At 43.8% G+C, this 70687-nt stretch overlaps 6 protein-coding genes, 2 long non-coding RNA genes and 1 pseudogene across 11 annotated transcripts in view; 4 read left to right on the top strand and 5 right to left on the bottom strand.

Moving 5' to 3' along the window:
- The window catches only part of LOC124695099 (protein TWIN SISTER of FT-like), a 4290-nt gene extending 548 nt beyond the window's left edge, over nt 1-3742 (top strand). Inside the window, exons 2-4 of the mRNA XM_047227985.1 lie at nt 2441-2502; nt 2594-2634; nt 3178-3742. Of these exons, the coding sequence (XP_047083941.1) occupies nt 2441-2502; nt 2594-2634; nt 3178-3404 (330 nt within the window). The 3' untranslated portion in view covers nt 3405-3742. The remainder of the gene's footprint in view (nt 1-2440; nt 2503-2593; nt 2635-3177) is intronic.
- An 866-nt stretch (nt 3743-4608) lies between these two features.
- On the top strand, nt 4609-6981 carry LOC124695098 (protein TWIN SISTER of FT-like). The gene is made up of 4 exons (XM_047227984.1): nt 4609-4857; nt 5059-5120; nt 6535-6575; nt 6730-6981. The coding sequence occupies exons 1-4, from the start codon at nt 4669-4671 to the stop codon at nt 6954-6956; spliced, it is 519 nt and encodes a 172-aa protein (XP_047083940.1). The 5' UTR covers nt 4609-4668; the 3' UTR covers nt 6957-6981.
- A 6038-nt stretch (nt 6982-13019) lies between these two features.
- LOC124695097 (probable inorganic phosphate transporter 1-4) lies at nt 13020-14630 on the bottom strand. Its single transcript, XM_047227983.1, has one exon. The coding sequence runs from the start codon at nt 14628-14630 to the stop codon at nt 13020-13022; it is 1611 nt and encodes a 536-aa protein (XP_047083939.1).
- A 7241-nt stretch (nt 14631-21871) lies between these two features.
- LOC124701279 lies at nt 21872-24387 on the bottom strand (annotated as a pseudogene).
- Nucleotides 24388-28334: 3947 nt separating this feature from the next.
- On the top strand, nt 28335-33121 carry LOC124695089 (C-terminal binding protein AN-like). The gene is made up of 7 exons (XM_047227976.1): nt 28335-28928; nt 30032-30200; nt 30283-30413; nt 31346-32119; nt 32236-32283; nt 32686-32802; nt 32906-33121. The coding sequence occupies exons 1-7, from the start codon at nt 28338-28340 to the stop codon at nt 32978-32980; spliced, it is 1905 nt and encodes a 634-aa protein (XP_047083932.1). The 5' UTR covers nt 28335-28337; the 3' UTR covers nt 32981-33121.
- A 1637-nt stretch (nt 33122-34758) lies between these two features.
- LOC124695088 (anthranilate phosphoribosyltransferase, chloroplastic-like) lies at nt 34759-38682 on the top strand. Its single transcript, XM_047227975.1, has 10 exons — nt 34759-34950; nt 35051-35194; nt 35296-35457; nt 35549-35632; nt 36650-36838; nt 37251-37341; nt 37494-37553; nt 37691-37809; nt 38067-38201; nt 38304-38682. Exons 1-10 carry the CDS (start codon nt 34759-34761, stop codon nt 38310-38312), a joined length of 1185 nt encoding a protein of 394 aa, XP_047083931.1. The 3' UTR covers nt 38313-38682.
- Nucleotides 38683-39108: 426 nt separating this feature from the next.
- LOC124695087 lies at nt 39109-41092 on the bottom strand. Its single transcript, XM_047227974.1, has 2 exons — nt 40505-41092; nt 39109-39474 (listed from the first exon to the last, which is right to left on the bottom strand). Exons 1-2 carry the CDS (start codon nt 41074-41076, stop codon nt 39357-39359), a joined length of 690 nt encoding a protein of 229 aa, XP_047083930.1. The 5' UTR covers nt 41077-41092; the 3' UTR covers nt 39109-39356.
- Nucleotides 41093-50489: 9397 nt separating this feature from the next.
- On the bottom strand, nt 50490-54646 carry LOC124695085. Of its 4 annotated transcripts, none has more exons than XR_007000528.1 (5): nt 54273-54646; nt 53997-54140; nt 52946-53798; nt 52779-52853; nt 50490-51955 (listed from the first exon to the last, which is right to left on the bottom strand). It is a non-coding gene; the product is annotated as an uncharacterized LOC124695085 (long non-coding RNA). The 4 variants fall into 4 exon arrangements; XR_007000527.1 differs by having other exon boundaries at nt 52788-52853; XR_007000526.1 differs by having other exon boundaries at nt 52779-53798.
- A 453-nt stretch (nt 54647-55099) lies between these two features.
- LOC124695083 lies at nt 55100-58203 on the bottom strand. Its single transcript, XR_007000524.1, has 4 exons — nt 58058-58203; nt 57830-57961; nt 57595-57708; nt 55100-57422 (listed from the first exon to the last, which is right to left on the bottom strand). It is a non-coding gene; the product is annotated as an uncharacterized LOC124695083 (long non-coding RNA).
- Between the last annotated feature and the right edge of the window lie 12484 nt (nt 58204-70687).

Below are 70687 nucleotides of genomic sequence, written 5' to 3'. Positions count from 1 at the left end.
CCAAACACACATGTGCGAGTCATGCGTTGAGTTTGAACTCAAACTCAAACTCGCGGGCTTTAACAATCCATAGGACGAATTTTATGGACAACCTCACCTCTAAATTATGATGAATCCATAGGAAAAAAACAAAATTATGACGAATATAAAGTGAATCTTCCTGGAAACAAAGTATGATCAAGTTTGTACTCGTAAAAAAATATTTGGAAAAGAAATGATTCCCATGGTTTTCAGAGCAAAAAAAATAAAATTATGATGAATATAAAGTAAATAGTACCTGTTCATGGGGAATTTCGAGGTTATTTTTTTACCCGCGACACAATAAAAGTAATTCCCTAGGGAAATATTTTTATACAAGTACAATACCTGATTATTTTTTATTTCAAAAAAGTTCAAGTTTTTTTTAACCTTTCTTTGATATTTTATTTTTTTCAAGTATGGGGGTGTGTAGCACCCGAGAGCTCCTATGCATTTCCACTTCATATTCTTTTTGATGAAAAAACAAGAGATGATGGAACCTACTTCCACCCTCCCGTGGATGCGGCATTAGCGGTCAACGAACGTTCTCCCTTCTAAGGAGGAATCGGCTCACACATAAACAGAGCACTAGATGACCTACTCTACTTCTATGCAGTTTGGTTTGATTTCTTGTTCATTAAAGCATGCATGTTTGTTCCGCAGACTTTTGGTTGTCGGGTGCTACACACCCTCATACACCCCCAAAAAATACAGTAATTTAAAAATCCAAAAAAAATGAATCTTCCTGGAAACAAAGTATGATCAAGTTTGTACTCATAAAAAATATTTGGAAAAGAAATGATTCCCATGGTTTTCGGAGCAAAAAAAATAAAATTATGATGAATATAAAGTAAATAGTACCTGTTCATGGGGCATTTCGAGGTTATTTTTTTACCCAGGACACAATAAAAGTAATTCCCTAGGGAAATATTTTTATACAAGTACAATACCTGACCATCTTCGATTTAAAAAAGAGTTCGATTTTTTTTTACCTTTTTTGAATTTTTTTTTTATTTTTCAAGTATGGTGTGCATAGCACCCGAGAGTTCCTATACATTTCTCACCTCACATTCCACTATATACTGTTCCTAGGTATAGTCCAGCTGGTATACAATATATATGTTTATTGCAATAATGAATGTACGAATTTTTTTATTTCCTCCTCTCCAGTTTGCACGTACCTCTGGTCCTAAGCACCCCTAGAAGGTCATCTGCAGCCGATAGGAAGAGATTTGATCACCATGCCTATAGATGGCTAGGTGCCCCCCCCCCCCTCCCATGGGTTGAAACTTTTCATGCAATCCCAATTTAATAGAGTTGAGAAAGAGAGGATGGACATCAGGCGCGTCACCATATCCAACCTTATATGATGGAAGCCTAACTTGAGCACGATAGCTCGAAGATAATCGCACTCCAAACAGTTATAAGCCTTCCTCATATCCAACTTGAATGCGCAAAACTTCGTTGAAGTCACAGTCACCACAACCAGTGAACCGAAGAATCTATCTTTAAGTGACTCACCATCACCCGTCTTGTAAAGAAGGCTTCTGTTTGCTTCAACGTACCAACAAGTTAGCCTCCAAATGTCATTTTTGCACATGCTCGTTCAAGCCTTTTTTTCATTGGCAACACCGTTGGGTATTGACACCGGAATTTAACCGATGTCGACCCATGCCGACTCACTGATCATGATACACTTTTCTGAGGGATGGACTTGCCTAAGCGCAACCCGAGACTTGGGCTCGAGGGTTGTAAGATTTGTATGCCAATGGATAGGATCGTTCTATTCCAGTATACCATACCGGCTTCCTTAAGTACCATTCTACATCACTTGTTTTATTTTCATAAATACTTTCACACTCCGGTTTTGATTCTACAAGTAAAATCATATAATGAACATATAAAATATTAAGAGTGAATTTCACTTTTTACCATGTAGTTGTGCATTTGTGACACATATTACCATATTTAGTGGAACTTCTACAAAAATATCCTATTTAGGAGACTTTAAACACGGTTGAGACCCAATTTTGCAATTTTCTCGTGATGGTTGCATAGGATAGGCATGATACATCGATCTGAAGCAACAAAAAATGTAAATATTGGAGGTTCTAATGGTCGATTATGTCCAAATTTTTTTGATCCATATGCCCCATTCCTCACTATTGTTTTGATCTTTTTGGATCGCGATCATGAGCTAACACCTTGGCCATGGACGCACATCATAAAACAAGGGTCTAGAGTTTATTAAATTGGTAATCTACACGAATTTTCACTCAGGAAGGTAATTAGTGTCACAAATACATAAATATAGGATAAAAAGTGGAATTCACTCAATATTAAAAGCTAGAAATTTCGAAAAATCCTACATGCATATATTACCAACATAACTTGTGTGTAACACACATGATTTTGTTACTAGGTGATGGTCGACCCTGATGCACCTAGCCCAAGCGACCCTTCTGAGAGGGAATACCTCCACTGGTACGTAATACCGTGGTTCTTAACCTATCATTCAAGACAAATTTATCACTTATATTAATTGTCAATTAATTGCTTCGGAGTTCTTTCATAGGTTGGTCACAGATATACCAGAACGAGGTGACGTCACCCTTGGTAAGCAATATATATATACGTACTATAAACATGTCATAGACCCGAAAGTGTTTTTGACACATGGGCACCAGTGCTCCATGCAATTTCAGATTTTTGAAATTTTTAAAACCTCATACTTCTATGTCTCTGAAAATTATGATATTAAATATATAGATAGACATATACAGAGTGAATGTATACAAACAAATCCCAATAAAAATATGCTGTATTTTGGGAAATATAAAAAAGACAAATTTCTGACACTAAATGGTAGTACAACCGTATTAAAATAGTATACATTTTTGTCAGAAATTTGTTTTTTTGTATTTCTTGAAATACAAAGTATTTTTTACCAGGACTTCTTTGTGTAGTCTCCTCATTTACATATCTATCTATATATTTAACGCCATAATTTTTGGAGACACAGAAATGTGAGGTTTCGAAATTTTTAAAAATCTGAAAATGCATGGAGCACTGCTGCCCATGTGCACCAAATCCCCTCCCGTCATAGACATAATATAGCAATCTCTAACCTAACTATCTTCTCGCATCGCCTGCGATCAGGAAACGAGGTGGTGACCTATGAGAGCCCGCGACCATCGGCCGGGATCCACCGCTTTGCCTTCGTGGTGTTCCGCCAGACAGTGCGGCAGACAATCTATGCACCGGGTTGGCGTGCTAACTTCAACACAAGGGACTTCGCAGCATTCTACAACCTGAACGCACCGGTTGTAGCAGCCTACTTTAACTGCCAAAGGGAGGGCAGCTGCGGTGGCCGGAGGTACCGGTGAACCTAACTAAGTAGTACGTAAATGGCAAACGGTGTTTCATCTGAAGAAAAGGGAGGTCACATGCGCGATTGTTCAATCTATATATATCAGACAAAATAAATTGGGTTAATTGGATAGATGCCACTCCAATTTCCGCCTATTTGAGAAACGCCACTACAACTTGCAACTTTGAAGAAATGTCACTGCAATTCGATGTACCTTTGATTGATGCCATTACAGCCACTTTAGCTCACATACTGGCCATTATACACTTGTATTTCCATGGAATATACATATACATGGTGGGGCCCTCCAGAATCTATATATGAAAACCCATGACCTGATTTTTGTTGACCGAATCTGGTGACGGTTATGTTGCCTAGGGCAGAGGTTGATGTCATGGAGTTGTGTTTCGTTCCTTTTGGCTTTCTTCTGTAATAAATTGGTTGAGTGCATTCCATAATCTTGAGTTGTTTCAGAGGTTGAATGTAACATTAATATACATTGCTCAAGGTACACTTAACTTCTCTTTTCACACCACACATTTGGTTTTTATTGGACCCCAAAATCACTTATCTGCCACACATGGACCATCTGGTCTGATGTGTTTGATCAGAAAAGGAAACATGAAATTCCCATATACAAGCTAGTGAGCATATGTCACATCTGATCTGTCGCTGTCACTGGAAGTCAAGATAAATAAAAGAAGGTAATACCGACGACGTAAAAAAAACGATACCTGCCGCCTGCCGGCAATTGCTGTTGCTGCGGTATATCGTGGCTCAGAAAAAGGGGCAAGGATTCTCCTTATCGTTTCTGCAGCTTTCGAAAGGGACAAGAAAAGGGCCGGTGCCAGGAGATGCAATGCAACAGAGACGATAATATGCTCTGGCGGCAACACGTTAGCCATCCGATCTAAAATCTGGCAGCGGAGAGGTGTTCCAAGTTGTCACGGTGCGATTTTGACCCTTGAATTGTGTGTTATCAACCTAGGATCTTTCACTTTTTCCTTCAGAAAATAAAGGATCTTTCAATATTTCCCGTAAAAATAAGAATCTTTCCCTTTACCATTGGATCATGACCGAGATGAGGATTGTCGGAGGCCAATACTCCACACATGTGTATATGCGTAGGCGATGCGCACACAACACTCCAGATTTATACTTCACTGGAGTCCTATAAATAGCTTGGAGGCCTTTTCATGTCATTCCAAACTAAACTAAGGCAATCAATCCCTACAGCACGGAGGAATAAGTCTGTCTGGCACGGCCAGCGGTCAGTAAGTATGCAAAGGGATCCGCTTATAGTCGGGAACATTGTCGGTGACATCGTCGACTACTTCGACGCATCAGCGCGGCTGAGGGTGCTTTACGGCAACCGCGAGATCACCGTCGGGTCCGAGCTGAGGCCGTCGCATGTGGCGAGCCAGCCGATGGTCCAGATCACAGGACTATCCAGATCATTCTACACACTCGTGAGTGACCAATTTTATGCACAAACATTTGATAATCGCATGCATGCAGGTTAGCATAGTACTTTTTGATCCATATTAGTCAACTATGTACAAATAACATGGATGGAGGCAGCACTGTTTTTAATTGATTTAAGAGGCATGGATGCGGACATGTACAAATATAATTTGTGTTGCGTCTTACACGCATGTTTTTGTTACCAGGTGATGGTAGACCCTGATGCACCTAGCCCAAGCGACCCATCGGAGAAGGAGTACCTCCACTGGTATGTGACCACGGCTCACTTCTATCTCTTCGTTTCCACCTTTTTATTTGAAATAGGGAATGAAGTTCTAGCCTCTGCATCAACTTGATGCACACAGCTTTTCGTTTTCACCTTTTATTACATATTATTTCAAAATAGGTGCATAGCCCTAGCCTCTGCATCGAAAAGATGCACATAACTTTTTTATTAGATTATTCACAAAGCTTTACAAGGAAGATACAAAGATCAACTCGAAGCCACCTTTAGACACAACTCGCTATATCTACAAGAGCCATGAAGGGGATGACCATGAACAGAGTCATTACCCTGACAATACACCAACACACATCATCTAAAACCGAATGCCTTCCCAAGCCACCCATTGGAGGGTGAGAAGCACAACCAGTCAAGCATGTCCCCAGCGCACGCCATTGCACACGCCGTAGAGATCGCTACCGCCGTCTTCTTCGAAACCTTCTCCAAGAGGGATCATTGCATTGACCTTGCCAGACCTTCCATCGACGGCAACATGACGCTTGACAACACCACCATCCTGCGCGCATTCATCATATCGCATCCAACACCGATACTCTGTTGTGCCACGCTGCCGAGACACCATTGTAGACGCGGTAGATGAACACTACACCACCGCATCCCACCGCCATCCAGCAGCTGCTCCAAAAATGATGCCCCAAGAGGTAGAACGACGCATAGAGAACCGCCATCGTCCGATCCGGAAGACCCGGATCTAGGGTTTCCCCAGGAGCAGCACGAGTGAGTATACACGATGCGCAACGGTGATGCCTTCAAGAAGGTTACGACGCGTGGCGTCGCCATCGCCCGCCACGTCCAGGGTCGGAGCACGGTTTTCACCGATAGCCGTGCATCCCCAACTCGCTGCTAGGACTAGATGTGAGATCAGGAGATCGCCACAACCATCCCCAATCTGGCCAACCACCTCCGACGGAACAGATGGGCACCACCGCCATGCACAGAGCTAATGCCCTAGGATTCCTCGTGATGCAAGAGAGGCCCAGTAGCGCCTCACCGCCAACGTAGCGACAGTCGTCGCCAGCAGATCAGCGTCATGGCCGCCGCCTCCCTGCACCGCCGCATCAGGGGAGGCCAGGCCGATCACCGCCGCCGTGCCCACCGGTCCGTGGCCGAGGAGAGTCCGATGCCGCCAAGCCACCAAGGCTTTGCCTGGCAGCACCTCGGGCGGTGGCAGCAGAGGAGGAGGGCGCACAGGGGAGATGAGGAGGAGCGCCGCCACGCGGGGGCGAGAGGGTTAGGGTTAAGTTGTTGGGTTATGGGCAAGAGGGTTACTCCTCACAAATCAATTACATATACATCGTAGTAGTCCTCAACTTTTCTTTCAAGCAAAACTGTTCACTTATGTTAGCCTGATAATAATTGCTTCGGGGTTCTTCTGTAGGTTGGTCACAGACATACCAGAAGGAGGTGACGTGAGCCGTGGTAAGCAAATTTAGAGAAATACATCCAGTCCCTTATGAACTAGATATGCAAGTATATACAAGCTCAAGCACATGGCTAGCTCTCATGTAATATATAGCAATGCCCGAGCATGCTAACTATCTTCTTGCATCGATTGCCGGGTATATATGATCAGGTAATGAGGTGGTGGGGTACGAGAGCCCGCGGCCGACGGCAGGGATCCACCGCTTCGCCTTCGTGGTGTTCCGCCAGACAGTGCAGCAGATAATCTATGCACCAGGGTGGCGCGCCAACTTCAACACGAGGGACTTTGCAGCGTTCTACAGTCTCGACGCACCGGCTGCCGCAGCCTACATCAACTGCCAGAGGGAGGGCAGCTGCGGTGGCCGGAGGTACCGGTGAAGTTAAATAAATACATGCATGTATATGTAGCCTCATAACTTACATTGTGTCTATGGCGTGCAGTGTATATACTGCTAGTACTGCCGTACGTGTGCGCTTTGGTGCTCCAGAAGCACCGTGTTATCCTTCTGTCGGTTAATCAAAAATAAAATGAGAATCTTCCTCAATGTGCAAAGATGTGTGTGAGGCGAGTAGTAACTTGATCATGGATAAATGAATGGGTCGAAACACGTCGGAAGGTCCATCCAAGGCTAACTGAAAGGTAGCCAAGACGCTGCTCCTAGGGGGGAGGCTCGTTCTCCGCGATGGGAGGGGACGAGAACCCGCCAACACCAAAGTGGTCGACAGTTGCGAATACTACAACAGGATGGAAGGCGGATACGCAAGCCATGGCGGCGGCGGTGACTCTCGTCATCTCGTGGTACGGCTGTGCTCGGATCTGAGGCGGGATATTGTGGCTTCATGTTGTTCCAGTCGCAGATTGTGGTTAGCGTACAATCGTGGTTGCAGCTAGACAACGAAAGGTGTTCTTCAAGAGAACCCCCTTTTCCAAATTCTCATATGCCGATGGCAAGGACGGGATGGGTCATCCGGAGAGGATCTTAATGCGGGTTTCAGCGATGCATGTCACTCTCGTCGTCCCGTCAACAAGCTCATACAGGCACCACTTTCTTCCGCATGAGGTTGATCACAGCAGAACTGTGCGTGACAACATTGGTTGGAAGGCACAACATTCATACCGAACAAGTTCTGACATGGCATGTTCCATTGTTGTAGTGCATGAGCCTTATGCACTTTTTTCGATAGGAGATTTGGGACACGGCAAATGGATGTGGTGGTCAACACATCGTGATTGAGTTTTGGTGGTTCTACTTCAGTACCGGGATTGGACCTCCAGGGTGAAAACTCTTGTTCTGACCTTCGTCTGTCACACGTAGCAACGGTGGTTTTGACATCATTATCTTGCTAAATGCATTGCATAGAATTTGCTCAGTCATGCTCTCGAGGAAGAAAACTCATGATCTAGTGTTCGATTAGATTCATCGGCGGTGATACTTTTGTGTCTTTACCTTGTTGAAGGTGTTGCTTCTAGTGAACGTTCTAGCATCCCATATGTCATGTCGTTGTTGTAGTATGTGCCTTAGATCTTGGTTTGTTTGTTTGTTCTTTTTAATAATTTGGTTCTGGCCTCCTTAACTTCTCAAATTGACCGTGATATTGAATTATTGTAGAGGTCAGACAGTGTCATAATTTTCTCAGATAGCATATGACCACAAACAATCAACCAGAGAGTTATTACCAAATCAAAGGCAAAACCGATTAATGGCGGAATCGACTAGGTAGCCGGAGAGTTAATCAAATCAACCGTCTCCCACGCATCTGATCCACTCGAACTAGGCCAAAATAACATAAGTCAAAGTTTGAATACCACTGTTGGGCCACGTCGTTACTAGCATTAGGGATAATAACTTAATTTTCCGGTACATATGCATGAGTCCAGAAGAATGAGTTGAATGCATGAGTCAAGAAATGATAAGAAAATTATTTGATATAATACAATTTTCTGATTTGTTATTTCAAGGATATGTGTAGTTTTTTGTATTTTCAATCCATATGTGCACCATATGACGTTATGTCATACATTTGCCCGAGGTTTTAGCACCAAGGATCTATTTCGTAGCTAGTTTTTCTTATCATTTCTTGAAATTCTATTGTGAACAATATTGTTTTCTGGGACGCAAGTTTTTTCTTTATTGAGATGAATCATGTTCTTTTTTTAGCTATACTCTAAATACTTTCTTTAGAAGACAAGTGTCCTTGTTATACATCTTACCTTATTCATTGAACTACTTATCTTCTCATTGCCAACATCTTTCAAGGTAGCTAGTTAATTATCTCGCCAAAATCTTCTTCTGATTTGCTCGCATCGGTGAAACTACCAGAAGATGTGGGTCATGAGGATATCAAGAACTTGAAGACAGGATTCTTGGTTCTATTTTTCTTGCGAGTGACACATTTGTATCCATGTACTTGATGAGTTCTAAACATATGAATCTTTTTATGGATGCAATGGCTATATTATGATTTTTTACGTGTTCATTTATACGAATGCCAGCCTGCATTTTATTAAAACGGCATAAAAATGCAACTGAAAATGTAAATAGTGATTGACTGAAAAATAGAATGTCACTACTTTGTATATATAAGAGCATCACTGTAAAACTACAAATGACAACTGGAAACAAAATGCATACGTTAGTGCTATGTTTCTAATGATAGTCTGGAAGTTTATTAGCGACGTTCTCCGTTGAAGCTGTACGTACCTATACATCGCTAGTGAGCTCCTCTCGTTAGCTGAACGAACAACCGGTAACGGTCGGCCATGCATTTGTTAGCCACTACTTAACTAGTGACTTCATAGAACCCGTTAAGCGGAACCAATCAGCATCTTGTAGACTAGCCACATACGGGCACTGTTGACGGAACATTTTTTTGTCACCACTGGAATGCCATCGATGTGTCCCGTTCGATAGATGGAGCAACTACCAAAGATGCATGAAACTCGATTTTATCGCCAGCACTGCATCATACCCTCGAGGTATCAAATGATTGTCATTGGTAAACATTACCAGTGGTTGTATCACTGGTAAGCATTTTTTTGGTAGTGAGTCGGTATTGGCTTCTAAAAAAGCATACCGACTACCAGTTACCAATGAGTCGCCTATCAATGTGGTATTTTGTCCAAGTCTCTTTGCCTAATGATATTGGTGGTAATTCACGGGCGAGTGACTAGTCATACCAGTGCCAATTTGGTTCTATTTTCTCATCTCCATGATATATAATCCCATTTGACTAAATCCTTAGTTGAACAACCTTAACACTTAATCAAGTTGCGCATAACCATGCTCAAAATCATATCACATGAGATGGCCCAAAAATATGAGTTTGAGGCGTGGGAAAATTCAATCTTGGTGCATCCATGTACGCGACTTGCTTCTGAGCCAGCCCAATTACTACCTTTGTAACTATTGTTTGGCAGACTCAAAGTTAGCTAATCCACAACCCAGATCGTAAATCACCTCAGGTCTAAGGATTTAAATTCTTAGGGGGCAGGATGACTTGCTCGTGCCAGTTTGATTGTTGGGTCAGTCCGGCTTGCCTAACTCTCTGGCATAGCCAATTCAATTCGGTTCGGCACCTCTATGTCCTACAACTGGTACAACCTAGCCGTCTTGCCGACTTCGCACTTTAGTCTCGGTAGTATGTGTACAACACAAGCTCAAGCGACTAAGGACAAACATTGTATAAGCACAAGGTTCCACATCCAGATCGCACCCGGCTACAAGTGCACTAGTTCATACATGGACGACTTAAAGTTACAGATACGAGCGAGTCGGAAAGTGGAGCCTCTAGGGCACCATTTGTAACACAACAACCTCATGATACTTTTCTTATGGACGAAAACATGACCATCAATAATATATGAACTAGTATTAGAGGTGAGACTAAGTATCTCTTTTGGTGCTTATATTTCCGCGCATATAATTAGACTTTTCTCTATATCGGGTATTCAAGGACTAATACAATTATAGCGTAGGAGATAAACATTAATCATGACTCTTGAAATATAGAATATTTACTTGGAACCTTGGATGTGACCATCACGATATTGTTACAAAAATCATAAGAAATCATGATAGAGTTGTTACCGGCATCTGCAGCACGAAACTTGGTAGATCATGTCTCATCCTCTAGTCGCCATTGACTTTTGGTCCTTCCATCGCTTTTACATCATCGTGATATGTACAACCACTACAATATCGATGTAATTCGTTTGTTGAAAGCTAGATCAAAACTATTTGGGTGATATGTTGGATTCTTCAAATCAACTCCTTCAACTTATCCACCAGCATGCCTTAGGCCCAAGTGTGTCAATTGATGCCTACTTTTGGGATAATTGCCAATAGTTCGACGGACTAATAATGATGGTAAAGACACTATCAAAGTAAACATGGAAAGGTTAGCCCAAGGAGGGCATTCAAATTATCAAACACACATTGTGGATCACCACTATTTTCATGGTCCGAAAGGCCAATGAGAAGTGGCGCATGTGTGTGCATTTTATAAACTTGAACCAAGGATCCATAACCCATTCCGAGGATCGAACAGATCACTGATTCCACTTCACGGTGTGAATTGATATGCCTTCTCGAGGCCCACTTCTGATATCAGCTGATTAGTATGTCGGTAATACGAAGATAAGATAACTTTTATCAGTCTCAAGGGGTTCAATTTCCAGACCTTAGGCGCAATGTACAAATGTGGTATGTATATCGATCTCGATAGCCAAACTGGCCACACCATGGAGATCTACGTTGACAAATTAGTCAATGAAGACCATGAAAAATGATTTCCTCCTCATAGATCCCACCAATAAAATCGAATCAAGGCTCAACCCTACCAATTGCATTTTCAATATCATGCCTAGGATAATGCTAGGGTTCATGGTATCTCATTGTTGCGCAGAAATTAACCCCCCCCCGAAAATCAGGCTATTGAGGACATGCAACCTTGACACAATATATGAGAGGTTCATAGATCGAAACGATGCAAGGTGGCCTTAAGCCATATGATCTCCAAACCGGTTAGTGGGGCCTTTGTTTCTTCAAGACACTATAGCAAACAAGCAAGTTCATGTAGAGGAGGCTAAAGTCATGTTATTCTAACCTACTAGTGCTATCAATGAGCTCCTCCAATACAATCGATTAGTGGCCCCTCCTCCATAAGTAGTTTCCTTGTTGTTGAGCGAAAGGAAGAAGGGAAGCAGGAGAAGATTCAAATGCCGGTGTACCTCTAAAGAGAGACCCTTCATGGGCCCAAGGAGCATAGCCAATGGTTTAGAACTTTTCTGTACACTTATTCTTAGTGACATTCTCCTAGCGAGCGCTCTAAGCGATGGACACACCCCTAAATGGGCCACACTGAGGAGTCCCATTAAGAGGTGAGTTTTTTCATTTTGTAAATCTTAAATATGATGTTTATTTTTTATATAAATTCATTGTACATTGGAAAAAACTTAATGTAAGAGGAATGTTCACATGTTAACCATTTTATCAAAAACAGAAACCCCGACACAATTTCCAGGCTCACACCATCATCTGTGCCCTCACATGGATAGTCCGCTGGAGAGCATAATAGGAAGCTGAATTACTGCAGGTCGAATATCCGAGTGGGCAACCAAGCATAGGCGGTTCAAGGTCAACTTCATATCCCGCACGACTATCAAATCTCAGCAATGGCTAATTTTATGTCATAATTAACCTAGACCCAAATTTGGGGTTTGGAGTAAAACCAAAGGTGGAACTATAAGCCTGGAAATGTTGGTCAATGGTTATGTAACAATCAATGGCACGGGTCATAGAATCTTGATCTTATTTTCACCCGATATGCATGTACGTTGGCGAGTTCATCGGCTAATGAACAAAGAGGATGCACGATTTACCAAGATTCAGGTCTTTGGAGGGTAAAACCCTACTTCCTACTTGTTTGTTCTTCAATGATCATGATGATTACAAGGTTGCCTTGATGGCTATGGCATTCTGCCTATTGCTAGATTGAATCTCCTCTTCTCGGCGATCCCATCCTAGCCCTTATACATGGGGCTAGGTCACGATGCTGATATGGGCTAGTTCTTGCTCCACACGCTATGTGTATGGACCTTGAAGCTTTGTGATCACCAAATATTCTTGAGCTTTTTGGTCCTTAGCAGATCATTAGGTGGACCTCATGTTATGCCGCATCAGGTATGCTAACTTAGGGCACCCGAACCGTCGTGCCCAGTCGATTCGGTGTCATAATTAACCTGGACCCTAATTTTCGGTTTGGAGGAAAAACAAAGGTGAAACTATAAGCATGGAACTTTTGTTCGATGGTTATGTAACAATCAATGGCACGGGACCTATGATCTTGATCTTTTCACCCGAAATGGAGGGTGTTTGCGTATGCTCTGCGGGTCTACTTTCCGGCCGCGAACAAGGTGAGTAGGAAGCTGTCGAACATGTCCTACAAGGGAATAACCTTGGAATCACCCAAATCTGCGTCCTCTCCGTTGATGGCTTGGCTGCCCTCGCCGGACAGCTCCTCCAGCGACCTCCCGTTCGGCTCGGGAAGGAGGCAGGTGAAAAGTATCCCCAACATATTGCAGGCGGCGAGCACGAAGAGTGAGGCACGCACGCCGATACCCGACGGGTACCCGGTCTCCGCCTCATCGCTGCCGTCGGCCCTCTGCGAGGCGTACAAGAATCCAAACGACCCGACAATGGCGCCGACCTTGCCTGCCGCCGCCGATATCCCGTGGCACGTCGTGCGGACGTGCGCCGGGAAAATCTCGGCCGGTATGATGAAGGTGGTACTGTTCGGCCCGAAGTTCGCAAAGAAGAAGGTGAAGGTGTACATGACCACCAGCCATATCCGCCGGCCAGGCTGCGTCAGGCTGTGGTAGAAGGTGGCCACGACGAGCATGAGTCCCTTCATCATGACGAATCCGAGGAACTGGATGGCCTTCCGGCCGACGACGTCGACGAATGCGATGGTGAACCAGTAGCCAGGCAGCGTGCCGCAGAGCGCGATGATGGCCTGCCCGCGGGCGACGCGGTACGTCTCCTCGAGCGCGCTCATGGTGCGCGCCTCGGGGACCCACTTGACGTCGTTAAAGATCTCCTCCTGGAGAATGTTCTGGGAGTAGAAGACGACATCCAGCACGAACCAGCAGGCGACGGCGCCGACGAGATGCAGGCCGTGGCGGCGGGCGAAGCGGCCGGAGAAGACCCCGTAGTCCTTGTCTTTGGTAATGATCTCGACCTTGTCCGGCTCGCCGCTGAACTCCACCTTGAGGACCTTGGACATGTCGCGCGCTGCTTTCTCGGCGTCGCGGGCGACCAAGGCCGTGTAGCGTGCCGTCTCCGGCATCATGACCCTCCAGCGGTAGGTGAAGACGGCGGGGATGGCGCCGAGCATGAGGATGATGCGCCACACGTAGTCTGCCTGCGGCGGGGTTGAGGCCAGGGGATCTTCCTCGTAAGCTGGGGGGTTGAAGCGCGCCTGGAACGTGGCCGACACGACCAAGGTGACAATGCAGCCCGCAAGAACGCCGAACCCTTCCATGGCGAACACGGCTGCTATGAGGCTCCCCCGCGTCCTCTTGTTGGAGTACTCGGACATGATGGTGGCGGAGAGCGGGTAGTCTCCGCCAATGCCGACGCCGAGCCAGAACCGCCAGAAGCAGAGCGTGGCCATGACGCCCTCGGCGGTGTTTCCAAACGACAAGCCCGAGAGGAAGGACCCCATGATCATAAGCATGACAGTCTTGCCGTAGAACTTCTTCCGACCGACCTTGTCGCCGAGCCAGCCAAACAAGAGCTGCCCGACGATCATGCCGCAGAATGTGACTCCGGTGATGGCCGCGTCGACCCGCGGCGGGAGCCTCCCGGGGTCTGCTCGCCCCGGCACATGGTAGTAGATGCGTCCCAGGAGCCTGGTGACGAGGGTTATGCAGAAGAGGTCGTAGGCGTCGGCGAAGAAGCCCATGCCGGCGATCACCACCGCCCACGCGTGGTACCTCTGCGTCCTTGCCTCGTCCAGCGCGTGAAGCACCTGCAGCTGCTCCCGCGCCATCGCCGGCCGTCTCTTGGCCCGGTGGGTGGCCGGTGCAACGCAAGATGCGACAAGCTGCTTGTTTCAACTTTGAACAGCAAAGAATGTACGTGAGCTAATTAAGTGAACGACAAACCGATTCAGGGAGTTATATAACCTGGCATATTGCTTTGCTTTGTTTAGGTATGGCATATATCAGCAAATGGAAACAATGAGAAGATACGAGTGTTGTATAGCTGCATGTGGCTACCTTGCAGCATGTGTATGCACAAGACAAGGAACCTCCTGAACGCGTGTGGAGAAGGAACAACAGGGGATGGAGACTCCAAAGCGCCGCTGAGTAGCCATGGTCATTGCAGGGCCGGTGCAATGCGTCATGTAGTTCACACAATTGAATAAACGTTTGAACGGGGTGATGTTGGAAGCTAGCCGTGAGATCCTTGCGGACAATTATGAGTAATTGAATCCGGTATAATGCCAAAATTGATGCTAAATATTTTGCCACGAAGATTTAAATGAATGCAGAAGTTAAGATTGCTTAGAACCGTTCTAGCAATGAGTTGGGCTAAAGAGCAAATCATGAATAGTATAGTAATTTAACAGAGGAAGTTGGCACACGAACTTGCATGATTTAGATGTCATGCCTATATCAGACTTAGGATTGATTTTTTTTCCATAACTTTGCGATGCATGGCTGCACGAACATACATTTGCTCGACGAGCCCAACTTTAAATTAACAAATCTCTTAACCGGTCAGGATTACAACGAAAACAACAACATAAAAAGAATAAAAAGAAAACTAGAGAGACCAGCTAGAGATACAAGCACCGATAAATCTAAAGCCTAAACCAACAAAAGACTAGGCGGAGCAGAGCCAGGCTCTAAATTACACGGTTTACAAAGGTGCCTGAAACTTCAGCTAAACACCGGTGACTCGGAACTGCCCCAAACCAAAGAGGTACAAACAACAGCTCACAGAAGACCACCAACACCCATGGGACTAGAAAAATGCGCTAGCGAGCAGACGAACCAGCAGAGTTCAAAAGGGGGAAGCTCCACGACAACGCCTCCAAGAAGGGGAGCGTTGCCATTGTCGGCACGAGGATGTGCAATGCTTTCGCGGAAGCTTCAACACCCACACTAAGGAAAAACTAAGTCTTTGCATCGTCCATAAGGACAACCACCACATGTTGAAAAATACCGGTATCCCCCGTGCCATGACACAAACTCCGACTTCCACCCTAGCTCGAGAGCGGACGCGTAAACCGGAGGCACTCCGTTTATATGAAGCCGGTCACAGCATGACGCAGGGCATCGACGAGAGGGATTCTGCGGAGGACCTCGACGAAATCGCAAGTCAATAGGTCATTTGATATTACCCAGGGAACAACAATCAGCAGCAAGATGTGTGTCATGGCCACGCCTCCAAGGAGGCAAACAGCGTCCGTAGATGTCATCATCGCCGGTAGTGGCCGAAGCCTTGCGGTGCTTTCGCGGACCCACCATCGAGCTCGCTAGCGTCCCTGCAAGCCAAACCCCATGCAACCAAAAAGCATTCGAGCAAATCCAAGACGCACCGTCCCCACGGTCGTCGGAATGGTTGGAGGGAATCAAACCACTGGCGGCAGCGAGTCGTCACCATGCCATTGCAGCACCACCCTGCTAGCCATGGATCCCAAGCTCTCTCGAGCCGGAGCATACCCGAGAGAGAAACGAGATGTCCCAGCTCTACCGAGAGAACCAAGATGTGACCCAGACCTAGGCCCGCCAACCCATATCTAAGCCCGCCGCCGCCATCCCATAGCCACGGCCGAGAGAGCGCCGGACCGTGTCATCCACCAGCAGACCGAGCAGCGGGAACACCAACGGGAGTCTCGGCCACCTGCCGGAGGCAAAGAAGACCAAGACCACCCAACCTCGCCAGGACGTGGGCGAGAGAGGTCGTCTTCTACCATCCTGAGGCAAGCGCGTGAAGCCTAGGGCACTGCCCTTTACCGCCGGCCAGGGCGCCAGCCACCAACTTGACGCCGCATCTCACCGAGACAGCGCCGGACCGTGCCATCCACCAGCAAACCGAGGACAGCGGGAACACCAGCGGGAGTCTCGGCCACCTGCCGGAGGCAAAGAAGATCAAGACCACCCAACCTCGCTAGGACGCGGGCGAGAGAGGTCGTCTTCTACCATCCCGAGGCAAGCGCGTGAAGCCTAGGGCACTGCCCTTTACCGCCGGCCAGGGCGCCAGCCACCAACTTGACGCCGCATCCCACCGAATTGACGAAGCGCAGAGGACGCCCCGCCGCACACCACCAACCGCGCCGCCCGGAAGGCGTGTCCCCTCGCACGAAGGGAACCCATCGGGGCGTGGCCGCCAACTTTGGTTTAGGGTTTGGACTCTTTGGAGCCACTCGCCCGAGCGGCCCAAGAGAGAGTGGAGAGGTCAGTCCTGCAGGAACATACACGGAAGAGGCATTCTCAGTCTACAGTCTACTTTCTTGCAATTGTAACCGAAACGCCCTCTACAGCTGTCCATAAGACCATAACAGGAAGAAAAGATATTGGTCTTTAAATTTTCTTCAACTTAAACCACATAGTAAGCCTAACACATGGTGGTTGTTATCGAGTATCCAAAGCATACTCAACACTCAAAAAATTAGAACGGGTTATGCAATGGTATGGGGATTTCATTTGATAATTCAAAATTTCACTCAACACTCAAAAAGTTAGAACAACTATAAGGATGACCTAAATCCAACATCAATGAAAATCTGGAGCAACATCATGCTGATGCACTATTAAACGTGAACAGCACAAAATTAAGATCTGACAGACAACATTTTTCATTGCTGACGATAACAAGAGGGTAACAGCAGACACAACCAGATCATAACACAGACATCATAGCACGAACTAGAATCATCCTGCCACACCACTAGATGGCAATAGCACGCATAAATGCAGGTGTTGCTTGCAGAATCATGACCCAGTTCATACACTTGCTAACTACTACTCCAGTGCATGATCTGCAAGACCAAAGATAATCTGTACAGAAAGCAGGCCTGTTCCACTGGATTCTTGTCCTCCTTCTCTGCCAGATTCTTCCCCACCTCCGTCTCCTCCTCCTCTGCCCCATTCTTCCCCACATCCACTAGATTCTTCTCCTCCTCCACCGCCACGCAGCATCGGCAAGAGAGCTGGGATGGCGTAGGCGTAGAGGGGAGGCACTGGTCGGCGATGAGCAGGTGGAGGAAGGTCACGACCTGAGCGCAGGGTGGCGGCGAACGGCGTGGCGGCGTGCCATCTGTTTCTTTGCTATATGAGCTGCCGACATTTTTTCCTTAGCAGGATACATGGGCTTAGGAGGCTGAGCGAGTAGTGTCCGTCAGTCCAATATTATGCGGCCCATCCGCGACGCCGTTTAGCCTGTTTAGGCGGACGCGGACAAACAGACTCACGGGGATCCGTTTCCACCTGCGCGCTAAGCCACAATGCTTCCTGAACAGCTTTCTCAGCCTCAAAAATAAAGAGCACCAGTAACCTCATCCAGTAAAGAATTGATGGTGAGGAACGGAGAGCTTTATCTTGTGTTCCTCCGAAAGCCCAGCCCAGCACAGCCAACCTATTATTATATATTTAGTTCGAATTAAACAGGTATGTCAGAAATGAAAAAATACATAAACGAAATGCAGTCCCAATAACTTCTAAGATAAAATCATGTAAGTTGCCTGGGTTTCATACCCTTTTCCTAGTGAACTGATTAAAGTATGTGCATGAGCTACGTCGGCTGCGTACTCAATCTGGTAGGTTGTAGCAGATTTTCCATATGCTATATTTTCCTGAATGCTCAAGCCCAACAATGTTCCTGGGACACAACCCACAACTCCTATTAGTATTCTGAAACACTCTAGCTTCAAGTTCTTCATATCCTCTCCATCCGAAAGCACTTCATCTGCAACACATAACCACGAAAAAAAAGTTGCAACTATAATACCTAAAGAACCCAGGTAAAAAAAACTAAGGTTCGTGCAATCGCTCCATGAGAGGCATTATGCTGCTTTTACATGAACCATTTTGACCAACAAGAGGAACAGTCTGTCTAGCATGTATAGTAATGTAGAACCTAAAATAAGGATTTCTGGGCAGGAGAGGTAACTGAAGTAGACATTACAGAACTCGAATTTTCCTTGTACTGAAGATAAAGTACAACCATCCCGGTTTGCAGTAGAAATTGAATGTCTCATCATTTCATAGAGTCTGAATGCAACATAGAAGTTTGCTGCTTGATTAAGTCGACTGCAAACAATAACGAGCATTGGACAAGATGATTATCAGTGCAAAAGTGTACATGTAAGCAGATTTTTACAATTAACATCCACTCAGAATAATAGCAAACAACCCAACTGCAATTTCACCATAATTGGCCCTTCCATGAGAGATAACAAATCTGCCGACCCAAACGTTGCAAGGCACAAGAGCATATGGCAAGCACATATGTATATCCGAGACCAAGACCATCCACCAGGCTTATCAGAATCCATAGCGCAGAGCTGCATGCTTGCAGCGAAGTAGAATAAGAATATTTTTCCCAGGGTCTTGTTTGTGGAGGAATGCAAAGTCCTAATGTATAAGATTGCCTGCAAAACAAGCAGTGCTCAGGTGGACATACGACTTCAGCTAGCTGATGGATGCAACTCTAGAAACCAAGCATACTTTATTTTGCAACTAACATTATCAATAAAAATGTAGACATGTTTCACTTTCTTATTGGTTCACAAGCAAGTTAAGTATACCTGTTCAGCAAAGATTGCTGCATCACCATATTTATCCTGAATATTTTCTGCCAGCCTGCAGAGGTATATGTTTGATATTCCTCCTGCAGCAACAATGCCCAGCCGCTCAGTAACCAATGTCAAACGAGCTATATGCACAGTATACCAACCAATGATAGGATCACCAAAAAAATGTAGCCACGCTGTGGAATGGACCATATAACAGCAAGACAAACTCTGGAATGGTTCAACAGACTACATAACAGATATGTAATTAAGCACGCAATTCATTATCAACAATTAAGAAGGTTGAGCAAAAAAAAACTCACTTTCTCACCCAGAGAAGACCGAATGAGCAAGACATCAACTCAGCACTTGACTGACCATACACTACCAAGGAAACATCTGAGGTGGCCGTCAAAGTCCAAATAGCTTCACCTGCGTTGTGCAAGTTCCACCTACATGCATGCACTACATATCCTATTGGGACTACGTAGCATATATGGGGGCGGTACCTGTTTTTTGCACAACTAGACCAAGTACAGCACAAGCTTCCATCTCGACTTTAGGTAAGAGAAATGTGATGTGTTCTGGTTGTTTTGGTTTTTCTTATATTCTTTCCTTCCATGTAAGTTTGCACAATTGACTGTAAAAATACGTTCATTTTACGACAGAGATTACTGTTCCTGGTGATATGATATGCGTCTGAAAGGGCTATTCACCTGCAGCTCTTTATGCCCAACTTTATTCTTATTCAAGTATCTCCAAGTAAGATTAAGGGAGAACTTGCCAAAAAAAAAGGCCATATTACGATCTCTTTATAATTAAAAAAATATCTAGGCTGCTTCAGCAGACGCGCTAAGAATTACTACGTGTTCGAATGTGTTTTTACTGACGAAATAAATGCAAGTACACCAAGCCAATCAAGACACAAGTTTTTGGCTCCATCTAATGGTAACAGTAGTTCTAGGAGAACAGTTTTTTGTCCACAGCATATTATCTTATGCAGAAATACAACAGGTAAAGGTATATTTTAAGACAGAAATCAGAAGGCAGGAAAATAGTACTGTGCGAATGCAGGAAGATAGAAGAAAAATGGTAACTTGTACCTTTACTTTTCCTCGGCTCAGCTATGCTAGGAACCAGTTTTGCTCTACTTGGCCATGCTAGGTCAATCACTGTCAACAAGGTCAACATAGATTGAACCACGCTTAGTTCCTCAGTGTCCACAACCACAACGACACCTCAGGATTAAACTATACATATGCTTCATTGCTCACTCTCCACAAGTGTGCATCAGCCATTAGGCTCATTGAATCAAGGGGCATTGTATGCCGCAGCTGTGAGGTACAGAAAAGGCTATCGGTACATAATAAGTTGTGCAATCTAATGCATATTATCAAATAATAATTGATCACCAGCTATCCAGAAATTGATGGTGATCAACCATAACCATGTTAATTTCATTCCATAAACATTAAGTTTTACTGGCCTATTACTATTTCTGAACACGATATGACGAATCTTGTCAGAGGCCACAAGCAGAGGGATTTTTTTCCCAGGAAACATGTCGTAGTCAGGGCACTCCATTAACAAGAAAACGACTATGCAAAAAAAAAAACGTTACCCTTCTTTGGTCTCATATGCAGAGGATAGGATATTAAATTCCTTTGGGCATAGTATGACAAACATCATAGATACTTCAGTTGAATGCAGTTATTCATACCAGAATCAATTAAATGCACCTGTAAAAAACATATAGTACTTAAATACTCAAACACCACATGTTTCGCCAGGAAAAATGTTTTTTTTAATACGCCAGGAAAAAAAGTTGATAGGTAAGCTATACGTAGACAGTGAACATAGCTGAAAAATGTTAGTGGAGTACTCACCAGAACCACCCAAAATGGTAACCTGGTAAGTGGTATGCTGAGCAAGGAAACCGATAAATGGCAAAACCTTCATTCTCACATAATTAAAGATATCTAAACTATATTTTGGCATTACTAGAAAGGGTCAACTCTGGAGCAAGATTCAGAATCCACAGTTTCACGTCAAAACAGCACTTTACAATCCAGAAGGTACTCCCTCCGTTTCATACTAGTTGTCGCAGATACGGATGTATCTATACACAAAATGTGTCTAGATACATCCAAATCAGTGACAACTAATATGGACCCCTTGGCATGGTGATTTGTACACATCAATAACAGAACTAATGGAATTGGAATATGAATGGTGGAACAGTTGCTGATTTGTGTGCATGTTAGATTTCCAACATGGGAGATATGAGGTATCATATATTGGATAAAGGGGGAACAGAAGAATCTCCCTGAACAGAACGGCCAAATTTGCAGACAAGAAAAAATAATGTAGCAGTATCACCAATTCCAAGTTTTAGATAAGAATAAAACAGCGGATATCAGATTCTTTTGGGACATACAGAATTGCAATGTCTCTTACTCACACTATCGGAATCATTGGTGAGATGACAGGACACATGGCCAGATGCCATACAAGATAATTTAGGAATGACTAGCCCCAGTCCGATCATTGTATCTAAAGGTAATTATTAAAAGTAATAGAAGCTAGAACTCTACAGAAACTAGCAAATGCCAACAAATATATGATTCAAAAAGGCAGGGGTCAACAAAGGCATACTGGAGTCAGCATCCACTGTTTTAATCAGCATTTAGAAGTTGCCTCTGCCTCCCGAAGAAGTTCTTTAGAAATAGCAGCTGGGTCTACTTCATAGCTATCTTTGGGGACATTTGGAGCTTCTTCCCCAGACATCATGTAAACAGGAACCTGATGTGAAAACCGAAACATCTCTTCTTTTGGAATCCTCTTGATGGCATCACGGTCCTGATGATGCTGGAACACTGTTCGAAATCCAGTAACCTTAACTAAGGGAATGACAGAAATACCATGATCTTCATCATAATCATCCAGTACCTCAACCAGATCATAGACATGAAGCACATTATCAGGAGTATCTCCATTCCAATCTGGGGACCAATTTCGGTACAAAGCCCAGATATCACCTTTCCGTGGATATATTTTGACCACCCCACGTGGACCTTTCTCCCATTTAATCTGGTGAGAGAACATGTTGATTATATCTATGGTTTCATATTTACCAATCCGTAAATCACCACATGTCTTTATGAAGCCGGATGAAACCCAACCCAACGGTCCAAATTCACTGTTTGTCCTCGATGCGAGATAACTTATCTTGACCTTAAACGGATTCAAGGAGATAAGTTTCTGAATATATGCGTAATAACGAGGCATACCATCTTCGTCATCATATGAAGCCCAAATCTGATCAGTCTGAAAAGACTTCTCAGTACGATCCTTATCAAAATCATGGAAATCAGGATCAGGAACAGTATAAGAGAAAGGGTCATCATCTTTGTTTTCAGCGCCTGCACTGTTAGCAGAACCAATCTCCTCTGCATCAGCGCAAACATCTTTGTTTGCAGTACCTTCATCTGATGCAAGAGTTTCTTTACCCTCAACATGTTTTTTGCTCGCTTTTACATCAAGAGTAACTTGGAAAGGTTTATTTCTCATCTCCTCTAGCTTCCCCCTCAAATCGCTCTTCGTCTTGTCAATCAAAATTCTCCTAATATCTGGCTGAGAGAACATCTTAGTTAAGCTGATCCGAGTAAAAGGCTTGGATCTCCAATTGGGTACACCATTAACACCTTGAAATTCAAAGGCTCCCCTGTTGGCTGAAAATGGTATATTACCACCTGGCGTTCTAACATAATTGGCCCATGGACCTGAGAAAATGGAGGAAGGACCAACTCCAGCTTCTTTACCCACAGTTTTCATCTTCTTTTCAGATGCACCATCACCCATTCCAAGGTTAAAATTCTCCATATTTGCTTGCCTTTTTAGAGGATTGTGCTTCCTTTGAAGAGCATCTTCCCTCTTTGCTGCCCCTTGTGCCTCCTCCCTCTCTCTCTTAACTTTCTCATACGTCTGATGAACCTTATTGGCAGCTTGAGCAGCGAGCGAGACGATGCGGTAGCACTAGCTGAACCAGTTTCCCTTGAGAACGGACCCCACTGATATTTTTTGCCAGTGCTTGATTCTTGAGTTGCACCACCGATGTTTGAATCCCGTACTGCATGAACATTCTCAGTTGGTGGCACCGGCATCTCTTTTGCTAGAAATGGCTCGCGGCAGCTTGGGCAGCGAAGATTGTGATTTAAATACATTTTGAGATATTCAAGATTCATCTTGCATTTGTTGCATGAGGTCCAAAATGTAGGATGTGTTGCTGGAGGTGGATCAGGAGCCTGATGGTGAGGAGGTGGGCGCTGTGGGGGTGGGGGCGGGCGCTGGCGCACTCCGGATGTTGCTGATCCTGTCTTTTGGTTGTTTGCCCTTGCCTTGGAAGCGGGTGCTTTGGCTGCGAAATTATCGAAGCCATTGGCTGCACCCGGAGTTACACTTGTCTTATTTGGTTGACATGTCCTCTGCTGTAGCACAATTAATTTCCTTTTTTGGTCATACAGCGCTCTCTTGGTTTTATCGGACAGCACATTCCACGCGTCTTTAATAATCTGGAAAGCACCCTCAGCACCCACAGACTTGTTCTTGTCGGGATGGAGCTTAAGCAGCAAATCCCTGTACTTCTTCTTCACAGTTTCATCATCTGCAAACGTGTCCACGGAAAGGATGGAGTACCAGTCCTTCTCGCCAGCAATCTTCACCTCCGAAGTAAGGTAAACATCCAAGGTGGAGTTCAGCTGCTCAATGCCTTTGAGATCGGGAAAGAGTGTCTTGGCCTTGAGGGCGAATTTTTTGGCCCCCTGCAGGTCCCTGGACTCAAACTTCCTCTCTGCAATTTCCTTCGCCCTAAGGGCCTCATCCTTATTGCACTCCATTCCGCCGCAGCTCGAAAATGTACAAACATTAATCTGGATTCCGACAAATATCAGATCTCAGAGACCCGGGACATCTTCCGCCAATCAGCGCCGAGCGTTTCACGAAACGACAACCTTCCAAACCCTGCATAAAACGGAACCGAAAAATCAAGCAACTGCAGACAAAAGATTTTTTCACAAATACAGCCCTCTCCAGCTTGACTGGATTTATAACTATAGTGAACTCAAACATTGCCCTAGCTTGCTAGAGTCATGAACGAGTTGCAGAAATGCAAAGGATCAAATTGATTATTATACAGAATTTTGGTACTCCAATTAAGCCATCTGGGATCAGATTGATTGTTCTACAGAATTTTGATATAATAAAGCCATCCGGGTGGCCGACTTGAATTATAACTACACAAAACTCAATCAACTGCCTAGTGCCCAACCGGTGACAGGGGCGGCCCTAGATGGCGTGCCGGATGTGCGCCTGCACACACACCCAGGGGCGGCCCTAGTGGAATTTAACTAGGAGTAAGAGAATCACTGGACGAAAGCAATCTCATACCTCGAAGGGGATGAGATGATGAAACACCGGGGACGCGATGTCCCGACGAGGAAGAAGGGGATACGGCGATGGCTGCGGCGACGCGCGTGAGCGGTCGTGGTGGTTCAAAGTTTAGGCCTCGGCGGTGAGGTATTGCACGGCGGCGACGCGCGTGGGAGGCCGTGGTGGTGGGGGAGATGATGCGTCGGAGGTGACGCCGCTACGGCACGGCACGGCACGGCGGCAGCTATAGGGCTCGCTGGTAGAGCAGGCTAGGACAGAGTTCGGTGGTACACTGCCGGCCCCCTCACCCAGATTCGGCCCACAAAGATGTGAATGAGATGGTACTTCGGGAAAAGACCAGCTCACCCTCGCAAATCGTCATATTTTGCAATTCCAACTTTGATCTGGTCAGGACAATTCCAAAGGGCGACCGCTTTAGCACGCGAAGACGTTCAACCATGTCCAGCGGCACCCCCATTCGGACAGAAACCTGTTTTCCTCTTTTTTCTTTTTACCTTTATCTAAATTTAACACAAATTTAACTATGCAGTTACAAATCACATTTGCACAACAAGTGGTGTTGGGGATTCGGAACAGAAAACAAAAGAAAAATCTAACTAACGCAACCCGATTGCTCAGATCTATCTAGGAATAGTGCAGTAACAGAGAAGATTTCGGTGAAGTACCCTCGTAGATCGAAAGCGGTTAACGTTTCGCTAGAACGTGGTTGATGTAGTCGTACTCGTCGCAGATCTCATGGTCGTGATGAAGTCTTCTCGTACGATGTACAGTGCCGCAAGTGTAGCACCTCGTAGTGGAAGAAGATCTTCTAGATCTGAATCCCCGCAGCGGTCCCGCGTACCAGGTGGAGTACTCCCTCCTTGCAGTGAAGAGAGAAACTAGAGAGGGGAAAAGCAGCTCCCAAAGTGGCTCTCTTTATTCTCAAGAGAAATTGTGTGCTCTCATCCTCCCAATGCCTCCACCTTATATAGGGGGGGGGGGGGGGTTGGTGCGCCCCCAAACCCTAGAGTTTGGTCGGCTGGGCCATGGGAAGGTGGTCGGCTGGGCCAGTAAGGGCCCATGCGCCCCTCCCACCACCCAAAACCCAAGCCGCCCCACCCACAAAGCCCATGTGAAGTTACCCGCAAAAAAGCCCATGTGGGGGGGGAGTCGACCGACCCCCTTAATGGGCTCCCCTCCGGGAGGGGCCCATTTTAAAGTGGGTTGCACCTTTTTAATTAACTAAATATATTTTCATATATAATTACTATTTATTCACTTAATTAATACATAATACATATTATTTAATTCCTGATGATCCGAGACACCTCTCGCACCACTCAGAACATCCTTCGGATTCTCCCGGAACCCTTTCTAGTTCTCTCTTCTCTATTCTCCGGTGTTTCCAGCACTTAAGAACATGGTACATAATATGCATATATCAATACATCTTACACATAATAGATTTCAATCTCATATCACATTTATCATAGAATAAAGATCCACCACATAGGAATTACATATATGACCATAATCATGTTGGGTAGCTCATATGGTACTAAGATCTATGAAGAGCAGGAGATAAATAGATCAAACTACTACCACAAACCCATAGTTCAGAGGTTGTCTAATCCCCCTTCATCATGGTGTTATCGTGGAAGAGGTTGGAAAAGGTAGAGATCCCTCCAGCGGCGGCTCCGGCGGAGTTTCCCCCTCAATCTTCGCGACGCTCTCCTCGAGGAAACCCTAGGGTCATATATTTAGGGGGTTTTAGATCAAATGGAGTCTGTGGGCGAAAGAATCAGGCGAAATTGACGGTTGATGGAGAAACGAAGCTGTGTGGCGCGCCACCACCTCTCGTTTGGGCCTCAGGCCCTCCCTCGTGAGGTCAAAGTGATGCAGATGCTTCTCATGGTGAAATGTTGACGTCCCTGAAATCCTAGCTTAATTTGACTCCGTATAGGTCCCTAAAAGTGGAAAATACACAAACGGGTTTTTCCTGTTATGCAGAGTTATAACCAAAATAAAGGAGATCATTGGTAAATCCTCATAAATTAATATAAAACATGAATATAACATCATACATGTTACAAATATGTGGAAATATGTGTCAATAAAGTACAAAGTTCATGTATGCATTTTACATGCATCAACATCCCCAAGCATGGTACTAGTCTAACATGAACTTTGGAGTTTATTGCATTACTTATATGTTATCATGCAAAGTTTCACAAGGTTCAGTCATTAAAGAATAACAATAGGAAAATGAAATATAAAGTGATATCTCTTACATTCTACAAAGCATGCATAATAATAAGTGGCATTGTAATCAAATAAATGAGAAGTATTATGAACCATAAAGCATGCTTGGATGATCCTATAAAAGTTATTTTAGAAGACTATTTTTTTCTCTTTTAATTCTTTTGATTCTTGAATAAAAAAAAGTAAGTAGAGAATACGTGTGCTAATTCTCCAACAAAATAAAAAGATAAAAAAGAGCATAAAGTAAAGTTTTGAGCTATGTAACTCATGTCAACACTAAACATAAGGATGAGGCTCAACGTATCTCTTTGCTACTTTGTTTTAGAGATACTCATGGTACATGTGTTTGACCTTTTATAAGTATAAATGCATCATGCCCTTTAGCCATTATCAAGCCACGCCTCGTACTACTCAACTTCAGATTATCACAGACCTTTCATATATCGTTTTAGCGAGAGGAGACTATGTCTACCATATTAGTGGCAATTAATATAGGTTGGAGCAAGTATGTAACAATAACAAGATTTATTTCAGTGGGATGGTCTCTACTGTGCTGCATTTGGTACCATCTGGCGCTTGCGACTGTAGCGAGGAGTGGGGACAGCGATGGCCGATGGATGCGGGTGAGTGAGATCTGCAGACACGGGAGCACGAAGCTAGTGCTACCATCCCTTTGCATGCTACCGTGCTACCGTACAAAAAAACGTATTTTATACGTATCAAAAAATTATATGAAAAATTGTGAGTGCTCATGAAGTATGTTCCTACAACATCCCAAAATTTCATATCCAAAATCGACATGGACACTGAGAAAAAAAAAAGAGAAAAGCAGCATGAATAGTGCTACCTAGTGTCACAAAAAGACAAATCAGAAAATGACACTATTCATGCTGATTTTCTCTTTTTCGTTTCTCAGTGTCCATGTCGATTTTGGATATGAAATTTTGGGATGTTGTAGGGACATGTTTCATGAGCACTCATAATTTTTTGTATAATTTTTTGACACGTATAAAATACGTTTTTTTTGTACGGTAGTACGGTACCACCTAAAGAGGTGGTAGCACTAGATATGTTCTACATGCAGTACGGCCGCGATCCGCATTTGAATCCGGCGGTTGCGACGCTCACCTCGTGAACCGGTGTGTGCGCCCACCCCTGCCCGCCGCTGACAGCTCGCGCAGTTATCTCTCCCCCAAACCAAAAGCCCCCGCCCCGCCGGAGCGGGAGCCCTGACCCAAACCCCACGCCACCACCGCCACCGCCGCCATGGCCCACTCGTCCCCCGGCGGCGGGCAGGCGCAGCACCCCCTCGTGGTCTCCCTCAACTGCCTCGACGACCCCTCGCTGGAGCAGGAGCTGCTATCCGGCGTGGCGGGGGTGGAGCACGTGCCCCTCTCCGCCCTCACCTCCGGCCGCGTCGAGTCCGCGGCCGCCGTCCTGCTCCCGTCCCTCGCCGCCCTGCCGCGCGCCGCGCAGCGCCGGCTCCGGCCCTGGCAGCTGCTGCTCTGCCTCGGCTCCGCCGACCGCGCCGCCGACGCCGCCGCCGCCGCGGCGCTCGGCCTGCGCCTCGTGCACGTCGACGCCAGCCGCGCCGACGAGGTCGCCGACACCGTCATGGCGCTCTTCCTCGGCCTGCTCCGCCGCACCCACCTGCTCTCGCGCCACGCCTCCTCCTCCTCCTCCCCCGCCGCCCTCGCCGCGGGGTGCCTCGGCTCCGTCCAGCCGCTCTGCCGCGGCATGCGGCGCTGCCGCGGCCTCGTGCTCGGCATCGTTGGGCGGTCCGCCGCCGCGCGATGCCTCGCCACGCGCAGCCTCGCATTCCGGATGAGCGTCCTCTACTTCGACCCGCGCTATCTGGTAGGTACCCGATCTGCAATGCAACAATTTAGCTTATGAAGTTGGAATGTTGAGTCAGATACGTGCTCCAATTCATTTGGGGATTCAGAATTCAGTTATAATCTCCAGCTTCCCTGGAGGTGGCTAGACTAAGTTTGCTGAGTCACCAGGGTTCATACCAATTCCTTCCTTCTCCAGAAATACAAGTACCAGCAGTAGTAACTTGTGCAAAATTGGCAACCTATGAATATTCGTTGCTCTTCAAGGCGCCAATGAGGGTGTTGCTATATGAGAAATAACAAGGGACCACCAAAGTGTGGACAGAAATGTGAAAACTCATTGATGCGCACTTCCACTTTGGTTACTTAGCCCTAAGTGACTGTAATCAAATAAAACACATCCTATCATCATTGCTCATAACTGGCCACGTTTGAACTCCATCTCACAATGGTTGGGATACCTAACTCTACTGCACAATTCTACTCCTTGTGGTGCATTGGAGAGATCATTCTACTGTTGATCTTGCAGCTTAAAAGTGCCAGCTCATAGGTAACTTAGGAACTCAAACTAAAATAAATTGAACTTTACATGTTAAGTTAAGATATTCAGAAATACCAACTTTTAAAATTTATTAATTGCCAGTTTCTATTCCTGATCATGTACCATGATATCAAGTTATTTACCTGCTCACACTTGTATACCTCACCAATTTAATCAAAGAAGGAAAAGTTGTCTCCTCGACACTTCACTTGGGCAACATTTGCTGAAACAGTGCACAGTATCCTAATTTCGCTTTGGTGCTCTACAATCCTGTGGTCATTTCCATTGACACTACAACCATTAAAACAATATAGGACATAGAGTGTCTAACAATATTTTCCCCCCTTTAAGTAAGGCTGAGCCCATACATCCAAGAAATGGTATGGAGCTATGGGAGTATTATTTTTAATATTCTATCCCTTTTATCACACCTGCTTAAATAAAATCATAAAGTATTATTTTCACTATAATTATTTGCCAAATCGCACTCTTGCAATTGAGTATTGACGAGTCAATTTTGCCTTTTGAAGTAATGTTATAGTACTATTTTGACTTTTCTAACTCCAGTGTCATGCTTGCTGAAGGCCGAAGGGAAAATGAGAAGGCCTTCCATTGTATTTCCTGCTGCTGCCAGGAGAATGGACACTCTCAATGACTTATTAGCTGCAAGTGATCTCGTTTCACTGCATTGCACATTAACAAATGACACCATGCAGATACTTAATGAGGACTGCCTGCAACACATTAAGCCTGGTAGGTTTTTGCTTGTTTCCTTTTTTTCTCTGCTTGTTGCATTAAGCCTGAACTAGTGAGTTATTTGCTTTTTAATCTGCAGGGGCATTCATTGTCAATACTGGTAGTTGCCAACTGATAGATGACTGTGCACTCAAACAGCTCTTGATTGATGGTACCATAGCTGGTTGTGCATTGGATGGTGTTGAAGGTCCACAATGGATGGAAGCGTGGGTACGGAACTTTTAACTTATGATATGAACCTTCGCCATAAATGGTCATTTAGGAGAGGTTAAGTAGGTCATAGATGAAACTGCATCATCCTGAATTTCTGAAACAAAAGGAAACTGGTAGAACCAGCTAGTCTACCCGGTCTAGGGCGGAGGTTATAGGGGAAAGAAGGGGCGGAGTGCGTGCGGAGGCGAGGGCGCCGGCGTGCGAGCTGGGGAGAGGCGGCGGCTAGGCAGAGGCAGCGGCTAGGGTTTGGAGTCCGACTCCTTGAGGAGTCGGCAACAAAGATATGTTTATTGCTTAATGATTCTGGTCGATTACAACTTGCTTATATAAGAGAAATCTGCTAATTGGGCTAAGCCCTAACTAGGCCTGGCCGGTGGCCCCCCCCCCCCCCTCCGGCGGTAGACCAAACCGGTCATAACAGAAACAGAAAGGATTTAATTTATGTTAGCATTCCTTTATTTCAGGCCTGAAACACTGTCTTTATTAAAGTAGACTATTTTAAACTTTACTTTACTTTCTCAGTTGTAATTGCATGCAAAATTGTATCTTAATGATAACTTATACACTGTAACGCTTAGAACTTGTATTAAAAAATACAATTACCTTGCTGTTTCTTTTTACAAAAGATTGTTCTTCTTCACTTAGAAGTTGGAGCATTTTTGTATGATGTTAAGATGCATAGCATGAATCACTGAAACATGATGTGAAGAGGAACAATTGATGTGAGAGGACACACAATTGGTCAATGATTTTTTTTTGTCATGAATCGAATCACTGAAACTAATCACTGAAACTATTAAGTAGCTACATGATCTTTCTTGTCCAAAGACAAATATTTTATGTGAAGAGGACACATAATTGGTGCCCTGCTCCATAGCTACTGTTTTACTGTTTGGTTCTCTACAAAATGATAGCTAATCTTGTTACAGGTACGTGAGATGCCAAATGTTCTAATTCTTCCTCGAAGTGCAGACTACAGTGAAGAAGTGTGGATGGAAATAAGAGAGAAAGCAATCACGATACTACAGTCATTTTTCTTTGATGGTGTTGTTCCATCTAGTTCAATTTCTGATGAAGATGAGGAAATTAGTGAAGCTGGAAATGAAGATGGTCAAGATAAAGAAACAAAAGACGGCCATTCTCAAGTTTTTGATGGCGAACAGCAGACAGATGAAAGCCATTTAACTCTCAGCTATGAAAAGAAAAGAGCCATATCTCAGCATAAAGAACCTCAAGCTTCAGGGCAATCTCAACATAGTGGCTCACGAACTGAAGTAAGGCGCAGCCGCTCTGGAAAGAAAGGGAAAAAAAGACCTGCTCACCGGCGATCTCAACAGAAAACAGATGACTTGTCTGCTGTAGAGAGTGACCGAGATGATGACACTGCAATGAGTGGTAGGGACCAGGTGTTAAGTTCAAGCTCACGGTTTGCTTCCCCCGAGGACTCAAAATACAAGCAGAAATCTCCTGCTGAATCCCCGATGGAAATAACATCTGAGATGAAGATGCCTGTCATGCTCGGTAGAAAATGCCCTGATAGACTAAAAGATGGTTTCGTTGTAGCTTTGAGATCAAAGGATAATTCAGGGTTCCATGTTGCAAGACAGAGACGTGCTGGTGGTGGCGGCTGGATCCTTGATCTTGTGTCCAACGCTACAAACAGGGATCCCGCGGCTCAGTTTCTCGTCACTTTCAAAAACAATGTATGGTTTTAGTCTTTCCGCTTTTGTTTTCGTTTCTCGCTTGTTCCATGTTAGTATTTACTTAAGTACGATGCATATTTCGGGTACTAAAACGGTTTAACCCTGTTATGTTTCAGGATACGATGGGATTGCGATCCTTTGTTGCTGGCGGTAAACTGTTGCAGGTAACGTACACAATATGTTGACTTCAAGTATATTTATCTGAACTTGACAAAGGCGGCATTCACGTGCTGTATGTCCATAGTTTTGGATTTGACATTTTTTCACCACTGCTTGTGTCACCTAAAGTTCTGTTTATCAGAACACTCAACTTGTATGTCTTGCATAGGTAGAGGCACACTACTATATTAAAAATTTGAAAGTAGAGGACCTTGGTTGCTCTAACGTGCAAGACATGGTTACCAATGCATTCCATGGTTTCTTAAAGTGTACCTGTTCCTTTCTTGATTCTGTTGGAGCTAGTCAAAATGGTTGAGAAATAGAAATTCTCCTTTGACCTGTTTCTGATAACCTTTGGTTGAGTTGATAACACTTGACATGCAACTGTCTCTCAACCTGTTAAACAGATCAACAGGAAGACAGAGTTTGTGTTTGCAAGCCATAGCTTTGATGTCTGGGAAGGCTGGGTGCTGGAAGGTTCCCTGATGGAGGGCTGCAGGCTTATCAACTGCAGAAATTCTTCGGTGTGCACCTTTCCGTTCTCAAAGTCCTCTATTGCGCAAATATTATCTAGCAGTCAGTAACACTGCCGAACACTCTGCTTTCCGTTGGTTGTGATTTCTGCAGGCTGTGTTGGACGTGTGTATTGAGGTCCTGGCGGCGGCGAGCGAGGAAGACGGAGTCACCCGGTGGATAGATTAGCCATGGAATCGAAGAAATGAACTGACTCGTGGTTTGGTTTGGTTTGCTGCCAGTTTCGATTCAGGTTTGGTATGTCTAATATACTAGGTAGTAGCTGTATTTGTTTGTTAGATGTAGATCTGATTCTGTTGACTTGTAAGATAAGATAAGATTGTGGATGGGCAGCTACAGGTCTGCCCTACTGATACTCGAGCAGTGCCAACGCAGTGTGTTTCGCTCGCATTGATGACCGGTAATCGGGTGGTTTTAATCGGAAGGTGCACGCCTATCACGTGCACACGCACACGCACACACACGTGGTCGATCATCTGCTCGCAACGCACATACTCTACGTATCTCCGTTTTGGCCTCTCCAGTCGGCATCAGCCGAGACCTTTTGGTCTGCTGCGGCCGGCCGGCGACGATCTCGCTCGGGATCTCACGTGAGGCGCCGGGCGATCTCCGGCACCCCGCCCGTGGCTCACCAACCTCGCGCGACCACCAACCAACCTCTCTTCTCGGGGTCCCAAACGGCCGGAGAAGCGTAGAAAAACGAGACGCGGTCTTATAATTCGTGTGCGTTGGCGACATTTTTAAACGTGCAGCGTCCGAAGAACGGCGTCGATGGGCTGCCACGGCAACGCCGTGCCGCCGTGAGCTAGCCTGTGGACCGGTCGATGGCCCGGTGCTTCGTACGTCCATGTCTTGGCTGGCGCGAGCGACAAAGGTACTAGTACACCACGTCCGTACGTGGTTGGTCGGAACGGGTCGCAACACACGATTCCGCAGCACCGGCTGGCAGCTTTCTTTTCTTCCTGTGAAGCTGGAAATGGCCACAAAAGGGAGCGGCGGCGGGGGCACGCTGCCACGGTTCCGTGCCGTCGGAAAATTCCTGCAGGACGCTTTTAGGTTGGTGTGAGGTGAAAACAATACTGTATATACATGCTGATCCAAGTTATATATATATTTCCTTCGGCCTGTGAAATACAGTATGTTTTAACTTTGTCTAAATTTAGATGTATGTAGATACAACGAAATATGTAGTTCACCTTACACACTCAACTCCTCAAGAGAGAACCCATCAAGGTCCATGACGGCGTTGTACACGTGTGGGCGTTTCAGTATGGCGGGTGTTACCGATGGCTCGTTGCAATATTATGCACGCCATCAAACACATTGTTACACCGAATTGAGCGATTTATGTCGATACAACGAAAGATGTAGTTCACCTTCCACCCCCTGCCAATACGGTATCAGCTGCACGAACGGTTCTTATCCTAGGGATTTGTTCGTTGTTTTTCACAAAATACACTCGTCTTATAGTTAGTTAGCTGTCGCTCATTTGCTTGCCAAGTCATCCGTCTATACAAATAAAAAAAATCAAGGTTTCAGAAGTGAAGATTATTATTATTATTGAGCCTATGAAACATTTTTGGGTTGAGGTAGGCATGACCCTAGGTACTCCCTCTGTCTTAAATAACCTGGTCAACTTTATCTAAATAAGTAACAAAATATATGTACCAAGGCAAATTTGAACAAATCATTTTTGGAAAGAGAGGTACTGTATATATTTTCATTTAACCCAAAATATAAGTATGTTTGGTCAGCGGAATTTTACTTTCTAGACAGCCCTGCTATGCGGGTTGTTGCAGAAGCAGAGACTGCGCCGGCCGTACGCTGATACGATTTGCCGAGTCAGCAGCCGCATATAAAACTGCTACTCCTAGCCGCAGAGGCGCAGCAAAAGCATCCTCTCCACTCTTCCCCACCAAACCCACGCGCCCCGCCCAAATCCTCCAATGGCGGCCGCCTCGCTCAAGCTCTGCTCCCCCAAACCCCTCGCCTCCGCCCCGACTCCCCGCCTCCGCGCCCCCCGCCCCGCCGCCACCGCGCGGCCCCTCGCCGGCCGCCTCCCGCCGGCCCGCGTCGCCGTGAATCCCGCCACCGCCGCCGCCGTGTCCGGCCCCCCGCGCTGCGCCTCCTTCGAGCAGGTGCGCGCGCGCCGCAATGCCTCCCCCACTCTGTTCCCTTCGTTTTTTCTTCCTTCCGATCGGTGGTTGACCGTTTGGTTTGCGTGACGACGCGCGCCAGGTGCTGGAGCATCTCATCGACGGGACGCACTTCTCGGAGGAGGAGGCGGAGGCGACGCTGCAGCTGCTGCTCGACGAGGACAACGAGGCGCGGATCGCCGCCTTCCTCGTGCTCCTCCGGGCCAAGGGCGAGACCTACGAGGAGGTGCGCGCGCGCGCCTGCGATTTCTGATTTCTGATAACACGCTGACAGAAATGAAGCGAAACTTCTGTAGTCACTGACCTGAGTTCTACCAATTCGTTCAGATCGTTGGGCTTGCCAAGGCGATGATGAACCACTGCGTCCGGGTCGAGGGCCTGCACGACGCCGTCGACATTGTCGGCACCGGCGGCGACGGCGCCGACACCGTCAACATCTCCACCGGCTCCACCATCCTCGCCGCCGCCGCAGGGGCCAAGGTCGCCAAGGTACTGTGGTTTTTTCGCCCCCATCGCTTTTTTTTTGGGGTACAGACAAGTATGTACTGACATGTTTTCCCGTGCGCGTGCGTTTCTGCAGCAAGGGAGCAGGGCGAGCTCGTCGGCCTGCGGCAGCGCCGATGTGCTTGAGGCGCTCGGTGTCAACATCGAGCTGGGGCCCGAGGTATTGCCTTCATGTGTCATACTTTGCCTGCTCCATCTTGTTCTCTCATAATCCGTAGCTTTTTGCGGCCCCTGTGTTCTATCTACAGCCCCTAGCTTGTGCGATCCGAATTAAATATCTGTAAACTGGCCCGTCAAATGTAGATTTCCTGCGACTGGAGCTAGATCGTGACTTGTGGGGACAGAACAGCCTTTTCGTCCCAAATTTCAGTTGGTGTTTTTATTGAGCAGTAATCAAAAGGCAATTTCCTGGCACCTTGACTTTTTAGTACATATGAACCGTGAGCAGAAGTAGCACAGCCATCTTACAACCACCGCGATGAGGAAACCAGGAGCCTCCTCCCCTTTATCTGAATCATTGTGCTGTGTTATGGTTTTTAGATGGACATGTAGATTCAGGCTTTTGACTTTCACCTTTGTATGTTGGTATTCTTTTTCGGGAAGAAGAGGAACAAACTTCAGATCAGTTAAGATCACATTTCACCTGTTTCTGGTCAAAACACGGTTTGACCAAAAATCACTCCATCGGTATATGTCTATGTGACACAAAAATTGTCACTGGGTATGCTTCAGAAGTACTTTTTGATGACATCAGTTTTTGCGTAACATAATGTATGCACTAATGGAGTAATTGGTGGTCACAACCTTTTCTTAACTAGTCAAAATAAACAATCAATTTTGTGTCACGTATACTACATATTAGTGGAGTAACTTTTTGTCACAACATTTTCTTAAGCAGTATGCACCCTATACATATGGAGCTCTGGACAGAGGAATATTATGAAGAACAAACAACACCATTAGTAAACGAGGAATACCTCAGATTCCAGATCCTGTAGCTGTATTGTAGTTGCTCTACCTGAACCTGGATTATTTGCTTATAATATTTATCTTTTCAGTTGTGCATAGAAAGACTAGCTTTCCTTGCACTTCCAATCCAACTTATTATATTTTGCTGCTATGTGCACTTTTAAGAAAACTAGGGGCTAACTTTTGTTATTCACTTTCCTGTTGCAAGGGTATTAAACGATGTGTTAATGAGGTGGGTGTTGGATTCATGATGTCTGCAAATTACCATCCGGCAATGAAAGTTGTCAAACCTGTGAGGAGGAAGCTGAAAATAAAGACAGTTTTCAATATCCTTGGTCCTCTATTGAATCCGGCAAGGGTACCTTATGCTGTTATTGGGGTTTACCATGAGAACATAGTAAGTATCTTGTATCCATCTTGTATTTTCTTGCAGTAATTATAAATACAAAAGGGTAAAAGCAACCATAGTATGTTCTGTGTACACCATTTTTAAATCGGTAACTTAATGATTCACATGATTCTGCGGTCATCATCCAGCGTTGTACCAAATTTTACACGAGTATGTATACAGTTAATTTTTAAGTTAATACATGCTGCATTTATATTGTTATCTTATAAATAAATAAATAAATGAACACGGCCATTAGCCATGTATTGTAGATCTGTTAATGGAGTTTGCCTTCAAATAAGTGGTTCTTCCTTTTCAATGTCTTCAGAAGACATACAGATAGTCCTGTTACAAGCTCTATATGCAATTGTGATTCCATGTAATACTCATTGTTCTAATACATAGAAATTTTTGTTGATAGGTTACCAAGATGGCTAAAGCAGCTCAGAGATTTGGAATGCAGAGAGCATTGATTGTCCATTCAAAGGGTTTGGACGAAATAAGCCCACTTGGTATGGCCACCTACTTAAGCCCATGTCGCTCTATTATTGCACTCACTGTGTTGCTAGAAGTTGATGCGGTTACTCCAGAAATTGCCTTGGAATCTTTTTGGTCAACTGATATATTCTGCATCTAATTGAAGATTATTTCTTAATTTCTGTAGGCCCTGGATATATCCTTGATGTCACTCCTGGAAAGATTGAAAAGATGCACTTTGATCCATGTAAGAGTTTTTCTCCGAATTTATAAAAGAAATGAAGATAATTGTTAGATATGCTTTATGCTAACTTCGAAAATATACAGTGATGATATGCTGAAAAACCTGTAGTCTTACATTATTTTCATTGTATTACAATCCAGTGGATTTTGGCATTCCTCGCTGCACATTACCAGATCTTAAAGGAGGCGATCCTGCATTTAACGCAAAAGTTCTCCAGGATGTTCTTGCTGGTCAAAGAGGTTCAATTGCAGATGCTCTTGTAAGTTCATCCTTACTATTATGTTTTTAGTTATACTATGCCTTGCATACTTCCTGAAGATGACTGCATATTCCTCAGCCAATCTACAGAGTCTGCATTAGGTGGCCCATCTCTTATGTATATTTCTAGAAAGATTTCTTGTACACCTAGGAAGTTAACAGCCCCCTGTGACCTAACATTTTCATAAATCATATATGTCATTTAGAAAACAACTCCTCGTGCACCAAACTTGAACAAATTTCTGCTTTGCTTCATAGGTTCTGAATGCCGCAGCCTCCCTCCTTGTTAGTGGGAAAGTCAAAACTTTGCATGAAGGTGTTGCACTAGCACAAGAGACACAGCGCTCCGGAGTGGCCATCAACACACTCGAGTCGTGGATAAATGTTTCCAATGTAAGTACCGTTTATGTTTACTACGTATTAGTTTGCAAATGGTACACCCACGATTGACCAGCTAAATACAGAGCATGACACCTTCCAAAATCTTGTTGACAGAGCTGTTGATATCGAGGTTGATAGGCCATTGAAGAGTTATACAATAAGACACGGGGTGATGCCAAATAAGGATTATTTTAGTCTATCCATTTCCCCTCATCATCATCTGTATGGCTGTTATTTTGTTTATTGTCACAAATATAGGTGCCATATAGTCTGGTTTATTCATCCAGCAGCAGTTCTGTAGTGTAGAGAAAACCCCATCAGGCTGAGATTGTAAGCTTATTATTGGAACAGGCGTGGCTTTCTGGTCCATAGATGAGGCATCATTTTGATCTTGGTGTTTGTCAAATTATGTTGCATTGCAAGGGTTGAAAGGCAAACTGTTCGCTGGTCGATCTACAGCAGACCTCACTGAATAAATCAATCATTTTTGTCACGATGAACGGGTTACTGAACATGTCACTGCCTGACAAAAGTTATCTTTTCGAGAATGACTGCATGAAAAAGTGATAACGGGATACTGCTGATCAGGCTATTTAACTGTACATTGTACTGTCACGCTTCCTTGTACTTGTATCTGTAGTCCTAGTCTTTCTTAGGATCTGCAGCCAAGCTTGCGTGCCTTTGCTCTCGGCCGTCAGTGCTCCAGTGCTCCCTCCTATATGTACATCACTCTGTGCCCTGAAATACTGAACACACAAGGTAGCTAATGCGGCGGCGCAAAACACACAAGAATCACAGTTTTTTTTAGGGAACAAGAATCAGTTATGACCGGAACATTCACATGCTTTTCTGGTCGAATGTTGCAGGGGATAGATAATACCCCCACTTTGATCTCTTGGTTGTCAAATTATGTTGCATTGCATGGCAGGGAAGGCAAGCTAGCATATATTGGTTCTATACACACAATCAGTCCAGAAGATAAAGAGTCCTTTTCGGACCTCGTATACTACACTCGTACCACTAGAAATTAAACAGCCAAATCGTATCGCGTATGAAGTATGTACAGAACCGCAAACACGTGTGTGCACACCCAGCGTTCGTCAGACCTGCGTTCGTTTTCATGGACGACGTCAGAGAGTAATTGAGACTTTTCTTGGGGAGCAGAGATTAGTTCTTTAGGATTGCCTCAAACTCGCCGCCGGCCGCGTCCCGCCGGCTGGACTTCCGCCACCGCCGGTCCCACGGCATCATCGGCCAGCACTTGACGGAGTCGCTGTCTCTCTCCCTGCAAACAGCACCGGTATTAGACTTTGTTAGGTTTAGCACCGCACTAGCTATATTAGAAAAACAAAACATGATGAAAGTGCTGATTTCTTGGACGCAAAAGTAGATTTTACACTGGATTCGTATGGTAGATATGTTCTTCTAAGTAACTACTTTCTATGCTCTATTCGTTGCCGCTAATTTAATACTATCTCCATTCCGAAATGCAAACCACTTTTCAGAAAGCTAATTCTACAAATGTTTACATTTCAGAACGTAGTTAGTACTAACTTATACGAAATCAGCGACAACGACATGTAATATATAACGGAGGGAGAAGCAGATTGCACTGCCCAAAACGACAAATGCCCCCAAGTCACGCGCATACAGTTGCTTCCATCTTAGTGATCATCTGCAGGTGCAGAGGTTCAGTGTCTCCGCGAGTCACTGTCGCGAGACCTCTCTATCAACATGTAGCTCCCGTGGTGCACAGCACGGATGTGGGTGTGATCAAGCAAGCTGCACACGCCTTACAGCTGGAATAGGATATAGCAGTATAGAGCTAGAATTTAGTCAGTTGCAAATCAGCAGCAGCCTCTTCGCCTATATAGTAGCTGACGTGCTCACCCTAAGTACACTCGCCTTGGAATTGTCGCGCCGTGCGTGCCGGCTTTGGTTTAGCTGCACTGCGTCAACACTCAACACTATCAACGTATTGGCTTGGATCTTCCTACTGCTACAAGACCGAGCCCCAACAATTATCCTGAATGGAGCAAACGAGAACGAGCCGCGTAACGGCTGTAGTCACTGCCCGCGCGCGTACGTAATCCATGATCTCATCGTTACTTTGATGAACTTTAGAAGAAATTTTTTCACTGAAACTCATTGATTTCGGTAGTTACTGAAATGTTTATGAAACCGAAATTTAAAACCATGTGTATGTTTGATGTGCAAGCGAACCCATACCCATCGACCGAGAGGTACTACCGCTAAAAATGGATTACTTATTAGGCAGTACGTTGTCCGATCAATTAATGGCTGAGTTACCGTACCTCTTGTTGGAGTCGTCGTCGGGAACGATGGCGGCCCGGGCGGGGCCGGAGACGGAGGACCCGCGGCCGCCGGTGCGCGGGGCGGTGAAGCTGCGGGTGATGGAGCGGGGCATGTAGAAGTTGAGGAGGACGCTGTCGCTGCTGCTGCGGAAGCTGCTCCTTCCGCCCCCGCTCCCGCTCCCGCTCCCGCTCTCGCTCCGCCGCCTGGAGGAGGAAAAAAGTTTGGTCTTCGCCGCCGGCTGCTGCTCGGACTGCCAACCCGGCCTCCCCAGGGGGCTCGGGATCGGCTCCTTCCTCTCGCTGGGGCTCGGCGGCAGCGGCGGCGTAGGGGGCAGGCCAGCGTTGGCTCCCCCGGAGGCGGCGGTCTTCTCGACGAGGTCGGTGAGGGAGAGCTCGTAGTCGGACTCGGGGAGGCCGTGCAGCATCCCGAGCATCTCGTCCCGCCTCCGCGCGATCTCCAGCGCCCTCGCCGACGGAGACGCGGACCCGTACGGCGTCGGCTGCAGGCTCATCCCCGGCACCCACATGCTCCCCGCCGGTAGTAACCGCCGCTCCGAGCCCGCCTGCAGCATGGCCGGCGCGCGAGACGAGAAGATGGAGAAGGCGACGACGGACTGACCGCGTGTACTACTTGAGAAGGAGGAGAGGCGGTGCGTGTGATGGCGAGGGAGACGACGACGACGAAGCGCCTACATAAGAGGCACGCGGGCGGGCCAGCGATATGGCGGGAAAGCGACGGTTGGATACGTGACGTTGGGATCTACTACTAGAAGGTCTCGCTCGCGCGCTTTTGCTAGGGCGAAAGCATCTCTCGGTGCGGTGCGGGGCGTGCCTTCGGTTGCAAGCATGGAAGTCTTTTCTTCCTAGAATGCAGAGACATGGAAGTCTATGGGAACTCTAGAAGCGGCAGAGCAAGTCTAAAGTGCCCGGTCCGTCATGTGCGACGCTGCAACTGCACCCGGCCAGACTACCTTAAATCGAGAGTATCTTATACGCCCTCTCTAAACGAGGACTTAACAGCTGATATACCCTAAGTTTCTATGGAAGAAAATGGCTTACTCACTGCACCTTATTCCGAGGAAGAAGTGCAGAAGGCTATTTTCCAAATGGAATGCAACAAAGCACCGGGTCCTGATGGATTTCTAGCAGAGTTTTATCAAACTTTCTAGGACACTATTAAAGTGGATCTTCTAGATTTGTTCCGTGCTTTGCATATGGGACAATTAGAATTATTTCATCTAAATTTTGGGGAAGTAATCTTGCTACCGAAAGTTAATGAGGCAGAAAGGATTCAACAATATAGACCTATTTGCCTCTTAAACGTAAGTTTCAAGATTTTCACGAAAGTGGCCACCATTAGACTTAATACGGTTGCGGATCATGTCATTCAGCCATCACAAACCGCTTTCATGCAAGGAAGAAATATCCTTGATGGAGTGACGGTTTTGCATGAGACGGTACATGAGATGCATACTAAGAAATTAAATGGGGTTATTTTGAAATTAGATTTTGAAAAGGCTTATGACAAGGTCAAGTGGTCTTTCCTACAACAGACACTCAGGATGAAAGGTGTTTCTCCTGAATGGCGTGCTTTAATAAATGATTTTGTGTATGGAGGTAGTGTGGCAATTCGGGTTAATGATGACACCGGCCATTATTTCCAAACACGAAAAGGGTTACGCCAAGGGGATCCGTTATCACCTATGTTATTTAACATTGTGGCGGATATGCTGGCTATACTCATAGAGCGGGCCAAGTCTGATGGTCAAATTGAAGGGGTGATTCCACATCTGGTTGATGGTGGTTTATCTATTCTTGTGTACTTGTTTTCCGTACTTTTAGTTCAATAAAGTTAGCCGTGTGCATCTATTGATGCAGAGGCTGGGGCGATGCTCCCATATCGGAAAAAAAATCTATTCTTCAATATGCCGATGATACAATTCTATTTATGGATCATGATCTCGCAAAAGCTCAAAACCTCAAATTAATCTTGGTGGCTTTTGAGCAGTTGTCGGGATTGAAAATTAATTTCCATAAAAGTGAATTGTTCTGTTTCGGTGACGCCAAAGATGATACAGCTCTATATACGAGTTGTTCGGTTGTGGGCAAGGCCAATTTCCTATTCGCTATCCGGGTATTCCAATTCATTACCGGAGACTCACGATTGCTTGAATGGAAAAGCTGTAGAAGAAAGACTACGAAACGCCTTAGTAGTTGGAAAGGCAAATTGCTATCCCCGGGAGAAAGATTGGTACTCATTAATTCGGTACTGACAAATATGGTACTGTATATGTTATCATTCTTCCTTTTGCCAAAAGGAATTCTGCATAAACTCGATTATTATCGATCCAGATTCTTTTGGCAAGGTGATAGCGAGAAAAAGAAGTATCGACTGGTTAAATGAGTGTAGTTTGTAGTCCCAAAGATCAAGGCGGGCTTGGAGTTCATGACCTGGAAGTCAAGAACTCAGCCTCTTCGGGTAAATGGCTTTTTAAGCTCCTTACCGAGGATGGGATTTGGCAAACTATTCTTCGGAGAAAGTATATCGGCTCCAAGACGTTATCTCGGGTGGTTTGGAAACCTGGAGATTCACACTTCGGGCTGGTCTAATGGCGACAAAAAATGTATTTTTTCGTCATGGTACTTTCTCAATTAAGAATGGAGCACGAGATACGGTTACGGGAAGATGCTTGGTTAGACAATGCACCTCTAAGTGAACGAGTATCCTGCGTTGTATAGTATCGTTCGTCGCCAAGGAGATACCATTGCCACGGTAATGGCTACCTCTCCACCGAATGTGACGTTCCGACGAGTTTTGCTAGGACAAAGGCTACCGGCATGGAATACTTTAATTCGAGAGGTTGGGGGATGTTAACCTGTCGCTCGAACCGGATGAATTTAGGTGGAATTTACATGTAGATGGCTCTTTCTCGGTAAAATCTTTATATAGCGCCATACTTCATTCTGATTTACCGGTTGATAACAATAAGAAAATTTGGAAGATGAAGATACCATTAAAAATAAAAATATTTGGATGGTATCTTCGTCAAGGAGTCATCCTCACCAAAGACAATCTTGTTAAGCGGAATTGGCACGGCAATACTAGATGTGTTTTTTGTCATCATGATGAAACTATTAAACACCTCTTCTTCCGATGCCGGTTTGCGAGATCTATTTGGTCTCGTCATCCAAGTAGCGTCTACCTTGTATCCTCCCACTAGTGTAGCCAATGTCTTTGGTAATTGGCTTCATGGAATAGATGCAAGGTTCAAGTTGCTTCTTAGGGTGGGGGCGCTAGCGATTATCCGGGCGCTTTGGCTGAGTAGAAATGACAAGATTTTTAATGACAAAAATTTCTCCTTGTTGCGGGTCATCTACAGATGTACAGGGATTCTTCGTTCATGGTTACCTCTTCAGCGCATGGGGAACCAAGACCTATTTACGGAGGTCCGTACACGATTGGAGGCTACGGCGAGGGATACTTTTTCCCTACATGGGTGGCAGCATAGTCTACGGATTGAAGCCCCACCCACACCTTAGGCGTTATATGATTCATCGTTTCGATATGTATTTCGCCTAGATTTTTTAGTTTGGCATCTTTTTTGAACTCGAGACCTCAAAGAAACGGCTGTGTGCATCCTGGTTATGCAGAGGCTGGATGTAATTGCTTTCTCATAAGTAATAAAGCATCCTTTATCAAAAAAAAAAAAAAATCTGATACGCCCTCAACGACTCTGCTTTCTTGCTGCTATGCACAAGCTATCTTTAGTGGGATTTGCTACCTGAGAACTAAGTTCGAACTCACTCCACGTCATTTAATTTACTTCGTGATTTGTGCTAGTCATCAGTTGTAACATGAGATGCAATTGAGATTTGATGATATCATCTGATTGAGAATGAAACTAGTTCTCAGTCGACTGAGAAATAGTGACACCCATCCTTAGTGCTTTTCGAGTCGTTGGTTTCACGCCAAGCAAGCTGGCTCGTTCGTGGACCGTTTGGAGACTCTGAGGGCTTAGTCACTCCTAGCTAAGGTGTCAAGTGGGGCGGGATGCGGGAAGAAAATTTGCACTGGCTCCTCTTTAATTATTACTTTAATATATAGTGCTCATTTTTGTTGTACACCGGAAGATGCAATGGGAAAGAAGCTCACAAATTGCTACACAATTAATTTACCGAACAACAAATATATAAGCAACATGCACAATCCATGGAACACGAGCACAGTGCACGTGGCGGGCAGCGGAGGAGTGCATGTGAACTATTTCTCTTCTCACTCACTTAGTGGAGCTACAAGAACTCTCCGTATAAGCTGCTCAACTCTCATCCAACGAGTAATATGGAACAAAACTTCAGTCTCAACCTCTGCCATAGATTAATGGGCCATATGAGAATTTCAAAATTTGTATTGGGCTAGGTGTTAAGCCCCACGAGCTAAATTCTAACAATTATCTTACCTTTGGTACATTTTTTATGTTTTATGCTTTTTCATGGCATTTCTTACTTAATTTAAATTATTGAAAATGTGTATTATAAAATAATATACACCATCCTAAAGAAATAATATACACCATCTTTTGTTCATATATGTTTACAAAGAACTGGATTGCCATGGTAGATGTTCTACAAGGATTGTCAAGGTAGAGAAAACACCTCCATGTTTATGATTCTTTTTTTTTGAACAAGAGGAGCCCCGAAGGGCCTGGAAGCTTATATTAAAATCCAAACAGTGGAGGTGTACATTATTACAGAGGACCCCAAAAGAAATATAGAGTAAAACATGAGTCCCCAATATATGCGGAGAAGACCTCGCTAAAAGATGTAAAAAGCAATCGGGTCCTTCCCTATCTCCTCTGCCGAGCCGGAGGTCAGCTGCACCGCCGTCAAGCACCGCCGCGGGGACGAAACCACTTGCTGCAGTGTAGACGTTGTACGCGGCCGCTGACCATGAAGAAGGCCTCCGATGGAGGTTGATAGAATGCCAGAGCTCACCGGCGTTGACAAACGGCACGCAGCCGCCAAGATAAAGTTCGCCGAAATTGGTTCCAAACTTCGGAAGGCCCAGCCAGATGAACTCTCGCCAGCTCCTTCGATGTAGACTAGCCCGCCCTCAATCACAACACTCCTGCCACGGGTGGGAGAAGGCAGGCAGAGATGATTGGAGCAGCAAGAACTCATCACAGTATGGCCACCAAAGACAACACCATCGTCGCCATCTTCATCTTCCTCCTCGCCGCCACGGCCGGCCAGGTCGATGTCGAGGTTGTTGAGGGCGCAGCTTTGCAACCACCAGTGCTTATTGCTGAGGGGCTTGGCAAGAGGAGCATATGATTCCATCCCCAACCATAGGGGCTTGACATCACATATCCTCGGCCAGTCACCGGTGTCGCACCAAGACACCAGGGAAAGAGAGCCCCTGCTCTTCTCCAACACTCCACCAACCTCAATTCGTCTCCCCCACCCCTCACCACCATGGCCGGCCGGTGGAAGGAGGACAAACAGAGAAAGGAAGGAGATCAAGGATAGAGAGCAAACCCTGGGCTTATTGACGGAGATCCATGGGAGATGGTCGAGGGCCGCCGTCTCCGGCCGCCGGAGCTCCTTGTCGCGCCGCCACCACCACCATCTGCTCCAGATCTTGCCCCTAAGATCTGAAACTTGACTCCAAGACCTCCGCAACCTGCCGACAACTCTAAACCTAGACCTATGTACATCACCGGCGCCTCCCCCTCCCCATCTCCGGCCGGCAGCGCCGCCGGAGAAGGGTTGGGTTCAGCCCGGTCTCGTCGGGTCAACGGGCAGAAGAGGGTGGGGGCGGAGAGGGAGGACGAAGAGGAGAGCGGTTCCTGTACGTTCCTTATCAGTTTATGTTTATGATTCTTGCAGTGAGGTTTCTCATGTGTAATCCATATTTTTTCGCGCATGGAATGTGTTCCAGTGGCGGTTATTCAGGTCGACATTGCCATCAGTGATAACTCACTACGGAGCATTTTGCTCAGGTAGTTTCCCTCACCGGTCACCAACGTGCTACATCAGTTGATCTATCATCACCAAACTACATCACTCAGCACTTAACGCTTCGACAGAACCACCGTACCTACTCGCTAAGCTGCTGGCTGCTGCCTGATGTGCTCCTTTACCTTGACCATAACATACACATTTAATACATCAGACATGTTAGCTGAATACCTGGAAACAGATGGGAGAAATTTGACCATCGACATCTTGATGATGCTGACACCCTAACCATTTAGATTAAGCAGAACCAACTTGATAGGCTAAAACACAGTAGCACACTAACACTTTAGGCCCCGCTTGGCAAGCCGTTTCCTTTCCTCCCCGCTTGGCAAGCCAACAATAGTTACTTCTGTCCCGGTTTATAAGTTCTACGTGTATCTCTAGATCGCCAATTTAACCGACGTAACACAAGATATATATTACAAAATACATATCATTGGAAAGTTCAGATGTTCTATTTTTTAATGGTATAATTTTTATAGTGTAAATTTTATATTATATTAGTTAAATTGACAATTTTGGGATACACGTAGACCCTATAAATTTGGCTTTCGCTGCTGAAGCAATTTTGATGAGAGAAGGGTTGGCCTGGCTAATCGCATGGGATGTACCAATGTTGAAGCGGAGTCTGATTCTATGGACGTTGTGCATGCTTGCATGGGAGAATAAGCCTGGTGGGGTGAAGCATCAGCTGTGTTCGCTGATTGTGTAGACCTGATGACGCAGATCGGAAATATTTCTTTTAAATACTATCCACGAGAAGCTAATGAAGTTGCTCACGATTTAGCTAGATCTTGTTTTTTAGATAAAATCTCTTGTAATTGGATAGCTGATCCTCCTAGTTTTGTTTTGAGCAAACTTATAAACGATGCAACTTGTTGGCAATTAACAAAATTCCACAGCAGAGTCCTGCTGTTTCCCTCAAAAAAAGAAAAACAGGGGCATATTTTCCGGGCCACCGACGAGCGTTTTTAGCCTAAAAACATGCGACCAATTTGCACATCACTAACAACTTTTGGGACTGCCGGTGTATTTAGGTCAACATAAAAGAGCGAGCCAAACGGTCAGACTGAGCTCGATCCGAAAATAACTGTGCTCCCAGAAAAAGGTATCAGCCTAAATTACGGCAATCCAAGAGGGCCCTTAGAACCTGTTCAATGCATAGAGTAAGGGCATGAGCAATGGAGGCAGCTGTCCAACTAGGTTTGGATAAAACTTTTGACATATGCATGCCATGTTATGGTTCCATTAATATATCTTTCTCTCAAAAGCTGATTTGGTTTTTCTCTTTCTCTCTCACATTTCCACTCAGTTTATGGCTGAAGAGGCTGTCTCCTGATGAAGAGACTACCTCCTCATCCGAACCTACTTTGGACCACCCGAACCTAACTAAAGTTGTGAGGCAGTACCTCTAGGGCAGTGCATTGGGCATGCCCTAAGTTTGCATTAGAAACATAAGCATGTACAATGTGTACTTCATAATGGGAGCATCCGTCAGCAATAGCACCAGAAACTGTTTTTACTTGTGAGTATATTTGGGACTGACGAGCAAGAATATCATAGGATTGGGATAGGCCTCTCATATGGTTTTTATTGCCTGCTCGTTTTAACTGGTGGTGCGTCAAAGAAGCACTGGCTTGGGATAGGCCTCCTTTGAATTAGGAAGATTTCATTAACGTTGCGCTGAAAAATCCTGGGGCTAGCTCCAGCTCTGTAGGATTGGCTATTTTTGGAGCTATTCCTTGGTTCATCTGGAATTCGCATGATGGCTCGGTCTCTTCAATAATATGGTTTGTTCCTCGCCTCTTAACAATGCGTTCATAGTGGACATGCATGTTGCCGGCTAATTTTTGCAGAGATCATGCCTATATTAGTATATTACCCAAGCTTCAAATAATAACTAGATTTAGATGTGCGCCTTGGCGCACGACCCCGTGGAAACCACACCGAATCGCAGTTTGTATAACAACGGTTATTGACTCGGTACGACTAAAGATGAAATATTAGACAAATAATAATGTTGAACCATGTGTCCAACAACAAATCCATGGCAAACATGTAGATCAATGTCACACATAAATAGTTCTTGAACCAACAAAAAACATTTCGTGCTGACTATCAAGCCTTTCAACCTAAAAGCAACCGACTCAAAGCACAATCTCCAGCTCTGAAAGTATTTCAAGACTCGTGGTCGTCTATCAACTCGATCCACGCGTTCCCGGACTTCCAACCTGATAAACAATTTGAGAAACACTATATTATCCACACATGGAAATCTATTACAAGCGGTAAGTTTAAAGCACACTACAGTTGGTGATTCGAAAGGAAATATAGATGCCACCGAGCACTCAAGTGTTCGAAAAGAAAATATAGAAACAACCGAGCAAGAATGATGACAAAAATATAGATGTGCGCCTTGGCGCACCATCCCGTAAAATTCGCGTCGATATATTTTCCGTAAGAACGTAAAAAAATTTAGTGAAATATTGATAGATACATCCACTTTTTGGTAATTTTCTTTCTCTCATCGAAAGGCATGTGGAATTTTCCTAGTAACATTCCAGCGAATCATCTGTGATTATACTTCTCATCTATACCACCACTGACGGAGGTGGTCACGTTTGCTTCACCTAGTTGTAATACTTCAAACTTCTAACGATGGTGGGTGCCACCCAGTGTAACTTAAACTTGGTTCATTCTCCATCCCCATGTTTATTTCCGACGGTTTGTTATGACGGTGGGAAACACCCGTGTGTTAACTTTGTGACACGCAACCAAAGTTGTTGACTAAAAAATGATGATCAGAAGTATATTTTTGTTTTTTTATTGAAAAACAAAGTCATTTGTAAAATAGTATCTCAAAGTGGCCCTGTTTTGAACTATGTTTTTAAATATATAGATTTTTCATTTTTTTTTTGAACTTATATAGATTTTTCATTTAGTTTAATGATTACGTAATGGGCCTATTTATCTCTCTCCTCTTAGTCGCCTCTGTTCTTTTCAATCTCCACACGGCCGATCCAAAAAAAATCCCCATATGTCTCGCAGTCTCCCCTGTCCGAGTCACTCCAGTAGCTGACGACCACAACCTATCTCCCTCTTCACCATAGCCATGGCTTCCTAATTGCTGGTTGCCCCCCTCTAATCTCTGGTCCCCCTCTGCTGTGTGGATATGTGCTTAGGCACTCCCGGTGTACGACGTGCATCGCTGGGGAAGCGACAAGGCTAGTATGAGACGCGGTCGTAGCGCAGCCTGGATCGAACTTGCAAGATTGGCCAGCGGCTGACTTTTGGCGATCGAACATCTTTAGACTCCTTGGGAGCTGCAGGTGCGGTGGTGGCTCATGTCGTTGCTCTGTTAAATGTGAATTTGTGCCAATCCATAGCTTGTAGAAGCTCACACCGAAGCTTTTTGAATCATCGCAGATAGCGATATGGGACAGAACTGAAGAGGAAATGCATGGAAGTGCTGATTTACCTTCTGAATACCATCACAAATCAGTTCTCAAAGGAAACTATTATAGTTACAGTGCTCATTCGTAACCGAGGCAAGTTTTTATGCCTTTACATTGTCTGCTTTTCTCAGAAGCTTGCCTGTAATTATCTCCTTAGATGATTGCTGAAATAGTCTTACAAATTAGTATTGACAAGTTCAATTCTGAAACTTTTCAGTAGTACCAATTTAGTGGCACTTCCTCAATCTGGGTAAGGCTTATAGATTTTGTCCCATGCTAATTTAAATTCTTAGTTTAGACCTTAAGAGAAATGGATAAGTTCCGTAAGTGGTTAATTAATTTTTCAGGCATGGTGAGGAGCAAGGACCTAAACATATTTAAGGCATATGAACAGAACTAAAAAAACATTATGCTGGAACTGGAAACATGTGAACGTTGTAATTGCAATTGAGTGCTTTCATTAGGAAATATAAGGAACATCCTTAACCAAAATCAAGGGATGGCCCAGCACATGAAAGAATAGAGATTTAGGGACGAGGACAACCATTTGCATCACTTACAACACAAGAAATCAAGAGAAACAAATAATGAATCAGTTAAGCAACAACCAAGTGCTTGATCTGTTTCACCGGGCATGCAACCAGCATAAATAAAGTCACAAAGGAATTGAAAAGAAAATACAGATTATGCCTTCCTAGTGTTCTACTGTGAGAACATCTTATGATCCCAGCAATTGCAAGGCATTGTGCAATTCATGAGATAAGAGAATTCAACTCGCCAAATTTTGGTTCAGACTGGGTGACTTGCCTACTTTTCTGGACAATCTCAACTCGTTTGGATTCTAGAGCATGATCAATCACTGGTAATCATCTAGCCAGGAGGCTGATAAATCTGAGATCTACAAAGAAAGAAATGCAGAATTGAAGAATATAAACATTAAACTCAGGAATGAGAAATTACTACATGGCCATTTTAAATATAAAAAGAAGCTAAAAGTCCCATGGTGTTGTAGTCCTCAATCTTTCTAGCATGCAAAATATTGCACTCTAGAGCATGGTGGCGTTCAAAATACATATTGCATAAAAATCTAATATCCCAATATAAAATAGCACTACCATGCATTATGTCCACTTGTAGATAGACCAGGATTGCTTGCAGCTTTATATCACATCAAAAAAAGAATCTGATCAGTTAACTAATTACAATAAAAACAGAAGTAAAAAAAATAAGAATGTATGTATTATTGTTACAGTGGCATGCTTTAGCTTCATAATTTCCCAATGTACATGCATTGCTTTGGCCCACCGAATGCATATATTTGAACTTAGACAATACCACAACATTTTTATACCAATAGAATTCAGAGATCATGCCATGTGAAGAAGATAAATAGGCCTAACTATGCTCTTCATTGTACGAAATAAAAAGAGAAAGAACTCCAGTACATGATATAAATATAAAATAGTAGAAATGAATATTGATAATTCCATATTTTAGTAGGCAGTATGACTATTATATGGGGCGCATAAAGCTATGAACTAACCTAGCTTCATCCCAACCTATAAAAAATGCATGCACATAGGGACTGGAGGAGCAGCCTAAAAAAGAAGCTACAAACATAGCAATACATTATTGGTTGATGCAAACAATTGACACAAAAAACTACAACTGAAATATCATATCAGGAAACTAAAAATAATTCATTAGAAATAGCTGAAACTAAAAATAATTCATTAGAAATAGCTGAAACTAAAAATAATTCATTAGAAATAGCTGAAACTAAAAATAATTCATCGAGAAGGTGTCACCCAAGCCGTCTCTGCATCGAGAAGGTGTCAGCCCAAGCCGTCTCAGCATCCAGAAGGTGTCACCCAAAGCCGTCTCGGTAACCCAGGATTCATAAATTTCTTCACCAAACCGATAAGTACACTTCAGTGTGTTGAACTCAAGCATATTCATCAGGCATCATCTCGCACACCTAGAAAAGAACGTAAGAAAGGTCATCACAGAAAAATTACTGAGCATACTAAATATTTAATAGCTTTCTAAGCTATAAACAAAAAAAGATATGCAATAAGAGCTGAGAGGAAGTATGACCGGAGTAGTTGTATTTGTACCTAAAGTTGGGGATCGCCTAAATTTACCACCAGGGGCAACAACAATCGTTGTTACCACTCTTGTGACATGAAACCTAAGTTGTTTCTAATAGCTAGCATTGGCTGCTACCTTTGCGAAGGAGGAGACACGGAGAGGACTCCGATCAGTTTCTGTATTCAGACAAACATTGGCTGCTACCTCTACAGTTATGGGTACAAATAATACGATCCGGGTAGGGGTGGGGTGGGGGGGGAGGGAGGTATCGACAACTGTACTGAAACTAACATGAGAAAATACACGTACAGACATATGCCATAAATCAATCATGTGGCATAACACAACATTATAAATCCTCGAACCTGTCATTAGTATGCAGTATACTATTTCATAGTGACCTTGACTTTCCTCTTAATTAGAGGAACATGCACCAGTAGAGCCCGCCATCACAGTAAATCAATATCACTGAAGTGAAGGCATAAAAACAAGACCATTTCCATGTAAAAGGACAAAGGTCGAATATATTTTAGGTGCTTGAAGTGAATGCAAGCAAATATATTTTAGGTTCATAAAGTGATGGCAGCAAGTAAACTACTGTATTATATCGCAAAGAAAGCTTAGTAATATGCAGCTGCAAAGATTCCAAAATATATGTTGCGAAAAATTAACATATGCCATTTTTTAAATCTATGTATATAAGAATTCACCTATTACACCTGTTTAATAAATTGGAGCTAGATACTCCCAATCTGCAAACGAAGACTGCAGCCATGCTCCAGCCGCTGCAACAAATACATAGCCTCTTAACCAGCAAGATGTGCGGGGATCATCAAAGAAATGAAATGCAGCTAAAGCTCAAAAAGAGAAACTGAACCTTCACTCTCAGGATTTGGAAGTAGAACACAGTAAGAAATTCTCCACCTGGTTGAAACACAAATTGAGGCATGGTAACCGCTGTAATTTTTTTATTTACCTTGTTAAAGTACAAACAGATCCACATAAAAAACTAAACACATGACTCATGTAGAGAACAGTTTTGGGATGAAACCATGTAAGCATTTTCAAGGTGTGAATCTTAACAGGCTCTGCAATTAGCATAAGAAAACCAGGGATGATATTTGACTTCCTCTTATATCAATAGGAGGGTAAAATGTGGTCACTGATGCCACTCCACCTCCCCCCTTTCAATTCATCTAGACAACTGAATTTACCAAAAAAAACAATGTTAAGCTTGAGGCAACAACATGTCAATATACACGATGTATGGATCCAAGATTTGTAGCCACACCAGCAAATGAGGAAAAAGGAAATAGCCTTCATATAAAATGGCTTAATTCTTACAATGGACATGGAGAGGATTAGAGAGTAACATTTGCCAATGACAACCCTGTGACTAAATTTCTAGAGATAGTTCAAAGAAACAAAGAAGGAACATGCTCACATTGGCTGGCTCATTGATGTGGTGAAGAGGAAATGCTAATTGACCTGCAAGGATAGAATGGAGGCAACAAAATTATGAGATAATTACTGACATGAGGTTAAAAGTCATAGGAAATAAAAATCATATTAAAATAACACAAAACGTGCAGCTTATGGCCTGATGACAAATTGTGGTTTAGGGACAACTTTGACATGCTAATTTTATGTGTAAATTATGATAATCCAACCATGACTTGTACTCGCAGTGGGTGTGTTATTGATGTGGCGCGGAGGAAATGTCAATTGACCTGCATGCAAGGACAAAATGGAGCCAACAAAATTATGAGTAGGATGAATATATTAGGTAAATTGCAGAAAATAGGCATATGAGTAGGATGAATACTACATAGACTAATCTTCTTCTAGACAGCAACTCAATTGTCTTTTCATGAGGAACAACTTGTGGGCGTAAATAAAAAAGAGAGAGAGGGAGGAACCTGTAGTACCTAGGGTTTGGGAATTTTTAACAACAATAGCATGGAGGTGAGGAATCACCCCGCGCCTCCCAAGGGGTTCAGAGAGAGGATGAACATGCCATAGATCTAGGGACTAACATGAACTATTCCTTCAGACTGAATCTCATTTTATCTCTGAAATAGAAAAGCATAAGTTTCAATACAAATGAATAATTCAGTGTTCCCGCTGAGATAAACATCACTGAAACAAAACTTGCTAAAAAAAATTAGGAGCTTCCCAATCAAGCAAGGGCCAAACCAACAAACCTTGCAGATCCACACTCCGGCTGTAGACCCCTTCTAGGATCTGCACTAGCATACATGATTTGGGGATTAGAAAAACAGAGAGGAGAAAGAAGATCTTGGGCACCTGTGTTCCGTATGAGTTTGGACGTGGCAGTCCTTTGCCGCTACAGGCCTGACCGCGCCCCGTCGCCGGGTCCGTGAGGCGGCCAGCGCTGCCACCAGGTGGCCGTCTTCAACTACCACCCCGACGGCTCCCTGCAGTGGTTGCTGCTCCATGTCGTGCTCCACTTCCTTGCCATCCAGGTTACCAAAAACCAGAAATCCTAGCGCTTGTTCCTCCGGCTGGCTTGGACGAGCAGCGTGCCGCACGGCAGAAGGTGGGAGAGAGGAGAAGAACCAGTGGGGAGGGGAGGGGCGGGATGGGAGGGGAGGAGGAGGGGGAGGAGAGGAAGGAGACGAAGGGGATTGGGGAGGGAGGATGGGTGGGTGGCGGCGGCGGTGGTGGCGGCGGCGAGGACGGAGCGGGTTGGAGGAGAAACCAGAGGGGATTGGGGTAGCGAAGCGTGCGGGGATTGGGCAGCGTGCGAGAGATCGGGCCGAGCGGGCTTTTCGTGACCCATGGATAAAAAGTGGGTCTGTGGGAGGGCCTCAGCGCCCTGAACGGAACGACGGTCGAGATCGCGCCACGTCAGCTCGATCGGACGGCCGAAAATCCAAAGCGTTGTGAGAGCTCCATGGGGGTGCAGCAATCATACCGTGAGATTCCACACGCTAAATATGTCGCCCGGGCATTCACGTCAGCCACAGGTGCTAGTTAAGACATATTCAGTACAACGGATCACCCTGAATACAGAGAACCAAGTTCAAACTTACAAAGATAACATGTCACAGATTGGCGAATCACAAAGATCATACACAGAACCTGAACACTGACAACATGTCATTGACTATCATATGCCACTTATTAGACCAGGTAGACCAACCACAGTAAAATTGTACCCTCCGCCTACATAATGAAGATTCCAAGTCCTTTGTGGCTTTTTACCGTTCAAAAACAAAGGCAGGTTTCCTGTCAAAAAAAAGGCAGGTTTGAGACGGGAGATGTGGTGTTACACGCCTCCAACTTCATACTCTTCCCTCTCAAGGATGCCTGCATGAGAGAGCAAAGCCCACAGGTGGGTGATGAACTCGCCGCCTTCCGCTAGCTGTGCGACGTGTGCATCAGTGTCATCTGACGGCGCAAGGTAGAGCAGCATCTTGGCCCAAAAATCGCAAGCACCTTCCAACACTGTGTAACATCTTGTACCTCCTTTTCGAAAAAAATCTCCTCGAGTTGCTTCCCCAGCTTGGCACCCTTCTGAAAGAGTGTCTCCTCTGATTCTGCTAAATTCCTGATCTCTTCGTACTTGTCCCTAAAATCTTTCAGGAATTCGGTTGCTTCTCGGGCAACTGCATGGCTCAGACACCATGTATAATCTGTGTGCCCAGGAAGAAGCTGCGGTGCAGAGACCACCAGATATGCACAATATTTTGACACTTTTGTGGCAATGTCATGATGGAACTTGAGTTCCGCTCACTCATTTTGGCAAGCATTGTTTTTCACTGTTGCCATCTCACAGTAACAAGTTGCTATGTGCCAAGTCATATAAGGTGTGCCTGATTCTCCTTCCCAGAGCAGATTTTATCTGAGTATATATCATGTCCACAAGCCCATAAGAGGTCTTGTGCTCCAGTAGACACCAATGATGATTTCCCATTTGTTAGCTTGCCACGAGTACGTATAAGGGAGCGGACAATTGCCTCTTTTATTTCTGCCGGCAACTCGATAGGTTCACCAGCAGCCATGCAGCCCGTTGATGCACCATAACTTTGGTGTATGAGATTTGCGTCTGTAAGATTAATAGAATTTGTCGCTGATATGATAAACTTCCCAAACTTTTTGAGTACTTTATGCTCTTTCTTGGAGCGATCAGCTGACTGATTCAAGTAAAGAGTACTGCCCAAGCTTGTGTCGCCAGTAGTGTTTGTCTGACGCACAGTGAACACCAATCTTTGTAAGTAGCACTTTTAATCTCATCATGCAGCTCCCTCTTGTGTTTGATATTGGTTGTTGTTTGAGAAACTGACAAACAAAGGATACTCTGGCCCAAATGGCCGTCCAGTAAAGTAGCAGCTGTAGCAATTCAAGCAAAGCAGCACATGCAAGTATCAATAAGGTGATCACAACCTCAGTTGTGTTGTTCACAACAAGAGACTCATCTTCATCGCAACAGTTGATCAATACACGACTGGCAACGCCATATGCTGTAAGAGATATGCAGGTGAGTGAAGCTAAGGACCAGAATGTTGCAGCTCTTGATCCATAATAAATGACAGCGTACTTGGTGAAGTGGAAATCATAGATAAAGGCTAGCTCTACCTCAATCACCTTGAAAACCCTATTGTAGTCTGTGGCATTCTCCAATAGCAGACCCTTGAAGACAAAATCATGCGCCTTTTTTCTGGATTCGCCACAAGCAAACCCAAAGCAGCGCCTATTCAACAGATGAAAGAGTGAGAAGGAAAGGCAAGTGTATTTTAGCTCTAGGCCTATAGAACGATCATTGCACTGCCATATCTTCTCTGTCAATGACATCGTCATCCTCCGCTGTTAATCGTGTTGTATTTCAGCTGTCTATTCTCAATCGAGTAGTTAACATCAAAGTTACCATCACTTGAGGATACCTTGATCAAAAGTAACCCAGCATACCCATATAAGGGCGCAGCCTGGCATATATGTCTTGTGTCTAGCCTGTTGTCACTGAGAGTATAAGCTGTCACAGAGTCAGCAGAACCATAAAGAATACCGAGAGATATGGCCCAAATGGGATACATGCTGCTCTTCACCGCAGAAGATTGCATTGAACCTAATATGTATGTTATCAATGAGGATGATAATGTATATATGGCGAAGACACCTTTCTGGATGAACCAGTTTCTGCGCCGGCGACGGTATGAACCAAAGGTAGCGAGGAACAAGAAGGCAACGCTAGCCAGCAATACAAGTACTTCTATGCGGATCACTGTCCCCCTTGAGGTCTTCCACAAGTATCTTGCATACTGTGATAAGGTAATTACTGTAGCATTCCCAAGATGGTTCTCATTCTTGAACATCTTGCAGTAATCATTAACCTTCAATGAATAGATTGATGTATTCACATATTCGTGCGGTAATTGCAGGTATGTCTGTCTAAGAGATAATTGGTCTAAAAGGTTACTCTTCGTAGCTAATACGAATATATCCTTTTTTATAGAAACCAAAACAACCAAGAGTTAGACAAATTTATAGAAGGAAACTACATACCTTGTCATTACTCATTTCCTTAAGCCGGTTTGAACTGCCTGCACTGGACTGTAATTTTCTTCTTTCCTCGAGCACTCTCCAGTTTCCACAGGTTTAGGATGCAGACCGGATATGCTGCAAATGGTTGTCAGGTTTATGATGCAGATCGGATATGCTGCAAATGGTTCTCAGATAAGTGCAATCAGACATTCAGACATGTGTATCAATATCACCTATTGGGAGGTGACAAGCTGACCTTTTTAAAAGCCTCGCAATCTGAGATCTGAGCAGCTCAACTATACATATTCTATTGGCCATATCTCGGGGTTCAGATCCGTCTGATTCTTTATTCATGCAGAACATGGCTTCGTTTATCATCGTCTTGATTCTAGGAAAGAAGACTTGACAATGTTCAAATGGTACGATTGAAAATTAGTGAGCAATAAACTCGTCCCCTCCCAGGTTTCTCGAAAAAAATAGTTACCTGGCTCCTGCGGCGAGGATGACTCACACGACACGGGGAGACACTGACCGGAGCAACGAGGTGCCTCAAGCGGCTCAAAGGACGTTCTTGGCACGCGCTATTTGGGCGGCTCCCGGAGCTCCGCTCGCCGCACCTCCCTCTTTTCGTCAGTTGCACGCTGCTCCGTCGGCCTCCCCTCATCTCCACGCCTCAGTCTCAGCATGCTGGACATCGGGAGATCCACATGCAGCTCCGCTCCTCTCCTTCCTCCTGCCACGCCCATCAAAGCCGCTGCTGTCCGCGAGCAGAAGCCCAGCGGACCAGGCTTGGCCGGCGCGGCACTTTCAGAAGCCGCCAATCATTCCGGGCCGTTCGGACACAGATCAGGTGACATGCACCTTTTGCATGTCACCGTGTGACATACGGTCTAAATCTAAATTTAAATATTGCGAAAAAATCTGAAAAAAATCATGCATGTTCACAGCACATATTAAGATAACCCTTAAAAATTTCAGATCAAAATTCGAAACATACATCGAGAAACAAAAAAAAAAACTCAGATGTGAATAGTCTACAGAGAAACTCAGATTTGAATTCGGGAACTATTCATGATAGATTTCTCTTTTTTGTTTCTCGATGTATGTTTCGAATTTTGATCTGAAATTTTTAGGGTTATCTTAATATGTGCTGTGAACATGCATGATTTTTTCAAATTTTTTCGCAATGTTTAAATTTGAATTTAGACCGCATCTCACACGGTAACATGCAAAAGGTGCATGTTACCTGATCTGTGTCCGCTGCGGTTCCCCTTCGAGCTCCGCAGGTGGCCGTCACTGTATCACACCAGGAGAACGGGACGGAATCTCACCACAATTTTTAGCAAAAGTTTTTTTTTCCGTCTATCTTCATAGAAAATAAAATCAAGAAAAAATACCACGAATTTTTTCACCAAAACAAAAAGTCTAGAGCTTGGAATCACGCAAGAGGAGCCACAAAGACCAAAGGCTGGTGGCGCACCACTAGGGCCTACTTGGCCCTTGAGTTTGGCCTCATCTCCATCTTTCGTTGCCTTATATACCCTAAAAACCTACCCTGCCGGAGCCACGGAGTTTTTCGCGAAACAGAGTGTCGCCACATCCACGATCTTCGTTTCGAGGGTAAGATTCACCCTATTCTCCACTCCTGAGAGGGGGATTTTGAGGGCTTCTTTATCATCACCGTCACCAACATCATCACCAACAACCATGTGCTCACTCTCCATCATTATGAATGAGTAGTTCTCTGTAGGCATATAAGGTGGATGAAGTTTGGATGAGATTGATCACGTAATCATCCGTATGTATCGAGATTTAACGTATTCGTCTTGAGGATATTCATGTATGAGTGTTGGTACACCTATACTATGTTTAATGCTTGTTGGTAGGACCCGAGTGACATGATTTTAATACTGAACCTATATTGCTATATCATATATATAATATTGGTATTTATACGCAAGGTGTATTGCTTATTATTATGTTAAGCCTACGAATCCCTAAAGTGATAGTTAGGGAAACCCAAACGGAATATGTGATAGTTCGAGGATATTGTGTATTCATGAAATTTAATGCTCTGTTCCGAGCTATTCAAAATGATAAACCTTAATTTTATGTAGTTCCAAATTGGCCCAGGTGAAATGGGCAGGTAGGGCAAAAAATATTATGCAAATTATCTTCTTAGTATGCATAATTATATTTGGATCACACATCTACACGTAACTGAATTACAGATATGTGCTATGTTATTAGGATTACATTATATGATCAGTATTATTCATGCAACAACCCGCTATCACCTCATGCTTACGGTTTTAGTTACTGAAAGTTACACATCTTTACTTCTGGTGAAAACTAGACATTTAGTTCTATTGTCTACTACGTATTTACTGCTTTGAATCAACAACTACAAATCACCGTTTTCTCGATGAATTTATTGATATATACGTGTGGTTGAGAGTGACGTCTCAATGGCTAAAATTTTATTGGTATTCTTGTGCTTTCCTTGAATCGAACTATAAATTTGGGTAACACATCTTATGAAAGATTTTAACAATCACTTATACTTGTAGACATCACTATGCTGTAGTGGTAGGTAACTTTTCAATACCAACAGGTAACTTCGCAACAATAATACGCAACTTCATAGCAACAACGGTTAGTAGTGCGTTGAAAATGACACATCAGCATGCAACTTTAGTGAAGCTATAGTCAGCTTCACAATAATGACATACAACTTCCAAGCAACATGATGCAACTTCAGTGCCGATGTGGATAACTCTAGAATACCGTAGGCAACTTCACAACACCATGAGGGCAAAGTTAATGTAGTTATAAATAATTTTGTTTCAGCGATAGACAACTTTGATTGCAGCTATATACAACTTTAAACCAGCTAATATAGAGGCTCTACCGGGGACGCCGGATACAAGAACATCGTCCGGACGCATGTTTGCAGCCCCTAGTCCTCATATGTTATTTTCTTTTTTCCCACACTGTCTCTCACATACTTTTTCAAATGAGATGGCCTCTCTATTAAAATGCATGCATCTAGATACTGTTTGAGCGACATGATTGGAAAAAGCATTTTTTGTACAGATATTTTATCTCTTTTTGTTCGGCCCTGTCCGTAAATACGTTCCAAATCATGGTGCTGTACATTTTTTGAGAGGGCCGAGTGGAGATGCTCCTACCTGCCTCTTTCGCGACGTGCATGTTCGCCCCGTGCAGAGCGACCAGTTGCTCAGAATCAGATGCGCCCGCGCGAAGAGCAAATACAAAATACTGAGTATAGATCGATTCGATGCGTCCATTTGATGGAGAACTGAATTTATTAGGCTATCCTAACCATTACCTGCCACTGCAGTACTTTCATCGACGATAGTTGGACCATGCTACCACTTGAGAACATGGCTCGTGATCCACCCTTCCTCCTGTCACTGGGGGAAGCATCATCGGCAGAAAGTTGTGTAGTCAAATACATGTATTTATATAAATTTAAACTATTTTTTTGCACAATTTTAGTTGTATTGCCAAGAAAACTGTGTAGTCAATTGACTACAGAGCTTTAGTGTGGATCCGCCACTGCTTCCCTCAGCACCGTTGTGCTGCGAGGAATGCTCATCATCCGCATCTAACGGCGCAAGATCGATGCAACCTAGAGTGGATTGGCAGGGAGGCATGGTGGAGAGGTGGGTAGGCCGCTAGAGGGAAGAGTGAGCGACACATTTTATAGGAAAGGAGGTAAACGGCGCAAGATTTTGATTTCGCATTTCGAACGATATTGGTGAACTCGCGGGAACATTTCACGACCAAAATATTCGCAAACAATTTCGAAGAAAAAAAGCATTTGCACAGCAAGCTGATATCGTTTGCGATACCTTCCTCCGCATACGATTCTATTTGAACAAACCGGTGTTTGCGATATTTTGTCATGCACCTATTTGGCAGCCGCAACATTGCCACCCATCTCCGTGCACTCTTCCATGCTCTTCGAATTCATTTTGCCTTCTTCGTTGTCTTGGTTGTTGGTCAGTTGGATGGACTGCTCCTGCTCCTCCTCGGCCACCGGAGGCGCCTGCTCCGCCACGTGAGGTGCCTCCTACGCCACCTAAGGGGCCTGGCTCTAAATGGCTTGTAATGTTTTTTCTGATCTCGGCTGGGACCGGCGCACATGGACATGATTCGTCCCTAGAAGAATCGTCCAGCTAGGAGGGTTTAATATACGGATTGATCGACTCCACTCGCACCATATAGCCCAGACGAAACCCAACTAGTACTATTTTACAACCTTGCTGAGATGCTCCATGGAATATTAAACTGAAAGACAAGATATGTATATTGGTGGCAGGACAAGCTTGATAGCTCTAGTCATTATATTAGTAGCAGGGCAGGGAACAACAAGACAAGATATGTATTTATGCAGATCGATCGATGTGCTCATTGGAGAAATAAATTTACTAGGCTATCATAAACATATATAGTACAAGTTAAATTAATAACCAACGATGGATGAACCATGCTACCACTTGACTCGGAGTGAAATATATACATATATGGTTTTGCTTATTTTCAATCAATCACGAATTAAGTTAGAGCAGCTCATTTAACTTCACAACGCTTAGATATGCATGACGCCTCGTGCGCCCTATGATTTGTAGATACAGTTACAACTAAGATTTTTAGTTGCAAATGAGGTTGTAACTGTGAATTTTAGTTACAAGATAGGTTGGAATTGAGAACTTTTAGTTGCAACTAAGAAATCACACAATACAAATAAATATTGGCACGATAAAAATTATGCATACATTTTCTTTTTTTAGTATTAGTTATCGCTGATTTAATATGCACGTTATAACTTTTTTTCGATATGGTGCACGTTATAACTAATGTAAAATAAAGAGTAGTATAAAACCACAAGATAATGTCACTTAACCGAGAAGTTAATTCTCACTCGGTCCATATATATGAGTGAATTAGTCTTTTACCTCTATAACTGTGTATTTGTGACACATATTCTTCATCTAGTGATTTAAAAAAATCTATCCAAGAGGCTTTGAACACGATTTTACTAGAATATAGCTTTTTTTTGTTAGATGGGACATGTGTGTCGTCGGTGTGGCGCGACAAAATGCATAATGATCCGAGTGCACTAGAATTCTTTTATTCAATCGTACCATTATTTGTCCTCGTGCTGACATTGCTGAGCACAAGTCATCACGTCTCATTTTACTAATGGATACACGAGAAAATGATGGCTCAAACATTCTAGAAGACGGTTTTTTCACTCACTAGGTAAGTAACGTCACGAATACTTAACTAGGATATAGATACGGCTTGTGAGTCGTGAATCATGATCTAGCCTTTCCTCCTCGTGATCTGTGCTGGCGATCGGCGCACATGGCCATGAGCCGTCTCAAGAAGAATCGTCCAGCTAGGGGGCTATAAGATACGGATCGATCGAGTCAACTCGTACCTACAGCCCACACGGAACCCAACTAGTAGCAAAATTTTACAACCTCACTGAGCGTCTCCATGGAAAACCAAACTGAAAGCCCCATCTTCTAGATCTTGGCCAGTCAATTGTGGACACATCACACATCACGTCCATCGATCGTGTCCAGACCGCCGAGACCGGTGCGGTAGCAAATCACAAGAATGCGTCTTATTTCGACAAAAAATGAGAGGTGGACAGCCTCCTAAATGTCCAACCCAATTTTCTTCCACACTGCTAATTTTCTATTTCCGACAACAGTAGTAGTACTATTCAACAACGTCAAGCTGGAGCAACGAAGAGGGCGCGAATTGTAGACGAGCCCGAATGAATGGTTAGAACATCTCAGTCTTGTCCCTAGAACCATCCCAGAACTATTTAAGGTCTGTCGGACAATTGATTGCTAGCAGCCGTGCGCTTTAAAGGCCAATTTTTGTTTGGCGCAGTTCAACACACTGTTCTGTGTTCTCCGCCCATCTCCGTCATATAACACCAGTTACAGCGGGAAGTAACATGAAGTAGTAAGACTACTCAGAATAAAAGTATCATAGGTAGTATCATATATCTCATACATGCAAAAAAGTTGATGCAGCAGTGTAATTAAAGATAAAAGAGAGGATTATAGTATCATAGGTAGATACCGTATCATAGCACGTAGTATTAAAAAAATTAATATCAAATACATCTTCTACATAGATCTGGATTGAGATCCTATAAATCAATTAATATAACAAAAATATGAAAATTTGCTGAGTTGAACATGAAGTTACTCCTGAAGTTACTTGCACTATGACTAGTCTAAAGATTGTTGCGAGGGCATGAACACAACACGAGCAGGCGGGGTAAGGGGCAGGCCCACCGCGTCGGTGACACAACCGCTCGATCATAGTCCAAAATTTTCATCTTATTTCCTATTTTTCCTGCCACGCTTATCATTTATCCCGCCCGCCACGATAGTTCCCCACCCAGACCTCGCAGTTACCACACACACGTCCCTCGTACCCATGACGCCAAAAGATCCAAAGAAGTTGGCCAAAAAAGTGGCTAGCAAGGCGCCCATCAAAGCGCTAACCAAAAAGGGCGCGAAGGCACCCTTCATGAGGTCGTGCAAGGTGTCGACGCCAAAGACTGAATCGTGGACCCAAGAAGTGACAACGGAGCTGAAAGGTTGGCGCACCACCGAGGATTTGAAGAAGTCATCAATCGCGAATGTGACACACTTTGCTATGTTGACAGTATGCACTGGTGCCGCGGCGACAAGCCCATGGAGCGCGAGCGGCATTACGTACATCTCGGGAAGCACATCCCCGTCCACGCCCAGTATAACATCCCAAGTTTTGAGATTACAAAAGAGACGAAACAGATGTATGCATTACATTCATGCATATAAAATCCAAATATTTTTCCCATTTTCAACTAAAACTTGTCACAGTGACTGAAATTTCACTTGATTTGATAGAATTAAAGTAGATCATCAAGGCAAGCGCTATAAACTTTAATGAGACTTTTACTAAAACTTTGTTTTGGCTAGAGGTGATTTGATCTACCGGTTAGATCAAATGGAAATAGAACTATTACAATAACACCTTTAAAATTAAAGACAAGTAGATAAAACCTAGAGATAAACTCTACATCCAAACTCTACATCCAAACTACTTGCAGGATCAGATACTCATTTTTAAAATTAAAGACAAGTCTAGCAACCAAATGAACAATTTAAGAAGTGCCATACAACTCCAATTTTTATTTTGAGACAGTACATGTCGGGAATATGATATAACCTAAGAATTTCAATCCATGGTTTAAGAAAACAATACTAATAACTTTGGAATAGTCCTACAATGATTTCCAAAATCACACCCTTGTATCATCCACTAATGGCCTTTTGAATATCATTAAAAATTTCTAAGCCTTTAGAAAAATAAGTTGAACACTCCAAATCTGATAACTAAGATTATCTCTATTAAGATGCTTAAATCATTTTAAATAACAGAAAAATGTACTAATACTCATCACAACAATCCTCAGTATGTGTTTGCTGTGGAGGAGATAATTAGGCAACTTCTGAAAAGTTCAAATATTCTAAAGTAACCCAAAAAATGAATGTAATTCAAATAGGAATTTCAAACCAGAAATAAAATAGAAATAAAATAGAAGAAAAAAAGAAATAGAAGATAGGGTTCCAGCCAGACAAGAACCACCAGTAACCCAAACTGGCCTAGGAAAAGCCCAACCTAGCCACTTACCGCTTCACATGGCTATTACGCCAGGAAGGAAAACACCATTGTCTTCTTCTCCGCGAACGACGACGCAACGATGACCACCGCATCCCAGTTGCCGTCTCGAACCGCGCAGGGCGCACAACAACCCCTCACCGCAGGCTTCAAGATAGGATATGCTCATCCTAATCGCTTGAAAATGTAACCGACATCGTCGACGCATCCAGTCCATCGCCGGCGAGGAAATGACCTTCCTGACCTCGTCTCAATCTATAAAAGTTTCACGATGGGCGCTAGGAAATCCTTGATCTTTGCCACCCCCATTCTCTCTCGAATCCTCTCAAACTCCCGCAAACCACATTAGAAGATCATAGACGTTCTTGTTGTCGTCGCCGATACAGACCACCTTGATGGCGCTGGGACTCCAAATGCATAGTGTGTAGTCTAGGAAGCAATTTTCACCACAAGCATGATTCGAGGGTTTATATTGAACTCTTGGAGAACTGAGCAAAGAGCATTCGCTTCCTCTCTTTTTCTAGCAATCCTGCAAAGTAAAATAAAAACCTTTTGTCCCCAACTCCACCATGTGGTTGTCAAGCACAAGTTTTCGCGTAAGTAAATAAAACACAATTAATAATAAAACAAGCAAAACTAGATTGAATAAAGTAACAAAGTAAAAACAGTGAAAGAGTTGATTTTTTTGGTGTTTTGGATGCAAATAAGAAAATTAGATATTTTTCTATTTTCGGATTAAAATAGTGCAGAAAATAGAAAATAATATAAAAGCAATATAAAGGTGTTTCTTATAATAAAAAGTGGACTGGGGTTCATGGGTTCACTTGACTATTCTCTCTTTTAAGTTGTAGTGGATAATAACAATTCATCAATGAGATATGAAGATGCAAAATAATAACATGTGAAATATACACATTCATATGGGAATCACGTCCTAACATAGAGATGATGCAACACATCTCTCCTATACTCCACAAAAAAGAAAAAAATCCATGCAATCTTGTATTAAGAATTAACAGAACATAGCCATAACTATTTTGATATGATGTTTGAATATCAAATATGCTACCTTTTACAAACAAGATCATCACTTTATCCCTAGTGAGGTAGCAAAAGAAAAGGCAATACCATAATAGATCATGAATTTGTTGTCACTATCCAATCACTAAGACCATGCTACTCCATCTAATACACACATCAACCCACACACGCTCTTGCATATAAGCTGGATCAGAACAAGTACTTAAGAACGGGGTACATGATATGATCAGCTCTCATAGCAAAATAGCGTAGAATAAGGATCCACCACATAGGTATTACAAATATGGCCATAATAATGTAGGGCAGCTCATATGGAACTAAGAAATACGAAGAACATGAGAGCAATAGATCAAGCTACTGCCACAAACCAGTAGTCTAAAGGTGGACTACTCCCCCTTGATCATGGTGGTGATGATGAAGACGTTGGAGAAGGTCGAGATCCCTCCTGTGGTGATCCCAATGGAGTTTCCCCCTCCAATCTTTGCTGTTGCAGCCTCTGTTTTTGTGTTTCTATCTTCTGCGGCGCTCTCCTCCCAAGAACTCTTCGGAGCCATATATATAATGATTTTTAGATCAAAATACGTCGGTGAGCGAAATAATCAAGAGAATTGGATGATCGACGGTCGAAAGACCTCGGGTGGCGCGCCCTATTAGTCCGGGCACGCCACCTGGAGTCTTTTGGGCCTCAGGCCCATCCAGGTCAGCTTCCAGGTTCTAGGGTGCTTCTCCTAATGAAAAAATTACGCTCCAAAAATCTTAGTCAATTTTACTCCGTATAGGTCACTGAAAGTAAAAAATTACGCGAAATAGGAAACTCCTGTTCTGCAGAATTATAAACCAAATAAAGGGGTCATTGGTAAATACCCATAAATCAATGTAAAATATGGTATTATCATCATATATGTTGCAAATATGTGGGAATTCAATATGATAAAGCACATAGTTCATGTATGCATTTTACATCATCACACCTCGGTTTTAGGAGTCACCCCTCATTGCATAGGGAATCATGGAGGAGGAAGACATCAAGGACAACACTGAGTAGACGTGTAGAACACATTTTGGCGTTCCCTTTTGCTAGGGTTCGCTGGGAAACTTGACCGCCTTGTAACCTCCGTCCCCAATCAGCATCGCCGACCATCTGGAAAGTATCTCGGTAATATTTATCATTGATAGATCTCAGTATGGAATCCCAATTCATTTCCTAGGATATCTCCGACTTAAGACACTATCCACCGCCGCTTTCCATGGTCGTCAACAATATTTCGATGACTATTTGTGGGCGGTGTAGCCACCATGAGGTTCAACTTGTCTCCCCTATCCCAACAAGCACACACATAGCCATGTTGGAGCCCTCCATGGCAGGCGTCGTCCTCGACTGGCCACCGGTAGTGAGCTCCATTTCCACTTGTCCGACTTTGACTCGGTCAATGCTTGCATGGCAGCTGACCTAGCACCTGGCCCACTGGTCAGCGACGGGGGGTAGAGTTTGACTGATACCTTTAGTGTTTTCTAGTCAAATTCAAATTCCAGAAAATTATACAAACTTTTCAAACTTATAAAAACTCAGTTCAAATCGGAAAATTATACTCCTTATATCTAGGAATAGAGTGAGTAAATAGTGTTTATACAAGTGGTGCAACACAATATACCTTATATTCTGGATTTTTTCTCAAAAAAAATGTATGGCTTATATCTAGGAATGGAGGGAATAAATAGGATATCAAAATGCTCAGAAAAATAATCTCTACCCTTTATAATATAATACCAAAGTTTTAATAAAAATAAAATTTTAATTATTTAACCCTTATTTTTGAAGCTTTTTATTTTATCCTAAATTCCAAGAAAATATAGTAATTAGTAAAATTTCTAAAATATGTAACAATCATTTAGAAAATTAAGAAAATACTAAAATTAGTTTTCTTTTACTATTTTAACGTTAAGATCATCATTATTGGTATTTAAATTATAAATATTATTAATCCTAATTATCATTTTATTTAAATGATAAAAAATGTTAAAATCATTATTAACCTTTATTAGAAAGTTATTTCTTAACTTTAACTTACTCAACAAGTTATTTATTTATAAGTTGTATGTAAAATAGAGAACCCTAATTCCAGCATGTATAAAATCCTAACTTCATAATTTTATGTGAAAACGTAAAACCCTAGGAGCATATGAAAACTAATCCTCTTGTCTTAACAACTATTTACACATAACTACCAAGTAACTACATACTCATGTTCAAACTAGAGTTATTTAATTGCCTATTGCAAATCAGGCTATCATTTCATGTACTCATTTTGAATAGATCTTTTAGGATTAAGTAATGGTAAACCATAACTTGTTAATCTCACCATTCTTCGGTGTAACTCCATTGTGATCAACCATAATAGCAACTCGGTTTAGTAATTCATATGACTTAAAGCTAACCACACTGTTATTTACATGTTAAAGAACATGACAACTACATCCATTGTGTGTTACTATGATTTCTATGCTTCCCATACAACTAGTAAGAGATGCCGAGGTAACCAAACCCTAATAAGAACCTTGTTTATGGAACCTCTCTAAAAGTTTAACACGCCCTAGAGAAATTATTACTCAACAATCCTAATTCATCGGAGTTATGTCACGCTTAGAGCGATTGCATCTCATACTAATGCACATATAATAATATTGTCATTGCCGGACCGTGATGCTATTTCAGAATTTGGAGTTATCACACCCCAAAGCTTTTTCTTACATAATCTTGCAGTCAAGAAAGGAAAGTTCATTGTTTTCTCATGTCTTTTGATTATTTTTATCAAATTACTTGTAAAGTATTATTCGTATCATTCATGTATTTAAAAGCAAAATATTGCTTTTACAATTATGAATATGACTATGTGGTGGGGAACGGAACCATGATTTGATTTGACTTGATGGTGGAGGTTCCATTGCAACTGGGTTTACATTCACATAGGATTAACAAAAAATGTCATCTAGTGATTATAGCGTTTTATATTACACTTTAACCATACGATCTTTAATGGGACGGAGAAGTCAGTTGTACCTTTTTCCTATCGCATGTGTCAACTGACTTGATAGAGCCTGCATGTGAGTATAGTGGCTCCACATGGGTTGGGAGGGGCCTTAAGCTCCCCGTCCTATGGACGAAGGGTGATCTACCTTCTATTATGGGTTGTATCAATGGTCGAGGGTCAAGCACACATAGTTGGCAAGCGACCAAGGGCCTAGCACTACAAAAAGGGTGGGTATGCGGGTTGTCGAGAATGACAATGATTAGCTTGGATCTTATATGGGGCCTCACACCAAGGAAGTGTGAACAGTAATATCGAGCCCGGTTGGCAACAAGGATAAGTTCTCTTATGGGAAAAAGTAACACACCTCTACATAGTGTATTGAATTGTGGCTTTTCACTCCCTGTTTCGAGAAGGAACTACGAATACGGTAGGAAAAGAACTCCATGAAGTTCTGGTCAACCTGTAAAAAGTAAAAACTGACTAACATAGTTTTTCAGAATAGAATCAACCTTTTAAAAAATGTTTATGAAAACCTACATTTGTCTACGACTTCATGGTCCATGGTTGTAGTTAGTGCATGAAACACATATCTCGATCATACTCACCCGTTCCCTATTGAACCCCTAGCTTAGATCTGGAGACATCGAAAGAGAATCTACGGTAAAAATCGAAGATGGAGGAGCCAACTACTACAAGTGGGCAGGAACCAGTTGGAGGAGCCGACAAATTCAACTACTACATACTCCATGGTGGAAACCTAGGAGTAGGAGGGAACTCATTCCCTAACCCTAGTACCTAAGTGATAACCCCCAAGTGCAGGGGATCACCACAGTACAATTCGATAATTATTTGAGTGTCGAACCCACGAGGAGCTGAAGGTAAACTAACTATTCTCTAAAGCCCTCTATAACCCACTTATATGCAAAGCTAGGAGATATTGTCCTATGAAGAGGGTTTTACTATGAAACTACAAGTGCTGAAATTAAAATGCAAGAAGTAAAACTAATGCAAGAAAAGTAAAGTGCAATAAAGTAATATGAGATGAAGTGAAGTGAAGTGGAGTAACTCGAGTGAGTAATTTTCTAGCAAATTGCTACTTCATTTGTGTGGTTGTCATAATTAGTGAAGCATAAAGATAGTCTTTTTATAGTTTCTTCTAGAGAGAAGTAATAGATAGGTGAAGACATAGACATGTGCAAATACATCACTAGTGATTGATCCTAAGGCCATAGGTATGAGCAAAAAAAGGAATTATTAATACATAAAGTCGAAACACCATTGTAAGTTTAAAGGTCCCCATAGTTATACCCCCCCACCCG

Source organism: Lolium rigidum, chromosome 3, assembly GCF_022539505.1.
Source record: "Lolium rigidum isolate FL_2022 chromosome 3, APGP_CSIRO_Lrig_0.1, whole genome shotgun sequence".
In the NCBI taxonomy this organism is placed as follows: domain Eukaryota; kingdom Viridiplantae; phylum Streptophyta; class Magnoliopsida; order Poales; family Poaceae; genus Lolium; species Lolium rigidum.
This window is presented reverse-complemented; position numbering and strand designations above follow the sequence as displayed.

What these genes read in the sequence shown, in the direction of transcription:
- LOC124695097 (XM_047227983.1), bottom strand. Translation starts at nt 14,630, where the DNA reads ATGGCGCGGGAGCAGCTGCAGGTGCTTCACGCGCTGGACGAGGCAAGG.
- LOC124695089 (XM_047227976.1), top strand. Translation starts at nt 28,338, where the DNA reads ATGGCCCACTCGTCCCCCGGCGGCGGGCAGGCGCAGCACCCCCTCGTG. An exon ending in CCTGCAACACATTAAGCCTG is followed by an intron (nt 30,201 to 30,282) that starts GTAGGTTTTTGC and finishes TTTAATCTGCAG; the next exon opens with GGGCATTCATTGTCAATACT. An exon ending in TCGTCACTTTCAAAAACAAT is followed by an intron (nt 32,120 to 32,235) that starts GTATGGTTTTAG and finishes GTTATGTTTCAG; the next exon opens with GATACGATGGGATTGCGATC.
- LOC124695087 (XM_047227974.1), bottom strand. Translation starts at nt 41,076, where the DNA reads ATGCTGCAGGCGGGCTCGGAGCGGCGGTTACTACCGGCGGGGAGCATG. An exon ending in GACGACGACTCCAACAAGAG is followed by an intron (nt 39,475 to 40,504) that starts GTACGGTAACTC and finishes TGCTGTTTGCAG; the next exon opens with GGAGAGAGACAGCGACTCCG.
- LOC124695098 (XM_047227984.1), top strand. Translation starts at nt 4,669, where the DNA reads ATGCAAAGGGATCCGCTTATAGTCGGGAACATTGTCGGTGACATCGTC. An exon ending in CCAGATCATTCTACACACTC is followed by an intron (nt 4,858 to 5,058) that starts GTGAGTGACCAA and finishes TTTTGTTACCAG; the next exon opens with GTGATGGTAGACCCTGATGC. An exon ending in GAGAAGGAGTACCTCCACTG is followed by an intron (nt 5,121 to 6,534) that starts GTATGTGACCAC and finishes GTTCTTCTGTAG; the next exon opens with GTTGGTCACAGACATACCAG.
- LOC124695088 (XM_047227975.1), top strand. Translation starts at nt 34,759, where the DNA reads ATGGCGGCCGCCTCGCTCAAGCTCTGCTCCCCCAAACCCCTCGCCTCC. An exon ending in ACATCGAGCTGGGGCCCGAG is followed by an intron (nt 35,633 to 36,649) that starts GTATTGCCTTCA and finishes TCCTGTTGCAAG; the next exon opens with GGTATTAAACGATGTGTTAA. An exon ending in GTTCAATTGCAGATGCTCTT is followed by an intron (nt 37,810 to 38,066) that starts GTAAGTTCATCC and finishes TTTGCTTCATAG; the next exon opens with GTTCTGAATGCCGCAGCCTC.